This window comes from Vitis riparia, chromosome 10, assembly GCF_004353265.1.
Source record: "Vitis riparia cultivar Riparia Gloire de Montpellier isolate 1030 chromosome 10, EGFV_Vit.rip_1.0, whole genome shotgun sequence".
NCBI lineage: Eukaryota > Viridiplantae > Streptophyta > Magnoliopsida > Vitales > Vitaceae > Vitis > Vitis riparia.
Genome location: NC_048440.1, coordinates 6158884 through 6230972, shown reverse-complemented (window position 1 = coordinate 6230972; position 72089 = coordinate 6158884). Strand labels below are relative to the sequence as shown.

At 29.6% G+C, this 72089-nt stretch overlaps 2 protein-coding genes across 2 annotated transcripts; one reads left to right on the top strand and one right to left on the bottom strand.

Moving 5' to 3' along the window:
• Nucleotides 1-43983: 43983 nt before the first annotated feature.
• On the top strand, nucleotides 43984-51511 carry LOC117924270 (probable potassium transporter 13). Its single transcript, XM_034842865.1, has 9 exons — nucleotides 43984-44176; nucleotides 47131-47362; nucleotides 47462-47710; nucleotides 48058-48108; nucleotides 48403-48663; nucleotides 48748-48800; nucleotides 49053-49167; nucleotides 49711-49965; nucleotides 50117-51511. Exons 1-9 carry the CDS (start codon nucleotides 44135-44137, stop codon nucleotides 51097-51099), a joined length of 2241 nt encoding a protein of 746 aa, XP_034698756.1. The 5' UTR covers nucleotides 43984-44134; the 3' UTR covers nucleotides 51100-51511.
• Nucleotides 51512-52653: 1142 nt separating this feature from the next.
• Nucleotides 52654-53254, bottom strand: LOC117923973. The gene has a single exon (XM_034842504.1). The coding sequence runs from the start codon at nucleotides 53159-53161 to the stop codon at nucleotides 52949-52951; it is 213 nt and encodes a 70-aa protein (XP_034698395.1). The 5' UTR covers nucleotides 53162-53254; the 3' UTR covers nucleotides 52654-52948.
• Between the last annotated feature and the right edge of the window lie 18835 nt (nucleotides 53255-72089).

Genomic DNA, 72089 nt, shown 5'->3' with positions numbered 1-72089 from the left:
TCTTATAAAATATTATAAAATCTATTTTTGGATTAATTTATTTACTATTTTAGTTATAATATGAAAATTATAAATGATAAATGTATAAAAATTTAAAAGTGAGGAGTGAACAATTTTTTAAATTTTTTTATTTATTTCAGTAATGTGATAAGTATGGAAAAATTAATGTAAAAAATATGGAATTTTATGGTAATTATTTTAAAATAAAATTAATTGATAGATATAGAAATAATTAAATATGAGAAGGATAAATCATTATATTTTTCTAAAATTAAATTTTGGAGTGGAAAAAATATTGTGTTTGAAGTTTTTTAAATAAAATTAATGTGATAAATATGGGGAAAATTAGATGAAACTAATTTTATAGTTAAAATGGCTAAGAAATTGTTGAATACCAATAATAAATTATTACTTTTTATCATTTCAACATCAATAGTCTTATTTTTATTTTTTAAGGTCGAAGGTTGTATTTCTTTATACCATGATCTCCATGATTTCATTTGATTGTTTTAAAGAATGAACTTAATTTAAGCAATGTTTTACCTTTTAATCAATTATATGATTGATTTATTATTTCATACTATTTATATATATATATATATATATATATATATATATATATATATATATATATATATATATATATATATATATATATAATTTTTGTGGGGAAAAGTGGATTCGATTCACTAATATGAAAATATATAGAAAAAAAACTTTAAATATTTTAAATTAGTATTATCTTCATCTATTTAAGAATAATTTGAAATGTATGCATTTTTTAATTAGTAATTCAATTATTCCCAAAAATGTTCATTTACCTATCATGTCATCCAAATCAATTAACAATTAGACTTCTCCATATAAATATTTCCATTTTTTTTAGATATTTTATTATTATTATTATTATTATTTTATTATTTGGGATTTTTTTTTCTCTAGAAACATTATAAAGTAAGAATTTAAAAAAAAAATTATTATACTATTAATAAGTTAAAAATAAATTCATATTCTTGATAATAAATAAACTAATAATAAATTTGTATTTATTATAAAATATTAATAATTGTTTAATATAATAGCGAATCAAATTTGTTGTAAGAGTTTTTATGATAAAAAATGTTTTACAATATGGTTATATTTGATATATAATATAAAAATGAATAAATAATTACTTTATATTAAATAAATTAATCATAATTAAAATAATTATATATTATTAAATTTATCATTTATTATTTAATAAAAAACCTTATTACTTTTTGAATTGGTAATTATAATTAAACATGATTTGTTTGACAATATTTCTTCTTAAAATTCTTGAAAATAAAAAATATATTAATAATATTTAAATAGGATTATTTTGCATAATATTTCCTAAACTTTTAGGAAAGTAAAATAAGAATTCTACAAGGTGTTTGTTTTTAGAGAGAAAAAAAATCTCAAATAATAAAATATCTAAAAGAAGGGAAACATTTATAAGGAGGAATTTAGTTATCAATTGATTTGAATGAGAGCATTTTTGGGAATAATTGGATGACGTGTTAAAAAGTGTTTGTATTTCAAATTATTTTTAAATAAATGAAGATAATACTAATTTAAAATATTTGAATTTTTTCATCGTATATTTTCATATCAGTGAATCAAATCTCACTTTTCCCATTTTTGTGATTTATCTCTCATACATTCAAATTCCACTCTCTAGTCTCCAAATTATGCTCCCAAACTGTCCAATTCCGCTCCAATAGAAGGAATTACAAGTAGTCTTAAGTTTTTGTACCCAACTTCTCATTTGATTGTAGTCAGTCTCATCTCTTTGTACCTTGATCCTATGTATTTGTACCTATGATTTATTTTTTTATTTATAAATAAAATATATTGTCAAGCAAAAATTATTTATATTTTTATTAGATGACAGAATAAATTAGTTAAATAAAATATTATCTTCACAAATTTTCATTATTATAGCAAAATTTCAATCTTTTATAATACTAACAAATTTTATTTTTCAAAGGGTGTATGTCATCATCTACATGATATTATTTTTTTTTCTCTCTTTTTTCTTTATGATAACATCAAATACCTATTGTTCATAATTTTTTTCCTTTAATCCAATATTTCATTTCACTCTTTCATTTCATCTTTATCCAAACAATTAATTATTATGATAAATAAATAAATTTGATTTTATCTAAATAATAAGTGATTACCAATAATAATATTTTTCAAATTTTATTTTTAAATTTTGTTGCTAAATTAATCTAGTGTGAATATATATATATATATATTCCTGTATTAGTGATTATGTTAATAACCCTTATCATTTTTATTTTAAGAAATGAGGGAAATTGCTCATGGAGAAGCACAAAAAGCAAGAGTGCACAGTGAAAGTCAAAAGGCCATGTGGAAAAAGGACTGCAAATAATTAATGGTCTTACAAGTATAGGTAAGGTGGGGTAGGCCATGTTTCACATCTGGGTTTGGACCTTTTAACCAACTACTCTCCTAGACTCTCTTGGAGTTAGGGTTTCCATAAGTAAAAAAACATAGCTCTTCAAAAGTCAATGGCATTCTCACATGGACTCCTGTGTCTCCATTTTCCTTTGTTGAGCCTCATCTCCCACGTCCACTTGGAATTTTTGATAAGATTATAACAGTTTTAAAAAATAATTTTTTAATTATTATAGTAAAAAAAATAATTTTAAATCTATCATAATTTTATCCGAATAAAAAAAAATTATAAGTGAAAAATCATCTTTTCAAAAAATGATTTATGAACTTTTAAAAAAATTATAAAAATAATACAATAATACAATTATTAAAAATATATATTATAAAATTAATTAATTTTATTTATTAAATTTAATTTATAAATAATATACTAAATTTAACATAAGATAATTAATATTTATATATTATTTTTTTTCTTTCACTTTGGAATTAAAATAAAAAATAAAAAAACTACTATCAATTTTATGTGAAAATGGTTTAGAAAATAAATTTGTTATTAATTTATTAAATACTTATTTACAAAAAAAATAATTTTTTTTGTTTAATTTTTAAATTAATTTTATTATATAAAGTTTAAGATGAAAAATATTAATCTTTAAGTTAAAATTTCACTGTAAAATGAATAAAATATAAAAAATAAGTTAAATAATTTTAATTGCTCTTAATCTTCAATTTTTCTTTAAATTAATTCAATTAATTACAACTAATAAAATTAATTTAGTTTGATATTGGTTTTTATTTATAAGATAAATAATTTTTATCTATTTTTGGTTTATGTGAAAAATGATTTTATAAAAAACAAAATTGTTATTAATTTATTAAATAATTATTTATAAAATAAATAATCTTATTTTGTTTTAATTTTTAAATTTTATTCTATAAATTTTAAAATTAAAAATATTAATCTTTAATTTCAAATTTCACTATAAAAGGAATAAAATATAAAAATAAATAAATAAAATTAAATATCCTGATTATAAAAAACCAATAACATTATTTATGTAAATGCTAAAAAACCAATAAACAGTCCAATAATTAATAAAATATCAACCATGATAGAAATTCAATTATTATGATGAATGTAAAAAAACCAATAACCTTATTTATATGAACCATCAACAAAGAAATATATATATATATTGTATTAATATGTTCAATCTCTAAACAATCAAACATATTCAAATACTAAATGATAAAAAATCAACTACTATTATGAATAAAAAAAGTAAAAAAAACTAATACTTTGTCCATATATATAAACTAATAAACCAACAAACATCCTAACAACTAACAAAATAATAACGATAAATACCAACAAAGCTAAAATATTAAAATTCAACATTACTAAACGACAACTTCAATATTAGCAGATGATAAATTAACATACGTCACTAATAAACTAACAACCAATAAAAGTTAGCATGCATCATCAATACAAATAAACCAACAAGCAACAAAAGAGCTATGTTTGATAAAAAAAATATAAAAGTCATCAATGTGTGCCATACGAAGGAGGCTTTCTTCTTCGTTGTGGGCATCGGTGACATCTTTCCAACTTGGATTGATCTAAGGGACCATCTAATGTTGCTCCATTTCCTCGTCCCCGTCCTCAGCCTCAACCTCTTCCTCGTTTACATCCTTGATCTTGAACTTGATCATTTCCCTGTTGTTCAACAAGTGGTGTAGGAAAGTATTGCATTTGTGTCACCACATCATCTCTAAATGGATGTCCTAATGATTGTGGTGACAAAGCAATGAGTGGTGTTGTAGGTAAAGTAAATGACACCTCGATACTAGACAACATAGGTATATGAAAAGAAGGCCCATCAATATAAAAATGCAATAGCTTCTGGATGAATTATGTCCCAACATCCTGTATCACTCCCTCATTAATGGATGAAACTGATGAATGAGGTAGTGATTGGTCAAGTGGTGTAGAAAAAGTGAAGGCAGTATGTTATAGAGGCGATGATGATGGAAAATCTAGCGATGCATCATCGATAAGGAAGTGTGGATCATCATAAATATGGCCTCCACATGTTCGTACATCTCCTCCACCTCTAGTTCGAACACCTCCACCTCTAGTCCGTACCCCACCACCTCTGGTTTGTACCCTACCACCTCTGGTCCGCACCCCACCACTTTTAGTCAACACTCCACTACCTCTAGTCTGTACCCCACCATCTCTCATCATTATCTCTATATCAACAACATTATGGGGAAAAAGCAACCTACCAGCCTCATGTATAGCCTCTAAAGTGGTTGCACATAATTGATGAATTTAATCACGATGACCTATATTCACTGTATTTGGACTAGTCCATAGATGTATTAGTTGCAAACTACGATTCTGTAAGAATTAAGAATAAAAAGTTAGATGTTTTTCTAATTAGAATAAAATAGAATAATAAATAAAAAGACATTGTAATTACCACTATCTCCCATGAAAATCCATGTGGAGTAAGAAAAAGACGAGTGATAGAACGATACCACACCATATATGGGTGGTTATACTCATAAGAAGTAGATGCTGCCTCAGCTCTAGTAAGATGATCGTACCTAGCCTCCCACATTTGAATATTGTGGTGATGAATACTCATCCAATCTAAATCATGTCAACCCCTCAAATCATATTTATGTAATCTCAACTTTGTATCGCACTACTTAGGAATATGTTGTAGTAGCCCAAACTGCCTCAAAACACGATCAAGTCTATGCCATTCTACTATGTGGAAACAGATAAGGGGTGAAATAGTCAACCACAAGTCAGAGGTAATAGTACAGTAATTTGGGAGTCCGGATATGACATCATCAGTAAATGGCTCCCATATAATCTGCAATTAAATTTTAAATATGACTGACATTATTTAATAATATTTTGATTACAAATTGTTTAAAAAAATTATTCAAAATAATGAATTTCTCATCTGCTTTGGCATAAGTCGATCTAGTAGATACTTATACTGGGGTAACATATGCATAGGTGTCGAAGTAGTACAAAACTCATCTCTCTAACTACAAATAGAAAATATATATATATATATATATATATATATTAAAAGTTTGTATAATTGTTTATTTATGTATATATGTGTTTACATATGCTATAACTAAGGTTGAAAACATACCGCATGCCTAAAGGTGGTTGTGGCAGTACTCCATCATGTAGGACTGAATGTAAGCGCATAGGTGTTATAAAGGGAAATCTATCTCATATCCATAACTGTAACAAAATGAGAGGACCCGATATATCATGTGCATTAATACGAGATGCTCGACACATCTCTCGATATAGCCAAGCTAGGCAAGCACTACGCCAACTATAAGTACTAGTAACTCCAAAATCCTCAAGTAGTGGTAAAAACATTAAATGTGCCATATTGTTCGATTTACCCGTAAAAAGAAAACCTCCAATCAACTGTAAGATGAATGCCTTAGCATAGTAATGCACGAACTCCACATCAGCATCAGGTTCCAATGAAGGAAAATGTTTTGTCAACCAAGTCAAACGAAGTCTTTGTCCAGATATATCTCTATCTTTAGGTACCACTCCTAACAATGTAGCACACACCTCTCTCTAATCCAAGCATGTGCTACCACTAACTATAATAGCATCAATCGGTAAGCCTAAAATAATGTTAACATCCTAAAGTGTGATAGTATACTCTCCTTGAGGTACATGGAAAGTGTGGGTTTCAAGGCACCATCTCTCTATAAATGTTGTAATAAGGTGCCGATCCAATGAAATAAAACCTAATTGGGCAACACCATAGAATCCAGATTGTTGCAAATATGGAATGATGTGTGCATCTAAAACACTATTATGATAGAAACTGGTTTCATGATGTTGACAATGGAGCTCTCCAGGATCATTTCCTTCCCATATAAGCGAAGATCGGTGTACTTCCTGGTTATATAGAACATAACGATCTACAGGTCTAGGATCCATGAGAATGTATTCCTTTCGTCATTTAAATAATTTCATTAGTTTATTACAAGACATTCCAATGACATTATATGAAAATAACTCAATGATCATCTTTAATGTTAAAAAAAAATCTTTCATTTAAATAGTAAAATTTTCAACTTGAACTTATAATATCATTGAGCAGTTGTGTTAGAAGACTCCCCTTTGTTAGGACATTTTCAACGATTGTGACCCTCTTATTTACAACGCCCACATCGGACTTTGACACTTGGTTCTCTCCAATCCATTTCATTCCTAATCCTTGAAGATCTTGCTCTTCTTTTATCATATATTAGAGTTGGATTATGATGACCAATTGGAAAATTAGGTTATGGCCAATAGGCTTGATGTGGAATTGGATTGAATTGTGGTGTATAGCAACAACCATATAAATCCATCCTATAATGTTTGTCAACAAATTGTCAACTATCAATCCTTGCACGTGCACATATAGCTAGCACATGTGAACATGGGATACCAAATGATTGCCATTTATTACAAGTACATGTTCTTTTTTTCAACTTCAAAATTTGTATATTGTTTCCTTTATCCATATGAAACCCATAGGGAACAGTTGTTACTTCAAATATTTCATTTGAACGGTGAAAGATAATGGCAATGTGTCCACTAGCCCTTGATTCATATTTTGTTATTTTGTTAATGACATAGGAAGTATACAAATCTCCATTTTCAATTCGAGTTTGTATCTCTGTTTGATGAGTCTTGAAATATGAAACACAATGATAGAAAGTTAATTAAACAAGAGTAGTGATGGACAACATTCTAGCCCCTTTAAGCACTCCATTTATGCATTTAGCAATATTTGTAGTCATCCACCCATACTGATGTCTTCCATCATGTGCCAAAGTCCATTTCTTCGTGTCTAACCTGTTAAACCATTCTAAGCATTTCTCATCTAATCGTTTTAACTCAATCATACATGACTCATACTTTCGTGGTTGATGTTGAGACCCAACTGTATACACTAAGTCTTTTAACATCTTATTTCTATATTTATCATTGAAATTGTTTGCCACATGCCTAAGACAATATCGATGGTGTGCATAAGGCAGGTTCCATCCAACATTAGGATCCCTAATGGCGGCTTGTATTCATGCATGACAATCAGAAATGAGACATATGTCTTCTCTTTGCATGACTTGACTCCTTAATGTATAAAGAAACCAAGACCAACTATTCGACGATTCCTCTTCAACTATTGCAAATGCAAGAGGGAAGATATGACTATTAACATCGATTGATGTTTCTCTATATTATATACATTTAATTCTCACGGTTACTATTTTATACTATACACAATTACTTTTATATATATATATTATATACATTTAAATATCCATTTAAATAAATCAAATAACATTTTAGTTTTATTTCCACTTTTATTTATATTTTTATTTTTACATCTCATTGTTTTACAACAATTTTTTTAATGATTTAAGACTAATATTAATTTTAAAAAAAATATATAGGATAAGTTCATAATTTCAGATAATGTTGTATTTCTATTTTTAAGATTTTAATATTTTTTAAACCATATATTATGCAAAATATATAGATATATAATTATTCTATTATTATTATTTTTCATTCTCATTTTACTAATATTTTATTTAATTTTTAATTTTTAATTTTAATATTTTATAAAACATATTATTTGATTGATAAATATAAGCAATAATCCTATTATTTCATATTAATTAAATAAACTAATATCACTTTTATTTTTTGAATGATTTAATTCATTTATCTTTATATAATGATAATTTACAACAAATTACATTCTAAAAAAATTACCATAAATCCAATAAATTAAAAAAATACATATAACAACAAATATCTATCATGCATTACACAATAAATATGAAACAAAGACAAAAATATTACCTAGGAATAAAATAATATAACTTTTTTTATTGATTTAATCTATATAAAATAATAATTTCTAATAAATATTATTTAAACAAATATTACATAATCCAAATAAATTTAAAAACTTATATAATAATAAAAACCATACATTACAAAATAACTTGAAATAAAAATAAAGCAAAAATATTACCTTATAAGCAATGTGAGTGCCGAAGAAAATAGAGGAGATATGCTAAGAAGTTTCCCAAAGAGAAATGAGGGATATAGATAGAAGTGATGGAAAGTGAAAAACCGATAAGTGAAAAATTGAGTTTCAAATGGGGAAGAACAAAAAAATGAGAATAAAGAAGTTTGAGGCTGATTTATATTGTAAGAGAAGTTGGGAAAAGGTAGGATGAGTGTAGTGTGTATGATAGGGGGTGAACGTTTGAATGTTTAAGAAGAAATGACATGAAACAATCAAATTGGTAGAGTATTAAATTGGTGGAATATTTCAGCATTTCAGAAGAAATGACAACATGTTTTAAAATTGGTTGAGTGCAATTATAGTGTAATAGTGTGTGAAATGATGGAGTGCAATAGGTAAGATTCTCCTATAGGCTATGAGTGTAGTGCATTGTTGGAATTGGGGAAATGAAATGATCTTCAAATTGGTTGAGTGCAATTGTAGTGTAATAATGTGTGAAGTGATGAAGTGTAATAGGTAAGATTCTCCTATAGACCATGAGTCTAGTGCATTGTTGGAATTGGGGAAATGTAACGTGTAGTGGAGGTCTTGTTGTAAGTTAAATTTTCCTACAGTGAAATTTTAACTTAAAGATTAATATTTTTAATCTTAAAATTTATATAATAAAATTAATTTAAAAATTAAAACAAAAAAATTTATTTATTTTGTAAATAATTATTTAATAAATTAATAACAAAATTGTTTTTTTAAACTTATTTTTTCATATAAATTGATAATAGTTTTTTTAATTGCAAAGTGAAAGAAAAAAAAAAGATAAATATTATTTATCTTTTATTAAATTTAGCAAATAAAATTAATTAATTTTATAATATATATTTATAATAATTGTATGAATATAATTAATTTTTTAATTCCAAATTGGATTTATAATATATTTTTATATTAAATTGTATTATTATTTTTTATAATGTATAGATATATATATATATATATATATATATATATATATATTTAATTTTTTGTGGAAATTGTCTCTTTAAGAGATGATTTCTAATTGCTTAATTTTTTTATTTTTTATTTTGTGGAAATCGTCTCTTGAGAAAAGACAATTTCTCATTTTTAGTAACTTGGAAAGATGATGGTCATAAATCATCTTTTGAAGAGACGATTTAAATATATATATATATATATATATATATATCCCTCTCTACTGCCATAGATTTGGAATTATTTTTCCCACTACGGTAATTTAAGAATTATTTTTTAAAATTACCGTACTTTGATCAAAACTTCCTTCCACTTGTGCCAAGCCCATCTCACCGACAACAACACACTTTGGATTGACTTTTCTACTCAATCCAATTCCTTTAGAGTAAAATTAGTTATCACACACAAAACACTACTTTCAAATTCCCCCCAACCCCTCTCTCTCTCTCTCTCCCCCCCCCCCCCCCTTTTTTTTTTTAAATATTTAACGTAAATCTACATAAAAATAAATGAAAAATATTATTTAAAAAGAAATTTTATACAAAAATTTAAGTCTTAGTGGATGTATGATAAAACTTAGTACTTATTACTTAATAACTTATGTTGACACTAACTTAAATTATTCTTAAGTTGTTAACTTAAAATTTATTTTAAATTATCAAATTAATATATTTATGATCATTAGTTGTAATTAATTTTTATCATCATTAATTTTAACTCGTATTTATTTTTATTAATTTAAAGTAATAAATTTGTTTAGTAAACATCCATCTTTAAAGTATTATAAATATATAAGACAACCTTAAAATATTTACTATAAAAAATGAGTCATGGTTATAGAGTTATGATTATTAAATATATTTTCATTAGATGTGACCAAATAAGATAAAAAAAAAAATTTGGATTAAGAATAAGTTAATTATTTTGACTTAATACTTAAAGTCGTTTTTAACTTTAAGTTGCATATTTAATCTATTTAACAATTTAAATTAAATTATTAAATCACTTTAAGTAATTAAGTTGATTTATCAAACACCCTTTAATATCTTGGATAAAATTTAATTATGTTTATACTATAGCATTTAGGTTAAAGATGACTACTTGTATCCTTGAAGTAATTAAAAAAAAAAAAAAAGACACCTTCAATAAAATTGTGATGTCTTTTTGGTTCACTATCCTATGTTTAATCGATTGATAGCTATCCAAAAAGTTAAGAATTATATCCCTTTATATGCTCCAAAAACTAAGAGTTCTATATATTCATGTTCAAGTTGTAGACATATATTGGGGAAAAATGCTCATACACCCCTTAAACTTTTAACTACCGATCAAAAGACCCCCTTAACTTTTTTATTGGCCAATTTACTCCTTAAACTATTCATAACTGCCAAATTAATACTTCAGTTAGTCACACGTTAAAACACTAACGGAATAAACACATGCCACTCACGTGGCTTTTAAATACAAACTGAAAAACACCCAAACATCCAAAACCCAATGGAAGAGAAGAGAACCAGTCCAGGTCCGGCAGAGAGAGAGAGAGAGAGAGAGAGACTGCACGCCGTTCATAGCCACTGCCAAGCTTCTCTCCGCCGTCTCGCCGCCCTTGTCCCGACGGCTCCTTGGTGGTTCCGCTGCATTGTTCAATCTGGGTATGTCTTTTTTTTTTCTTTTCTTCTTACGTCTTGCTATTTAAATTTTCTAAGAACTTTTATTTTTTTTTTAATCTCCATGTGCGAATTTTTATTGTAGAAATTCTTGTTTTGGTTTAATTTCTGGGTTGGGTCTCTATGAAATTCTTGGTTTTTTACTTTCTCCATGTGCCTTTCACCAACTGTTGCATTTGAGTATGCCATAGAGCTGTTTGATTAAATGCCTGAGAGAGATATGGCTATTGCTAAGGGGGTTTGGTTGCTTGGTTATCCAATTTTCCAAATATGATGGCCTTCCAAGTTTCCCTTGCAACCCATTTGCAACAAAAACATATCAAACACGATAATTGGTTATGTAATGATCCAGAACCAATTATTGTATTTGGAATCAAGCACCTCCTTACTTGAGTTAACCTTGGGTCTGTACTTCCACATAAAGGTTGTCACAGATGTTTAATATCTTATTTCTGCTTAGGTTACTTAGGCCATTAAGTTCTGTATAATTGGATAGGCATAAGCAAAGAATGTAAATTTATATGTTCTTGAAAGATGTTTCATATAGACTCAGTCCGGTGTTTTGGTAGCAATTTTATGCACATCATTTTATTTAAGGCTAGACCTCCTTTATTAGATCATCTTTTGGTCAACAATCTTTTGGACTATGCAACTGCTACTTGGTTTCCTTTGTGCGTGCCTATATGTGTTACATGTTTTCATTAAGAATGTAGTAAATGATGGCTATAATTATGGATTTGTCTGCTATTACTCAAGCAAATCATGTTGATAATGGTGCTAGACATTTTAACCTTTTAATCTATAACCTTATCTATAACCTTTTAATCAATTATGTTTAGTATATTGCCAATATAATGGTGCTAGACATTTGTCCCATGTGTGATAATAGTTTATCAATTTGATGATTCTACTAACTTATTTGGAATCGATGCCTTGTTACTAACCTAATTGGAATCAAGACTACTAAAAGCTTGTCTGTTTATATAGCACTTCAATTATTATTTCTTAATTTTCTCCTTCTTCATGTAGAAATCAACCCTAAATATTTCCCTTATTTGTTTCAGCAAATCAGATAATGTAATTTACAAGCTCAAAGAGATGGGAAAGATTGGGGAGAAAGATATATTGCTGATCTGCGATTACTTCAGTAAGCTTGATCGCAACAACTTTGGGAAGATAACACTACCAGATCTTTAGGAACCTTGTGACTGCAAGAATTATGAAATTTGTTTCTATTCTTTAGATGGAAGAAATGTATAGTTACATTTTTTTTCTTCTTCCATTGATACTTGTAAAGGTTTCAAGTCATATAGGAGTAATGAAAAATAGAAGCTAATGGGATATGTCCCCCTTCTGTTATAGGTTCTCTTACAGCCATTAAATTGAGAGGCTGCTATGGAGGGTTTGAGTTGTGTGATGTAGATTTGACACTGTAATAATTCAAGTAGTCAACAAGGAAAGTAAACAATCTTGGGATGATCTTACTTCTTCTCTTTATTTTGATTCAAGTTGTATGAGTGATTTGGTTGATGCGTACTTCTTCTCTTTATGCAATAACCACCAAAAATGAATGTGTCCCAATCTGCCATGAATTGAACTTTATGTAATAACTCTAAGAAAATAAATCAATAATTACACTTTTCCAGCAATATTGAAAAACAAAAGTATACTGGCTCCATCAGTATTCTTAAAAGGATCTCAATATGCCATGAATTGAAATATCAAATAAGTGTTCACAAATGGTATATTGTTTGCCAAAAAAATAACACTCAATGAATCAATAATTACAGTTTCCAAGCAATATTGAAAAACAAAAGTATACTGGCTCCATCAATATTTTTAGAAGGTTGTGTATCACTAAACAAATTATTGAACTAAAAAATTATTTATCTTCTTGCTGCCACTAAACCTTAGCTTTTTCCTTATCCTTCTTGCTTCCACTAGTGTTGTCCTTTGTACGACTTTGACTTGACTGTTGAGTACCTATATTTGATTGCTGAGTACCCTATAAAAAGCCAAAAAAGTTGAAAAAGTTTAACAAAGTAGTACTTGAAATTTGGATGAAAAGTTCAACAAAGTAGTACTTGAAATTTACCAATAATTTTTTACTCCCTTTAGCTCCAGATGTAGATGATTGTTCTAATTGCCCTTTCTTTTTCTTTTTATAAGCCTTCTTGTTGGGGTTATTAGGAGTTTTACAAGTTCTTTGATTATGGCCCCACTGGAAACAATTCCCACATTTCATGGCAGTTCCTTTCTTGTTCACCCTAAATGCATTAATAGGTTCTCATGCCTCCCTCTTTCTTACCTTCTTATGCTTGCCTACTTTCTTTGTAAATTTTGGGGGCTTGATTAGGTCATAGGGTGTTTTTGGCCATTGTTCATGGCTTGGAAGTGGGCTTATCATCCATTGGTAACAACTTAGGAATGTCTCCTTAGTGTAAGCAATGTCTACATAAGTCTCAAGTTGCTCTCCATGCTCAATTATTGCAGCAGCAGCATGAAAACATGGGATTCCACTCAATCCCCATCTCCCACAACCACAAGTCCTCTCATTCAAGTCCACCACATATTTTCCACCATAAATATACTCCACTTCATATTTGGACTCTCCATTCCAACGAGAAATGCAATGTCCAACCTCCTTTTTATCCTCTCAAGCTTCTTATAGATTCTTGGACAAACCCTCCCTTCATACCTTCTCATATGATCTCTTTTGGTTTGCAACCTTTGCATCAACATCACTCTTATGATCTCCATCATTGTCAACACTGGTTTATCCTTAGCCTCCAAAATCCAAGCATTGAAAGACTCTGCTATATTGTTTACTAGAGTGTCACTCTTGCTTCTTGGATTAAAAGCATGTCTGCTCCATGTTCTCACATCTAACTTCACAAGCCACTCATATGCCTTCACATCTAGCTTCTTCAACTCATCCATGTGGAAGTCAAAAGAATTCTTTGTTGTTGCCCTAGCAACACTCCACATTGCATCTTTGAGTACCTTCCCAGGAAAATCCTTCTTGAAATTTGCATGTAAATGCCTAACACAAAATCTGTGCTCTGCATTAGGCATCAAATCTTTAAAGGTCTCTACTAATCCCTGCCATAAAAAATACGCAAATATACATTAGTTATTCATATTCAGGTTATAGATCATGATATTTTTTTTAAAAAAATAAATAATTCACATGCACATTAATTGTTTCTTGCCTTCTGTCGGTCTGAGATAAAGACCCATCCATTCTCATCCACATGTCCAATGTCATCCAACAAGCATTGTAGAAACCAGGTCCAAGAGCTTTTATTCTCAATTTCAACGATAGCAAAAGCGATTGGGAAGATATTATCATTCCCATCCTTTCCAACAGCAACCAACAACTGTCCACCTGTTGTCCCCTTCAAATGACAACCATCTATCCCAATAAGTGGCCTACAACCTGCTAAAAATCCCCTTTTGCAAGCATCAAGACAAATATACATTCTCTCAAACACATCATTCGTAGTTTGTATCTTCACTATGCTACCCACATTCCACTTCCTAATAGCAGCTGCATAGTCCCAAAGTCTCTCATACTGCTTCTCCTCAGCACCATGTATCATCTTGAATGCCATTCTCTTAGCCTTATAACATTGGTCCAAAGTCACATCAACTTCATGGTCCCTAAACACTGCACCCTTCAATGCATTTGCTGTCCAAGTATGACCATCTCTAAAGAATGGCAGATATTTATTGGCTAGCCACCTTGAAGAAATCTTACTATTCTTATGATCCTTGCCACACGTATGAATGCTTTTAAAACTTTTGATTTGAAAGGCATCTCCCATTTGTGTTTGGGATGCATGTATCTTCCAACCACATTTTTTTTTACATACAGCTGTCACTCTCCACTTATCATTGTGCTTATACTCAAAATCATGTTTTTCTTTAATACACCACTCCTTTAGTGCCTCCTTGAAGATGACATGTGATGCAAATTTTTGATCCTTCACTAACTGTACATTTTCCATGCCAATGCGCTGGTTAAACTCAGGGAACCTAGGCCTTGAATTCCCTTCATCATCAGATGACCCTTCTGTACTCCTTAACTCATCACTATCCCCATGATCTGAATCTCCTTCACCATTCCAAACTGCCTCAAGCTACTTGCCTCCAATTGTTCTATTGATTCCATCATCCTCCATACCAAAATCTTCAATTATATCATCATCAGATTCAGAAAAATCACTCAAATTGTAGTCTTCGTCATCCTCGTCATCCTCCACATCAATTGGAACATTAACAATTTCAGATTGGCCATTAGCCTCAATAGAATCATATTGGGATTGAGGGGCTTGTACATTTGGCATAGAAGGTGAATTTCCAGGGAGTGACAATGGACTTTCATCCATGGCTACAATACAAAATTAACAAGAACATTAATAGAAGAGCTGGAGAAAACATAATTAAAAAAAAAAAAACAATATAGAGAATAGTGAGAAAAAAAATATAACAATTTGCTCATGCACATGTGCATGATTGCTGCTAGTTCAATTCACATAATTCAAAATATTACAACATGCTAGCTTAGTCAGTAGACCATATGGCTGGAATCATTACACCGAGACCCAGTATCTTTAACACTAACCAAAAGCCATATCTTTAATAGTAAACTATATATTACATATTAATATTACTTAGCTGCACCCAGCATCTTTAGGGGGAAAAAAAAAAGATGCACCTAGCAATAGTAGAAAAATGTAAAAATTAATAATATTCTTTTGAATGGATCCATATTCCAAAGTATTTAGAAACCTTAAATCAGTTGAGTTACAAAGACATTCGACGATCAAATTCCCTCTATCCCAACTCATGAATTATCATAAAAAATAAACTTATTTGGATCAAACTAGGTAAAATCTTTAGTGACTTAATGCAAATTTTGAAACTATGTTTATGATTTTTCAGTATCAACTGCTTCGTCATTGCAAATGTTGCATAAGATGGTTGTTAAGACATTAAGACCGTAAGGCTTACTTACAAAGTGACCTTGCCTGAACATATGGAAAAACTACATTATCTTCTCATAATAAAAAAGAAAAGTGCTACACTAATTCTATAGTGTAATTAGACATGGCAAGTTTGGACCAAACTGGAACACACTAAAAATACCAAGGGATTCATAAACAGGATTTTGGATGTTCATGATCAATCCTTATGTAGCTCTGCATTATTTCTTGGATGGATACAAGGCATATTTGCAAGTGACAAAATTAATGAAATTTCTCTAATTGAAGATTTAGTTATTGGCTTCTGGATCATTACAGAACCAATTATTGTGTTTGATATTTTTTTGTAGCAAATGGGTTGCAAGTGAAACTTGGAAGGCCAGCATATTTGGAAAATTGGATAACCATGCAACCAAACCCCCTTAGTAGTAGTCATATCTCTCTCAGGCATTTAATCAAACAGCTCTATGGCATCCTCAAATGCAACAGTTGGTGAAAGGCACATGGAGAAAGTAAAAAACCAAGAATTTCATAGAGACCCAACCCAGAAATTAAACCAAAACAAGAATTTCTACAATAAAAATTCGCACAAGGAGATTAAAAAAAAAATAAAAGTTCTTAGAAGATTTAAATAGCAAGACATAAGAAGAAGAAAAAAAAAGACATACCCAGATTGAACAGTGCGGCGGAACCACCAAGGCGCCGTCGGGACAAGGGCGGCGAGATGGCGGAGAGAAGCTTGGCAGTGGCTATGAACGGCGTGCAGTCTCTCTCTCTCTCTCTCTGCCGGACCTGGACTGGTTCTCTTCTCTTCCGTTGGGTTTTGGATGTTTGGGTTTTTTTTAGTTTGTATTTAAAAGCCACGTGAGTGGCATGTGTTTATTCCGTTAGTATTTTAACGTGTGACTAACTGAAGTATTAATTTGGCAGTTGTGAATAATTTAAGGAGTAAATTGGTCAATAAAAAAGTTAAGGGGGTCTTTTGACCAGTAGTTAAAAGTTTAAGGGGTGTATGAGCATTTTTCCCCATATATTGCTAGAGAAAATATTTTGAGCTTATATTTGTTAACATATATTGATAGACAAAATGTTTTGGGTCTTTGTTTCCTTGCTCCCCTTTCTCATTGTCGGAGTTTATTTGGTTTTATGGCTTTATAGAATTCATCGTTCATAGATGGCACAAGTTAGTATTGTGGGGAGATTCATGTTCATCTTCACAAGTATGATTTTCTCTATGATTGCTATAATCTCGACCAATGCTGCATTTGTGCCTCTCTTTGATGCTCACTGATGCTATGATTGTGCCACTTCCTTAGCCTCATGGGGTCTTGGAGAAGTGAGGGGGAGCCTTGCGTGCCCAAGGGGCCCAAGCCCAAGCCCATCCCAATGGCTCAGGCTAGAGACTAAGCAGTTTGCATTTCGTGTGTATCGGATTAATTAATTTGTTGATTTTTTAATTAATTTTCTGTTCAACTCTCAGTTTGAATTCATTCCCACTTGTCGCTGCAACTCCTCTCCACACACAACTTAGAGATCAGTGAGTGCAATCCAAGAGTTGTCGTGTTGCAATCTCACTACCACACTTCTGCAGCAACTGCAGCCACAACCACAGCCCCTGCTTTGTTTTGATTGTTGCAACCATCTGGATGAATATCTCTTAAACTGAGTTATACAACATCTCACCTACAGATTGCGCATAAAGTGAGATTTCATTGGCTATTAAATCCTGAAGTTAGAAAGCTAATTCCTTTGTGCACCAAGTTTATATTTGAGGAAGACAAATCTACTTTAAGGACAATGCCTTGTCATGCCTTAACCAACTTATTCCGATAAGTATTGTTTTCTGATTCCTGTTTATTTGTTTTGGGCTCGATCAAATTTGCTTATTTATGGAATCCTTCAACCAACACCTCTCTCTAATGCTCTGTCTTCTCTCTAATCTCCTCCCTCTAGAGTCTTACGAAGCATTAAGTTTCCAAGGAGATCAACATTAATGAAAAATAGACTTTTGATATTTTATATTTTATTTAATTTTATCCTCCAAAATGTTTTAAAAATGTTCATTTGGAAATATTTTCAAACGAATTCTCAAAAAGGTGTGACTAACATAATATATTTTGTGTGTGTTTTTATTTTTTAACGTTTCATTCAAAATCCATAAAAGAGAGAAAGTCAGGCCCAATTCAAGGTTTCTGGGCCGAGGCCCAACCCCTAGCTAGAGGATGGCAAAAGGCTGGGAAATGGTTTAGGCAGCCCAGTCCACTCAAGGGTCCAACTGAATAAAGTGGGCCTCAATACTACATTCAAGCTCCTGCCCAAAAGAAAATACATTTTAAGGTGTTCTTATAAAAAAATATAAGAATAAAAATTTTATTAAATTTAAATTTGTTGATGGGTATTTGATGAAAAATATAATAATCTATTTAGTAATGTTTTCAAAAGTAGTTATCAAAAAATGTTTTTTAAAAATATTTTTCAGTTGTTTTGAGAACAAAACTTTATTCAAAAACTCATATATGAAAAATATATATTTTTTTTGTTTATTCTCTCAATAAAAATATGAAGAAAAAAAAATTCTCAAAATATTTTACATATTTTAAATTAATTTTCATAAAAAAAACACCTAAATCCACTTAATGGAGCTGAAGTAAATAAGCTTGAACATTAATTGCTTTTTATGTTTGGGAAGCTCTTCTCAAATGGAGCTAAAAGGCCAGTAGTTGCATCTTAGAAATAGCTTCAACCACAAGTTTAATTATTTAAATAAATAAAAAAAGGAAAGAAAGAAAAATCTTTTGAATTTGGAGGTGGTGTTGTAACACAACCAAAGGCCACCATTCCTTTTCGTCTAGTGTTTGGTTTTTTGGGGTGTCCCTTGAAAGGCCAGATGTGAGATGAGTCAGTCTTCATGCCAATCCCACTAATATCAAAGGATGAAGTTTTCAAGAATCACTCAAGATTTTGTTGAAACTTACAAGCCATCTTTTGTCTACCAATTTGGTCAGCTACCTCACATCACAAAATGTCTAGGGTATATGTATCTGTTTGTATTTTGTGGCCCAGAGAGTTTTTTTCCACTCAACTAATTTCTCTTTTCCTTTTCATATCTTTTTATTTTGGATTAATTGATTAAAAGAAATGAAAGAATCCCAAATTTATAAATATAATCTCTTTATATTTGAACTCGAAAAGTAACCCATTTATGATAGAAGTGTTCTTTAAAATTTTGATTATTTAGGTGTAAGTTTTAGAAGAGAAGGTTAAATTTAGAATAAAAAATAATGATATTCTTATAAAAAATAAGTATTTTTTATTGAAAAATGTGAAAAGTTAGATTTATAAATCGGGATTATCTCATCCCTTTTAATTAAATAACCCTTTTCTTTTTTTACTTATATTTATCAAAAGCTATGTTAATCCATCACAATACTCTTATAGAAATGAGGATTACATAGTTGGAACTTGACATATTTAACTAATTATTTTAAGAATTAATGCTTTGACAGCTAGTCTCATCATTCCAAGTTTAAATTTTAGGAGAATTATTAATTTAATCATATCAATTGTCTTTTAATTTCTAAGATTACGTTTGGCTCGTTGAATATGATAAGAAAAATATATATATATATATAGAGAGAGAGATAGAGAGAGAAAGACTGAGAGATCTTCTAAGATATCATTATCATTTCTAATAAAATATAGTATCCTTCGATGTTTTATCCAATGGAATGATATGTCAAAATATTATATCTAATGAAATATGCCATGTCATACAAATACTTAGATTCTAAAATATTTAAAAGCTAAACTCCCTTTTATTTTTTTCTCACAAAAGGAAAGCTTTATTTTTTAATGTTGTAAAAGTCAAGCATAATTAATCACTTTCATTTTTTTTTGGTTTCACTCCCAAGGGTTAGGTTGGATGTTATGAGACTATTGATATTGACCATTCTCATATCATGACATTGAGACAATCTTCTTCTATTTCATAAAATATGATTTTTGTTTGTCTTGAAGACCATGTCAAATGTCATAAATGTACCTTTCATCTTGTATTTTATGCCATGTAGCTTATAGTTTCAAACCCTATTTTCTTTCCATGACTTTTTTCCCATTTCAGCAACTTAACTAGGATGGGGTTCTATCATAATCTTTCTATCATGCGCCCATGAGGAGATGTTGTTGTTAGTTGATTGAGGTTGCATCTTAGAGGGAGAGGGTGACTAACTTTAGAACAATATATGATCATGCGCTTCACCAAATTAGGCTAGTTCTTTTTTAACTCTATTCTATTTTTTAATTATGATTTTTAATTTTTCTATTGAAATAATTAAAATATTTTATATAATTATATGTGTTATCTATCATACATTACTTATTCACAATAATTAAGGTTTTAGCGATATTTCGAGGGAAAAAGAAATTATTTTTTTAATAATAAGATTAAGACCTACTAATGAAAATTCAAACATAACATTTTTTTTTAAGAGTTGTCTAGGAGGTTTTTTAATGGTTTGAATGCCCAAAATTAACCCAACCTTTGATGCATGATGTTTGATGTTAATACCTTAATTTTGATATTTAATGTTTTTTTTGTTGTTGTTGTTGTTGTTTAGCTTCATTTTAGGAATAAAGTGAGGAAATGAGTGTTGGAAAAGGTCCATGAAGTTTTAGTCCATATTATGGAAGATTTCGATCTAGGTTAAGGTGAGTTTATTTGAATTTTTTTAGATCAAAATATTGAAAATTATGAATATATGTTGTTTTATTGATGAAAATAAGGAAAAATCAAATTTTAAAAAGAATAGATGTAAGCAATGGAATTTACAAATAAAATAGGGTTTACATGATTTCTAGAAGTGTGAAAAAAAAGGTTTTGTGGTTGTTTGTACAATGACGATTAAAAAGAAAAAAGAAAAAAACAAAGAGTGTGTGTGCATATGGTGAAGAATTAAGTGTATTGAAAAAAGAATAAATAAATAAATAAAAAGTGAGAGAATAGGAAAATATTCTTCTTAATATCTTTAAGGTTTTGAAAATGGTGAAGCCCAAGGTTACCTTAGTTGTTGGTTTAATGGGAAAATATTTTTTTGATATCTTTAAGGTTTTGAAAATGGTGAAGTACAAGGATAAGTTATTCAGGGGAAATCATGTAACCATACACCAATTAAAAAAAAAAAAAAAGATTTTAGAACTTTACTTTTTCTTTTTCAATTTTAGTGTAAAATAAGAACAAATATTGTCTATTCAAGCACTCTAATAGTGTTTTCAAATTTGTTCTATAATTACCTTCAAAAGTAAATAACAAAGTACATACTAATTTAATACCATCTGTTGATAAGTACATGTGTCATTTATTTTTATTATTTCTCTAACATCATTATATCTCACTTACTACTTGTCATGTTCCCATTTTTTTCTTTTTTTCTTTTTTTTCCTCTTCTGCCACCATAATCTATTGTTACATATTATAGTTATTATTATTATTTTTCTTTTTTCCCTTTATGTTCTTTTTAATATGCTCATGTATTTTCTCATATAACATCTTTATTTTTAATTTTTCTTTACTCTTTAATTTCTCCATATTTATTTATTTTAATTATTTTTTGACATATTAAACTCAAAATGATAATATATAATAAATAATTAATATAACAAATTAAATAAAAACAAAAATATATAATGGACAAAAATGAAAATATTATCTCAGAAATAATATACTTGATGATTTTAAATATTAATTATAATAATACATTTGATAAATTAAGGTTTAAATTTAAAAATTCTATTTTATTATTTAGAAGTTTATGCTATAAGATTTTTTATATTAATACTAAACAAAAGATTTATTTATTCTGTAAATTCTTTCACATGTAAAAGTAAAAATATATTTGTAATACTATTTTATTATTTACATTATTTTTCTTTTAATTTTCATTTTAAATTTATCATATCAAAATCACAATAATTGTTTTATCATTTTTCTTATGATTTTAATTTGATTGTGGATCTAACTTTTTGTTTGGTTAAAATCTTTAATTTTTAATTAAAATAAAATATAAAAGAAAATATATTTTTCATAAAAAAAAAATTTGTATTAATATTTTATATTAATTTCATAAAAATAGGTATATCCCTAAAAAAAAAAAAAGGTAAATTCATGTTAAGGAGAACCGAAACCACTATCATATTTATCATGGTGTATATATTCCTTTGGGACCATCGATAGGTGATTAGAGGTCCTCGCCCACCCCAAAACGAACTTTGCAATCCTAGGTATATCCATTCTTAGAGGAACCAAGACCCTTATCCCCATTCTCATGGTTCATATATTCCCTTGGGGACCCTCGAGAAGGAATTGGAGATTGTTCCCCACCCTGGAACGAACATTGGAACTCAATGTACATCCTAAAGACAATTTGGTACATCCTTTATAAAATTTGATACATATTTCACAAAATTTGGCACATCCTTAAAACAATTTGATACATTCAAACCATGAGCTACCAGGACCTCTATATTATTAGTCATGGTTCATTTATTTCTTTAAGAATCTTTAGGAAGTAATTAGAGATAGTTCCTTACTCCGAAACCCTAAGTACATCCTTAAGGAAATTTGTTATATCATTAAGAAATTTTGGTACATCCAATCATCGGGCTATCAAGACCCCTATCTATCTTCCCATGGTCCATATTATCCTTTGAGGAACCTCAAGTAGTGATTAGAGGTCATTCCCCACCTTGGAACGAACATTGACACTCTTGGTACATCCTTTACAAAATTTGATACATCATTTACAAAATTTGGTACAGTTTTTACAAAATTTGGTATGTCCTTAAAAATATTTGGTACATCCAATCCTTGAGCTATCGAAACCTCTATCTTATTACCCATGACCCGTCTTTTATTCTTTAAGGATCTTTGGGAAGTTATTAAAGGTTGTTCTCTACTTAGAAACAGACTTTGGAACCCTAGGTACATCCATGAGAAAATTTGATTCATCCAATCCTTGAGCTAACGGGACACCTATCTTTCTTCCCATGGTCCATTTCTTCATTTGGAGACTCTCAGGAAGTGATCGGAGGTCATTCCTCACCTTGGAATGGACTTTGGCAACCTTGGTACATCTTTTACAAAATTCGGTACATCATTTACAAAATTTGATACATCTTTCATAAAATTTAATACATATTTAAGAAAATTTGATACATCCAATCCTTGAGCTAATAGGACACCTATCTTCCTTTCCATGGTCCATTTATTCCTTTGGATAACCTTAAGAAGTGATTGGAGGTACTTCCCCACTTTAGAATGGACTTTGGCCCACTTGATAAATCCTTTACAAAATTTGGTACATCATCAAAAAATTTTAGTACATCTAATCCTTGAGCTACAGGGACCCCTATCTTATTACCTATGGTTTTATTCCTATAGAATCTTTGGGAAATGATTGGAGGTCGTTTCGTACTCCGAAACGAACTTTGGAACCCTAGGTACATCCTTGAGAAAATTTGATACATCCAATCCTTGAGCTAATGGGACACTTTTCTTCTTTTCCATGGTCCATTTATTCTTTTGAACACCCTCAAGAAGTGATTGGATGTCAGTCCCCACTTTGACCCTCTTAGTACATCCTTTACAAAATTTGGTACATTCTTAAAAAAAATTAGTACATCCAATCCTTGAGCTACGGGGACCCCTATCTTATTATCCATGGTCCGTTCATTCCTTTAGAGGATCTTTGAAAAATGACTGGAGGTCGTTCCCTGCTACGAATCAGACTTTGGAACCCTAGGTACATCCTTAAGAAAATTTGATGCATCCCATTGTTGAGCTAATGGGACACATATCTTTCTTCCCATGGTCCATTTATTCATTTAGACAACCTTAGGAAGTGAATGGAGGTCGTTTCCCACTTTGGAACGAACTTTGGCCCACTTGGTACATTCTCAAAAAAATTTGGTACATCTAATCCTTGAGCTTCAAGAACCCCTATCTTATTACCTATGGTCCGTTCATTCCTTTAGGGGATCTTTGGAAAATGATTGGAAGTTGCTCCCTGCTCCAAAACAGACTTTGGAACCCTAGGTACATCCTTAATAAAATTTGATACATCCAATCCTTGAGCTAATGGAATAGCTATCTTCCTTTCCTTGGTCCATTTATTCCTTTGGACAACCTTAGGAAGTGATTAGAGGTCGTTTCCCATTTCAGAACGGAGTTTGGCCCACTTGGTACATCATTTACAAAATTTGCTATATCCTTCATAAAATTTGGTGCAACCTAAAAAAAATTGGTATATCCAATCTTTGAGCTATAAGGACCCCTATTTTATTACCCATGGTCTATTTATTCCTATAGGGATCTTTGGGAAGTGATTGGAGGTTGTTTCTTACTCCGAAAATGACTTTGGAACCCTAGTTACATCCTTGAGAAATTTTGATACATCCAATCCTTGAGCTAACAAGACACATTTTTTCCTTTCCATGGTCCATTTATTCCTTAAACACCCTCAAGAAGTGATTGGAGGTCAATCCCCACTTTAGAATGAACTTTGGCCCACTTGGTACATCATTTACAAAATTTGATACATTATTCACAAAATTTGGTGCATCCTTAAAAAAAATTGGTACATCTAATCCTTGAGCTATTGGGACCCATATATTATTACCCACGGTCCGTTTATTCTTTTAGGGATCTTTGAGAAGTGATTGAAGGTTGTTTCCTACTCAAAAAGGGACTTTGGAACCCTAAGTACATCCTTGAGCTAACAGGACAGCTATCTCCCTTCCCAAAGATCCCTAAAGGAATAAATGGACCATGAGTAATAAGATAAAGATCTTGGTAACTGAAGAATTGGATGTACCAAATTTTGTGAAGGATGTGCCAAGTGGGCCAAAGTTCATTCCATAGTTGGGAACGACCTCCAATCACTTCCTGAGGTCTCAAAGAAATAAATGAACCATGGGAAAGGAGATAGGTGTCTCGTTAACTCAAGGATTGGATGTATCAAATTTTCTCAATGATGTATCTAGGGTTCCAAAGTCTATTTTCAAGTAGGGAACGACCTCTAATCACTTTTCAAAGATCCCTAAAGGAATAAATAGACCATGGGTAATGAGATAGGGGTCCCGGTAGTTCAAGGATTGAATGTACCAATTTTTTTTTTAAGGATGTACCAAATTTTGTGAAGAATGTACCAAATTTTGTAAAGAATGTACCAAATTTTATAATGGATGTACCAAGGTTGCCAAAGCCCATTTCGAGGTGGGAAACAACCTCCAATCACTTCCCAGGGGTCTTCAAATAAAGAAATGAACCATGGGAAGGAAGATAGGTGTTCTGTTAGCGCAAGAATTGGATATATCAAATTTTCTTAATGATGTACTTAGGGTTCCAAAATCCATTTCGAAGTAGGAAACGACCTCCAATCACTTCTCAAAGATCCCTAAAGAAATAAACGGACCGAGGGTAATAAGATAGAGGTCATAGTAGCTCAAGGATTAGATGTACCAAATTTTTTTAAGGATGTACCATATTTTGTGAATGATGTACCAAATTTTGTAAAAGATGTACCAAGAGAGCCAAAGTCAGTTCTGAAGTGGGGACCGACCTCTAATGACTTCTTAAGGATGTGCAAAGGAATAAATGGACTGTGGAAAGGAAGATATGTGTCTCATTAGCTCAAGGTTTGGATGTATCAAATTTTCTCAAGAATATACCTAGGGTTCCAAAGTTCGTTTTGGAGTAGGGAACGACCTTCAATCATTTCCCAAAGATCCCTATAGGAATAAATGAACATGGGTAATAAAATAGGAGTCCATGTAGCTTAAGGATTGGATGTATCAAATTTTTTTGAGGATGTACCAAATTTTATGAAGAATGTACTAAATTTTATAAAAGATGTACCAAGTGGGATAAAGTCCGTTTCGAAGTGGGGAACGACCTCCAATCACTTCCTAAGGCTATCCAAAGGAATAAATGGATCATGGGAAGGAAGATAGGTGTCTTGTTAGCTCAAGGATTGGATGTATCAAATTTTCTTAAAGATGTACCTAGGGTTCAAAAGTCTGTTTCAGAGTAGAGAACGACCTCCAATCACTTTCCAAAGATCCCTAAAGGAATGAACGAACCATGGGTAATAAGATAGGGGGTCCTTGTAGCTTAAGGATTGGATGTACCAAATTTTGTGAAGGATGTATCAAGAGCGCCAAAGTCCATTCCAAAGTGGGGACTGACCTCCAATAATTTCTTAAGGGTGTTCAAAGGAATAAATTGACCATGGAAAGGAAGAAAGGTGTCTCGTTAGCTCAAGGATTAGATGTATCAAATTTTCTCAAGGATGTATGCAGGGTTCCAAAGTCCATTTCGGAGTAGCAAACGACCTCCAATCACTTCCCAAATATCCTTATAGGAATAAACGGACCATAGGTAATAAGATAGGGGTCCTGGTAGCTCAAGGATTGGATGTACCAAAAAAATTTTATGATGTACCAAATTTTGTGAAGGATATAACAAATTTTATAAAGGATGTACCAAATTTTGCAAAGAATTGGGCCAAAATCCATTCCGAAGTGGGGATTGACTTCCAATCACTTCTTGAGGGTGTTCAAAGGAATAAATGGTCCATGGAAAGGAAGAAAGGTGTCTTGTTAGCTCAAGGATTGGATGTATCAAATTTTCTCAAGGATGTACCTAGGGTTCCAAAGTTCGTTTCGAAGTAGGGAATGACCTTCAATCACTTCCCAAAGATTCGTAAAGGAATAAATGGGTCATGGGTAATAAGATAGGGGTCCTGGTAGCTCAAGGATTGGATGTACCAAATTTTGTAAAAGATATATCAAGATTGCCAAAGTCCGTTTTGAGGTAAGGAACAACCTCCGATCACTTCCCGAGGGTCTCCAAAGGAAGAAATGGACTATAGGAAGAGAGATAGGTGTCCCGTTAGCTCAAGAATTGAATGTAACAAATTTTCTCATGGATGTACCTAGGGTTCCAAAGTCTATTTCGAAGTAGGGAACAACCTCCAATAACTTTCCAAAGATCCTTAAAGGAATAAACGGATCATGGGTAATAAGATAAAGGTTTCGATAGCTTAAAGATTGGATGTACCAAATATTTTTAAGGATGTACCAAATTGTGTGAAGGATGTACCAAATTTTGTAAATAATGTATCAAATTTTGTAAATGATGTACCAAGAGTGTCAATGTTCGTTCAAAGGTGGGGAATGACCTCCAATCACTACCAGAGGGTCCTTAAAGGATAATATGGATCGTGGGAAGATAAATAGGAGTCTTGATACCCCAATGATTGAATGTGCCAAAATTTCTTAACGATGTACCAAATTTCTTTAAGGATGTACTTAGGGTTTCGGAGTAGGGAATGATCTCTAATTACTTCCTAAAGATCCCTAAAGAAATAAACGAACCATGGTTAATAATATAGAGGTCCTAGTAGTCATGGATTGAATGTACCAAATTGTTTTAAGGATGTGTCAAATTTTGTGAAAGATGTACCAAATTTTGTAAATGATGTACCAAATTGTCTTTAAGATGTGCCTTGGGTTTCGATGTTCGTTCCAGGTTGAGGAACAATCTCCAATTCCTTCTTAGGGATTCCCAAGGGAATATATGAACCATGAGAATGGAGATAGGGGTCTTGGTTCCTCTAAGAATGGATATATCTAGGATTGCAAAGTTTGTTTTAAGGTGGGTGAGGACCTCTAATTACTTATCGAGGGTCCCAAATGAATATATACACCATGATAAGTATAATAGTGGTTCCGGTTTTCCTTAGCATGAATTTACCTTTTTCTTTGTTTTAAGGATGTATCTATTTTTTTTTATGAAATTAATATAAAAGGTTAAATACAATTTTTTTTTTTTTTTATGAAAAATATTTTTCTTTTATATTTTATTTTAATTAAAATTAAAGATTTTAACTAAGCAAAAAGTTAGATTCACAATCAAATTAAAATCACAAGAAAAATGATAAAAGCACCATCATTTATTGTGATTTTGATATGATAAATTTAAAATGAAAATTAAAAGAAAAATAATGTAAATAATAAAATAGTATTACAAAGATATTTTTACTTTTACATGTGATAGAATTTACAAAATAAATAAATCTTTTATTTAGTATTAATATAAAAAATCTTATATCATAAACTTCTAAATAATAAAATAGAATTTTTAAATTTGAACCTTAATTTATCAAATGTATTATTATAATTAATATTTAAAATCTTCAAGTATATTATTTGTGAGATAATATTTTCATTTTTGTACATTATATATTTTTGTTTTTATTTAATTTGTTATATTAATTATTTATTATATATTATCATTTAAAGTTTAATATGTCAAAAAAATAATTAAAAAAATCAATAAATATGGAGAAATTAGAGAGCAAAGAAAAATTAAAATTAAATAAGTTTTATGAGAAAATACATGAGCATATTAAAAAGAATATAAACGGAAAAATAATAATAATAATAAAAACTATAATAGGTGACAATAGATTATGGTGGCAGGAGGGGAAAAGGAAAAAAAAAACAAGTGGGGACATAACAAGTGGTAAGTGAGATATATTGATGTGAGAGAAATAATAAAAATAAAGAACACATGTACTTGTTAATAGACGACATAAAATTGGTGTGTACTTTGTCCTTTACTTTTGAGGGTAATTGTGGAACATATTTGAAAGCACTATTAGAATGCATGAAACAATGTTTTTTTGTATTTTACGCTAAAATTGAAAAAGAAAAAGTAAAGTTCTAAAATCTAATTTTTTTTTAATTGGTGTATGGTTACATGATTTCCCCTTAATAATAATGATAATAATGATTAATGTTAAGTTAATAAATAAAATAGAATTTAATTAGTGAAATAAATTGTAGTTTAATTTAATTATGTTGTGTTCCTAAAAATAAATTGGCAAAAAAAAGTTTTATATGAATTAGAAATTTATTAATTTTACTTAGATAAGGAATAAATTAATTAAATTATCTTTCATAATTAAAAATATTAACTTGAATACTTAAAAATTTTAAGATTTTCAAACTTATATTTTTAGATAAATAGTAATAGTTGTTTCTCTTATACTATGTTAAGTGAAGAGTATATTTTTTAGCATTATTTTCTCCAAGGTTTTTGAGTACTTCTTTGAGGTAAGGGAAACTAATACAAATTTTGTAAAATAAAATAAAATTTTCTTTATATATGCTATTTGAAATGTGAAAATGTTAATTTTGTTTTTATGCATGGATCAAATATATTTTTGCATGAAAAATATATTATAATTTTTGTTTTGTTTATAACAAAACATATGAAGATATTGTGCTTTCGTAAGTTTGAATAAATAAAACAAAGTATTTGACTCTAGTTTGTTTAACCCTTATCAACAAGATATAATAGTTGACTTATGACCCTTGTCTATAATAGTTGAATTTTACATTTTTGCGGTGGGAAATGTAATTGATTTGGAGGTTTGATTAGAAATTACTAGTACTAATAGTGTTTGGTTCCATCCACCTTAAAGAAACAAATTTGAGGCTAGCAACTCATTTGTAAAGTCCCACTTAATTAGGCATCATTTCTTATTTGATAACCAAAATGAAAATATTTAAAATGTATTTGATTTGGATTTGATGTGAAATGGTTTTTATATGTACGAAAATGTTTGGTTGAACAATTTAAAATGTATTAACATGTTTGAACTCAAACGTTTTTATGAAAATGATTGTACCTTATATCTCCTATTGATAAGAATGATTGAAAATATTTGATCTATGAAACTGAATTAATGTTCCTTATTGGGCTTTGAGCTCATCCCCTTTAATAATTTTTCACGTACCCTAAATTTGGGTGAGGAGTAATAGTTAGCATGAGAATTTGGCATTTTAGGACATTTGTTTAAACTCTCTTTTTGGACTTTATATAAATGTTAGAATTTGATTACTATTAGTTATTGTTTAAGTTTGAATTTTCTTGGACAATGATACTTTAGTTGATATGTTAGTTTTAAAGTTGAGATTTGAAGATTTTAGAATTTTTGTTCTACTACTCTAAACAACAATTTAGTAATTGATAATTTTCAGTTACAAGATGAATGTTGGTATCATTTCCACTTTGAGTCTTTCGATTTGAGATGTGAAACGATTGTCATGCCTTTCAAATGGGTTTTGGGGCGTGACAAATACAATTAAACCAATCTATGAATAATCGATCATTAGGGATAAAATAATTAAGTCACTGAGAGCCAAAATGCTCAATCATTCTAGATTGTTATCAACTAATGATAAGCAAATATTAAATGATGGAGGGTGCTATTGAAGAAAATGATAAAAAAAAAAAAAAAGACATTTAATTGTCCCTTGAGCTAATGATTGTCCTTGACTAACTAAATAAATAATTGACCATCAAAATATAAGAATGAACTATCATTCCTTCACTAAAGCAACAAATTTGCCTTGTAAGTTTAAGGTTAGTATTGATGTATTGTAGATGTCCATAGGCATTCAGGAACATATATGCTCCTTTCTTTCCCGCATGGCAATGAAAGCATTAGTATGATTTATCACTTTTTTTCCACCAAAGGTCCAATTGGATGAGAAAGAATCATGAAAAATATGCAAGAAAGTAAGAAGAAAATAAATTATCACTATAGTAAATATGATGTTTTGCCACATTTTTGTGGTAAAAATATATTTGCTACAAAAAAAAATTTCATTGCATAATTGTTACAAGAAGTTCATGACTAATTAATTTTACCCATGAATAAAAAAAAATTGTGTTGCTAAAAGTTACTTCTAGCGATAAATGATATTTGGGGCGAAAAATAAACTATTTATAGCAAAATTACCTCTATCTTGAGACAAGTTTTGTGGCAAAATATCTCTTTTTATGATAAATATTGTTACATAGCAATATAATATCTTTAGTGACAAATCTAAATTGATGGCAAAAAATATTATAATAATAATAATAATAATAATTTATTTTTCATTTTTTTGGAAAATTTTTTAGCATGAGTTTCTATTTCTAAAAACATGATGACACCCTCACACTTGTCCCAAGTCTAGGGGAGGGTTTAGCCTCCTAATAATTAGTATATTAAATGACAATTGTTATAACTCAAATTCATAACCCTCCACTTTATTACTAATTTATTAAGAGACTTTGATCATTTCTTCTATGAACAAATTGATGTTCAAGGAGGTATAACAAACTTTTAATTAAGTTCAACATTATTTCTATCTTTATACTCATCCCAAATTATGATTATTTTTCATACTTTTATAAATGAATGAGGAAAACCTTTTAAAAAAAAAAAAAAAACTTTAGAAAAAAAAAATATAGGGAAGCTAAAATTCTTAGAAAAGTATTGTTCAAAAAATGTAATAGTTATCTAAATTAGAAGAAAAAAAATAAAAAGTAAAAAACTTATCTATGTCAAGAATGGGAAACAATTTTTATTTTTTTCTATAAGTTTTTTTTAACTACCACAAAATTTCAAAATAACAAACATACTTAAAAATTATAAATTTTTATTAAATTTATAAATGTCATTTATATCTTTAAAATTAAAATTATTAAACTCATATAAAAAAATCAAATAGTTATTTTTTTTTCTTTCAATTTTTATCAACATTGAATTATTATTGTGCTTTAATAAAGAAAACCATTTTTTTTTTATAAATAATGACTATTTTGTATAGTATTTTCATAAATTATTAAATATATAAATATTAATTATGTAATAGTTTTGCTTAATTTTTAATTTATTATACGTAATACATATATAATTAAAATAAAGGATAATTTTCTACCCACAAATAAGATTGTGGAAAATATTTTTGAACGGAAATTGAAAATTTTAAGTCTTTCTTTACATATTTTTTATTTTAAAAAAATCATACTAAAAAGTAAAGTTCATAGCAAAATTTTATATATTATATAACAATTATTCTTTGTCATAGTTTTAAATATGAAAAGTAAATTCATGGCTAAAAGTGGCATTTGAAACAACTAAATTCATGGCAAAAAGTGAAGTTCATGACAAAATGTCATATATTATGTCATAATAATTCTCATTATATTTTATGCCATGAAAAGTAAATTCATGGCTAAAAGTGACATTTGCAACAAATAATTTTGTTGCAAAAAGTGGAATTCATAGCACAATGCTATATATTGTTCAAGAATTATCTCTATCATAGTTTTAGCAACAAAAAGTAATTTGATGAAGAAAAATAACATTTTACTAGAATAATTTTGTGGCAAAAAGTAGAGTTCATGACAAAATGTCGTATTGTAAAAATTATTTCTATCATGTTTTTAATAATGAAAGATGAATTTATGGTTAAAAGTGACATTTTGTCACGAAATTTAGTTTATAGCAAAAAAATCATGACAAAAAGTTACATATATATACATAGAGAGAGAGAGAGAGAGTCCATTTCTTATATAATTTTTTATTATATTTTATTTTTTCTTTTTAATTTTAATGTCAAATCATATAAATAATTTATTTTCCTTTTTATCTAGTATTTTAAATGATCTCCACACAAAACCAAAAGAAATTTTGTATAAAAAACTTGGATAGAAATTGAGAGCAAGGGAGTTTTTCAATGACCGACTATCCATTTTGATCATTTGGCCAAAACAAAAGAACCTAGAGATTCTTAGATAGACAATAGAGAATGAAACATTGAGAAGTAATGACAACCCTTACATGGAATAAAGTGAGTTCACGTGCATAAAGATATTAAATTCCCTATAATAAGCTATATAGGCTTCTTTTTTCCTTTTGAGTCAACTACTTTACAAAGCTTTTCATTGCATTTTCTAGTGGCATATCACTACATATAGCACTTATATGAATATACATTTCTAACCTTTTTTAACCAATATAAGATAATATCTAAAAAAGGAATGGACATTTCAATTTTTTTTTAAAAAAATAAATATTTAATAATTTTAAACACAAAAAGTATCAAAAGCACAAGAAAGAAAAATATGCATGTTTTACACACATACATATCTATACTTACACTAAGAATTTATTAACACATGGATATTAAAAGATAAAATAGAAAATAAAATATTGGTTAAAAAAATAAATGTAGGTAGAAGAAAATGTTTAAATGAGTTTGGATTACATACATCTCAAAAATATGAAAACTTTCCAACTTTTTTTTAATTGATCGATTATTATTTTAAAGAGATATTTTTATATAATTTTATAACTTAATAAATAAAATAATCATTAATAGATTTAAGAAAACAAAGTAAGAAGGAGAATAATGAAAACTTAAAAAATTTTATAACTTAGTTTGATGAAGATGAATTTTATTTTTATGATGAAGAAAATATAAGTTGAAGGTCTTATTATCTTGAGGTAATAGTCTTTTATTCATTTTATTCAAATATGAACATGAAGTATATAGGCTCTGTCTATAAAAAAATCTAATTGGTAATATATGATTACTATATTGTATCATAAATGATTTTATTTAAAAATACAAATAGGAGTTATCTCAAATTGTTAATCAATCTAGTAATAAGATGAATATGTCAAATGTTTGATGAAGACATGAAATAAATAAAGGAATTTGTCACAAAAGAAACGGTATTAAGGGTATTTATCCTATACTTGGAAATTGAAGTCGATCGGATTTTTACCTGAAGTAGCACATAAACCTAAAAAAATTAAGAAGGGCCATTTAGAAACAAGAAAATGGCATCATGATTTGGATTGGATCTTGGTGAAATAATTCATCAATGATAAGTTAGTTCAATGCTCCCTCGTTATAGAAAGAGCTTGCTATAAAAAATAAAAGGGTTGAGATCTACACATTGATTTTTTTTTAATAACTTTTTTTAATCATATGCATCAAAAGGTGCATGTACAGTTCCTAAGGGATATAATTTTATCCTAATCAATTGATTTTATTTGATCCTTTGTAGGAACTACCCGTAATAACGAACTTGTAAAACAAATCTATTTATCATAAAGAGATTCATTGTTTCTGACTCTTCTTCACCTTAATTGTTAGTTGAATAAGTAAAAGTTGAGAAAGATTACTTTTAGTAAATGTTCTATATCATACCTCTTTTGTACTACAAAATTTTCCATATATATGGCCTTAATAAATTAATGTTTTTCATCTAATTTTTATAGAAAAAGTCCATTCCAACTATTAATTTTAATAAATTTATTTCCTTTTTATGGTTATAGAGGATGCAATCCTTACAACCTTTTCCACCAAAGATACTCATCAAAATAAACTCCTTTTCACTTTCGACATAGATTATCATAGTGATTACTACTCAAAAAGTGCTATTTGATAACTTGTAATTAATCCTTTTAAACACTTTTGAGTAGTAGTTATTGCCTTTTAACCCAATTAACATGTTAAGGACCCTTGCAATCAATTCTAATCAAATTGTGTTAAGTTTTGGTGTTTTGATAGCTTTTTGGTCACCAAAGCAATATGAGATTGAGGAGAGTTATTTGGAATCCTTGGCAAAGCAATGGAAAGCTCAGAAGCATGAAGAATCAAAGCTTTGAAGTCCTTTGCCATAAGAAAATCCAGAATGCAAGGAGGGGAAGCAAAGAGAAATCAGCCATGAAGCATTCTTGATGACAGTCATGTTAGCCACTTTTTGAGTACTTTCTGAAGTCCAATTTATGCATGCTATATGTCATTTTAAAGCTTAGGAAGTCAAAAATCCAATGCTTCAAACGGTGTACAATTCGGAGTTGAAATGAATGAGTTACAGCCGTTGGAAGCCGATCACTCCAAGCTGAAGGAAGAATTTTGCACAGTGTTGCGAAATCACCCTTTTGTTACGGAATGATTTCGCAGCCTTTTTGCACAGTGCTGTGGAATTCCTCCTGAAGTTTCACGACAAGTTGGAAGCCGATCACCACAAGCTGAAAGACCACTTCACAGCGGTGCGAAATCAGTCGTTTGCTGCGAAGTAATTTCGCATCCCTTTTTGTTCATCTGCGAAATTTCGCAGACCACGTTTTCACCTGCGAAATGGTCCTTAGTGCTTCCCGATATTTGTAACCGACACTTGAAGATATTTTTCTTCAGATTTTTGTTGTCTAAATCCTCAAATTCTCCTTGTAACCCACCAATTATAGGATTCCTTAGCTTTTAAGTTAGGAAAAATGCTAAAATATCCATGTAATAGCTATTAATGTAATTTTCATATAAATAAAGCCCGAAGAGCCTGTTCTGAGGGTGATGAACCTTTTGTAAAAGTTTGAAAGAAAGTAAAATACAGAGCTTAAGCTCTGCCTTACCTTCTCACTTTGATTGTATTTTTCATTTACTAAGTTATGCACTCTCTGAGGAGGTTTCCCCAAAGAATGAGTAACTAAACCTTTAGTTCCTTGGAGCTAAGGTTGCCGGGAAAGGTTCCAAGTGCAAGAATTAGTAGCTTTGTGGTTTCAGCTATGAATGAAGAGAAAGTGTGTCCCGTGAATGGTTTCTATATTTTTAGTTAACTTAAAACGCATTGGAGTCACCTGGGCCAACACTTGGTAAGGCAAGTGATCTCTATCCATGGAGATGCACTAGTTTACCCCTTGCGAGCCTTTAGGAGGTGACTTAAAGGTAGGATTTTCTAGAATTGCCAACACTTGGTAAGCTTTTGGACTCTAAGGAGACATCCATTAGCTATCTCTTGCGAGCTTGAGAAAGGAAGTCCAAGGTTAAAGATCACCTTGAATGGTAAAGGCTAAGTGAGAGGCTCGAACCATTGCAAGTTGCATCAGTGAGAGAGATTTAGAGCTGAAATCCAATTAAGGGATGCATTTGTGCAGCACCTGTTAGAGAATTGACTTTATGTTAATTCTCTAATACGAGGAAATGAACCAACTGGCTAGAGTTATGTTTTTGCACGAGGAACCTCCCATGTGAACCTAAATCTCCAAGGAAGGTTTTTCTTCATAAGTAATTTCCATTACTTGGTGTGCCGTTAGTCTAAATCTAATCTTTTTTCAATCAAAGTTTGTGTTTTATTTCTTAAGCTAATCTTGAAATGAAACAACACCAATTCACTTTGAATTGGTATCATTTTCAGTTTGAAAACCCTTCCCAGTGAACGATCATAGAGCCACTATGCTATAGTAGCTTTTTCTTTGCTACCCTAGTTCATGGTGTAATAGGTTATAAATTGTGTTGATTACTCCCTCCATCAAGTAGCACCAGTTGGACATTAATCAGCTGAGACACCGATTGGGCATGAATCACATAGTTGCATTTAGAATACCTTATCCAATGACTAAGTCAAAAGGATGAATGAAATGAAAGATGAGATATAAGAATTAATAAGAATGAAAATCTCAAATCTTCTATTTAGTTTTGAGTTGCCTTTCTTAAGATCTCATTACCTCTAGATTATTAAGAACTCTACTTAGGTGGTAACAAACATGACCACCCCAACTTTATTGAGACGTTACGAAAATGTTAAGCCTTAATGCATAAACATTCATTCTCTCATAACAAAAAATAACTTATCACTAAATGAATCAATGACTACATCCTATACGGAAAGTAAAGGACTTCAAAGGACTCTCAACATGGACTGTAGACTACAACACTAGACTAGGAATGAACTCGACAAAACAATCGTGATGTCTCAATGACGAACACATCCTCTCCAAGGCTATGACTCTAGACTCAATTGACTTACGCATATACTAACTCCCTATCATGCAAATGATACACCAAAATGGATGAGACACAAGAGAAGACCTTAAAGACAATAATACAACATATGGTCATGAGGCGTCATTCCAAAATATGGATCTATGATGAAAACTCTGAAGTCATAAGGGTATCCACTATGAGAGGGCTACAAATATGACTAGTGAATTTTAATCAATAATCCAAAATAAAATAGGTGTGAAAATGACACTATCACAAGATTGATACTCCATCTCAAGCACAATATCTTTAATTCAACTTTTAAATCGAGCTCCAATAAAAGGAAATAATAAGGTGATTAAGGCGAATCTTTCAAAAATGATATAAATGTGAAAAACATGCTTTTTACTTTTCTATAAAGAACATGATGAGCATCGAGTTGAAAATGGAATAAAAAACATCAAACAGAGATGGTGTGAATACAAAAGAATGATCATGATCGATAAGCATATCCTAAAGTAACAAGCAGGATGTAACAATAAACTAAGAGTGATCCAACTAATATTCAAACTCACATACACTACCTCACATCCCAAGAGGGTTCCTAATGGTGAAGGATTCTCACATCTCTCAACTAAAATACCGAAAGTTTAATAAGGGACACCCAGAAAGGGGGTGAATGAGTGATTTTAAAATTTAAAATAAACATTTATATGTGTTATCCCCAATTTTTATCCTAAGAGATATCAGAGATACCTTGTATATCCAAATGGGCTATACTCGAAATCTTTAAGTATTAAAATATGATTTTTATCTTTTAAGGATACCCTACGAGCTGTTAAAGATAATAAATTCTTTCTATTATAGACAATTCAAACAAAATATCAAATAAAAAGATATAAACAATGAGGCATAAATATTTTTACGTGGAAAACTCTCATATTAACTATGAAGATAAAAAACCACGAGGTCTAAGACCTACTAATTTAAATCCACTATATGAAATCAAAGTACATAGATTTACTTAACAGTTTTACCTTAAAGACTTACTCTCTTATACCTACAATTTAATTCACATCTGCGACGCAACAACCCTCGATTGCTCCAATGGATCACTTCATCCTCGTTGAAGGGATGAAGGTCTTCAACCTAAGATTCAAATATTGAATCCTTGAATGATTAGGCTTTTTCTCTAAGAGATCCTCTTTAAAGAATGAAAGGTCCTCAATGATCTCAAAGCGTTCTCTTTATAGTCTCTCCAATCTCCTACCCTTAAGGGGTTAATAGAAAGGTATTTATAGGCAAAAGCCCTAAGAGTTTCGGTTTTGGAAGAATTATAAATGAAATTTGTGTGAAAAATCTCAGTAGAATCAACATGACCACTCGAGCTAACTTACCCACTGCTTGAGTACCTCAACGCCTAAATGGTAAGGACGACTTAAGCAATCTTAAACACTTGAGCACTTTAAGTCGCTTGAACAATCCTGCCATTTTCAAAAAAATCAATTTTTAAAGTTGGGTAAGATCTAGCTTTGCCTTACTACACATAAGAGGTATTCTAAAGATAAGATTTATTGCATAACAATTATCAATCGTCCTATGTCTTATGATAATGACTTTTTCCTCTTTATTGACTACCTCACATAAGTCTTGGCAAAAGTTCACCCTATGGTCTTTGTCACAGATTTGACTAATGTTTAAGAGGTTTGCCTTAGTCCATCTACATAGAGAACTCCATCTAATTCAGGACAACTAGGGAAAAAATATACTTCCTTTGCCTTTCACACGAGTTAAGCTCTCATCTCCAAAAGTAACTATCCCACCATTATAATCCTTAAGAGACGTGAAAAAGGTTTTGTCTCTCGTCATGTGTATAGAGCAACCACTATCAAAGTACCACTCATTGGAAGATTTAGCTTTAAGAGCATTGAACACAACTTGACATTTAACCTTATCCTTTCTTAACCAAACGTGTTTAGTCCTAGGTGGTAACTTAGAAGAACTTGGTTGACTTCTAAGTTTCTGATTAGTTTTATTCCATTTCCCATCATTTTTTTTCTAGGGTGAAAAATCTTATTCACAAATGAAGAAGACTTATTACTTTTTATCTCTTGAGTGAGAGCATTATAATTTTTATGGAGAGAATGATGTTTAGACTAAAAAAAAACTAATTTTCTTAAGTAAATTAGTATTTTCTTCTTTTAACACATCAATCTTGGTTTTGTAAGCTTCAAGAATATCATGATCGCTAAGATAGTTCTTAATAAGTTTTTCATGCTCAACAATAAGATTGTTTAAGAATTCGACCTTTTGATAATCAGTGAACTCATCATCACTATTGCTATCTCAATTACTATCATGCATGGATTCCATAGACGCAATAAAAGCTAAAAAGTTATTAGGATTGTATCTTACATCTTCAAAAGTTGTGAAACCACTTTCTTCAAAGTCAGTATCACTCCAAGTAGCTTGGACTTTTCGATCTCTTTGGGGTTAGGACAATCATTAGCATAGTGTCCCAGATCTCCACAATTAAAACATTCAACTTCTTACCTTTAGAGGAACCTTTATCCTTTTCTTTGGATGATTGTTCATTAGGTCTCTTTCCTTTTCCAGATTCTTGATTTTTGTAAAAGCTTTTATTGAATTTCATGACCTTTTTTTTTTTATATTCTTTTAGCCATAGGAGCCAATTCATCCCTAGTTATATTATATGGCATTTTAGTATCTTTCTCTTTATTCTCAAAAGCCTTAAAGGCAGAGTCTTTAGGGTTTTGAGAACTAGATAGGATCATCTCTATGTCTATATGGAGCCAACAAGTTCATCAATTATTTAGAATCAATGTCCTTGCTCTCCTCTATGGTAGTAACATTAGGTTTAAATATCTCTGATAGAGATCTCAATATTTTTCTTACAACCTTAGAATTTGAAATAGGTTCTCCAAGGTTAAAGGAACAATTAACAATATCAATTAATTCATAATAGAAGGAAGAAATTTTTTTATTTTCATGTATTATAATATTCTCAAATTTAGTGGCAAACATTTGCAAATTAAAAATCTTTACAGCAGATCTACCTTCATGAGTGACTTGAAGAATATCTTATGCTTCCTTCGCACATTTACAATTTGCTATCCTGTGAAACTTGTCTAAACAAAATCTATTAAAAATACTAAATAAAGCCTTAGCATTGGCTTCATTACTTTCATTATCAGCTTTGTCCCATTTGTGTTTTGGTTTCAGTTCTTTTGTTGATCTTCCTTGAGCACAAAAGGGGTCTCCATCCATATTTTACTAAATTTCATACCCTTTAGCCTTGCATTTTAAGGAAAAACATCATTCAAGCTTTCCAATGGGAATATTTATTCCCATCAAAGGGCACCGCTTTTAGATTGTTCCATATCGGACTTACAGGATCAATAAAATTATGATTTTTGATAATAAAAAAAAATGGATTGTTAATCAATGAGATAAAGAATTGTTTTTTTTTTTTTTTTTTTTTTTTTTTATCCAGCTCTAATACCAATTAAAATACCAAAAGTCCAAGAAGGGACACCCAAATGAGGGGTGAATGGGTAATTTTAAAATTTAAAATAAAGATTTATATATATTATCCTCATTTTTTTTCCTAAGAGATATCAAAGATACCCTATATAACCCAATGGGCTATACTCGAAATCTTTAAGTATAAAAATATGATTTTTATCTTTTAGGGATACCATGTGAGATGTTAGGGATAATCTATTTTTTCTATTATAGGCAATTCAAATTGAATATCAAATAAAAAGATATAAACAATAAAGCACAACGATTTTTACGTGAAAAACCCTCACACTAATTGTGAATATAAAAAACCATGAGGTCTAAGACGTACTAATCTAAATCCATTATATGAAATCAAATTACATAGCTTTACCTAACAGCTTTGCCCTAAAGACTTACTCTTTAGTACCTACAATTTGATTCACGTCTGCGACACAACAATCCTCAATTACTCCAGGGATCACTTCAATCTCATTGAAGGGATGAAGGTCTTTAACCTAAGATTCAAAGATTGAATCCTTGAATGAGAGATCGGGGATGGTGTGACATGTTAGGTTTTTTCTCTAGGAGATCATCTTCCAAAGAGTTTCGGTTTTGGAATAGTTATAAATCAAATTTGTGTGAAAAATCTCAATAGAATCAACATGACCGCTCGAGCTAACTCACCCATTGCTTTTGCACCTCAAGCGCTTGAGCGATAAAGACAGCTTGAGCGATCTTAAGCGTTTAAGCCCTTTAGACTACTTGAGCGGCCTTGCCCTTTTTAAAAAGTCAAATTTTAAATCATTTTAATTTCAAAACAAAAACCAATTCTCTTTATACCTCAATGGAGCCTAACTTGCAATAATTCAAACCTTTTTATAAGTACTTGTGACTTCGTGGTTGGACAAACAACAACTCTTGATCTTCAATGTAGAGCAAGTCATGATCTAAAAAGACTTCTATGACCAAGCATTAAAAGGAACAAAATCATGAACATATAAACAAGACTCAATGACCTAACATCAATAATCAAAGGCGATCTAAAGTGTATAGTGAATGGTGCGGGTTTATCCAAAAAAACCTATAAATCTAAAACAACAAAGGGAACACATTGGTCACACAAGCATCCTAAAATCTAGCTCTAGGCTATACAAGTCTCTAGAGTGCTCCCAAACATACATATATAGTCCATCACTAAACCCTACACCAAATCACTAGCTCGATTGGAGAAGAAACAAAACGATAAGTCTCATATCAAATATGAGATCAAGGGAAACAACATCAACTGAGACTAGGGAATTAGAGATAAAAGGGGTAAATGTAAATATAATTACACAAAATTAATTAGAAAAAATTATTTTTTTATTTTATTAATGTAAACATATAAAGACTAGCAATTCATACAACCTCACAAAATTTACTTAAAAATGATTCTTGGCTTTATTAATGTTAAAATAAAAATGATTCTTTGGTTTTAGTGACAATTATTATGAGGAATGATTTCAATTTACATAATTTTACAAGATTAATTAAAAAAATGATTTTACAATTTTGTTTCATACTAATAATTAACAATGACCCAGAATCTCACAAAATTTATTTTTCTTAATATAAATGTACAACAAATAAACAAATATATTAATAAAATAAAGTAACAATATTCGGATTTAAAATTTATGGTACAATAAATAGTTGTCTGAATTATATAGGCCAATCTCATTTATCTAAACCAAACCATGCAAATCATCACACTCTTCCATTTAATTACAATACAATAATAAAAATAAAAATAAAAATAAAAATAAATAAAGAAACAATTAAGTCAAACAAAAAGTATACCAAATAAACAAATAAATAAAGTAGAAAATATGGGTTTGTTTGATAAATTTTTCCAAAATAGTTTTCTATTCTCCAAAAGAAAAAAAACCAAAAAAAACATGTTTAGTAACCAAAAACAGTTTTTAAAAAATAATTGTTTTATATTATTTTTATTTGTTTTTTGAAAGCTATTTAAAAAAATAATTATATAAACATATAGAATGATTAAAAATAAAATACTACAAAATAAAAAAAAATTAAAACATATCTAAAAATATTAAAAACTGGTTAAAAACATTTTAGATTTTCAAATAACCTTTTGTTCAACACAACATCATAAAATAATTTTAAAATATTATTCTCAAAAACTATTTTAAAAAATAATAGCCAATAGCCCTATACCTCTCTAATTCTTTCAATTCTTTATAAAAAAAAAATACTTCTTTTTCTTCTCCTCTCTTTGTTGTAGCTGCCACGTATGGGTAGAGTTGGAGAATGAAGATGACAGAAGGAGAGAAAGTGGGGAAAAATTAAAAAAAAAAAAAAAAAAAAAAAGCCCCCTTGAGTTTTTTCCCCTCTTCTTTGTCGTGCTAATCTCCCAAGAAAAAAGGAATAGGATTTCTAGAACGTTCTCTTTACATCTTTCCTTAAAAATAAAATACTATAAAATAAAAAAATTTAAAATATATCTAAAAATATTAAAAACATTTTAGATTTTCAAATAACTTTTTATTTTACGAAACATCATAAAATAATTTTAAAAAATTATTCTCAAAAAATATTTTCAAAAACAATTACTAATATCCCCACACCGCTCTAATCCTTTCCATTCTTCTATCACAAAAATCCTTCTTTCTCTTCTTCTCCCTTTTTTTTTTTTTTTGGTCTCTTTGTTGTAGCTGCCGTGTGTGAGTAGAATTGGAGAATAAGGATGAGAGAACGAGAGAGATGTGTGTGTAAGACAGAGAAAGCGGGGAAAAATTAAAAAAAAAAAGCCCCCTTTGAGTTTTTTCCCGTCGTCTTTGTTGTGCTGGTCTCCTAAAAAAACGGAATAAGATTTCTAGAATGTTCTCTTTACATCATCTTTCCTTAAAAACATCCTCGCTTATTTCTAGAATAAGATTTTTTTAATTTTCCATTAAAAAATTTTGGATTCTTCCCTCAAAAATTCTAATTTTTTATTAAAAAAATTCTAATTTTTCATTTAAAAGTTCTGATTTTTTTCTCAAAAATTTTGATTCTTCCCTCAAAAATACTGATTTCTAATTAAAAAAATGATTTTTCATTTTAATCGTGCATTCTTATCAAATTATAAGGAATTCATGTTTCACAGAACTACTAATTTTATTTATTATTGTCTAAAAATAACTTGTTTTACCAAATTATTTCAATAATTCATTTTATAAAGTCAATGGGATTTATTTATTTTTTTAATTTCTATAAATTCAAGGTATATATATTAAAAAAACATTATAAAATTCCTTTAAATTGAATTTATGATATCCCACTCCCTATCAAGTTCCAAAATCAAGACCAATAAATCCCAATGTCCCCACAGACCCAAATATGATGGTTGATAATCTTGACTCAAAAATAAAATATGATATCGCAACATTACAAATGAAAAGGACTCACCAAATAACAAAAACCAACTACTCCCATTAAAAAAATATAAGTGTAAAGGTTTTTGGCGCCCTTTAACAAAAGAAAATAATCACTGTTTCTTTCCTCACACGTTCCCCTCTATTTTTATTACTCTCTCTTTCTTTCTCTCTGTCTCTCTATAAAAGTCTAATGGACTTTCTCTCTCTTCTGCTTCACTTCCTTATGTTATAGACTTTTCTAGTTTCTACTTCCCTTCAGTTTGTATATTTTGGGATTAGGGTTTCGAGTTTTTGGAGGCTTTACTGGGTTTCAGAGGAGTATGGATCCTGAATCCGCTTCTTCCACCCGGGACTCCAAGCTGGTGATTTTTTTTTTCTTTTTTTTATGAATTGAATTTTCAGTTGGGTTTCGTTTTAGATGAATTTCAATGTACTCGAGATTGTTTAGTTGTTTCTGTAGTTCTCATATTGAATTCTGTTTGATTGTTAGTGTGATTTTTCACATGTTATAGCGTGTTTAACTTGTATTTTTTTGTTTTTTCAAAAAAATTCTGTTCTTAAGGTTTTTCTGATTTGAATTTTCGGTAGGATTTTGTTTTAGTGCAGTTTCCATACATGAAAGTTCGTTTAATTGTTTCTGTAACTAATTGCTTGTATATTTTCTTGCTAAAGTTTGTGCAGTTTTCAGTTGGGTATAGCTTTTTCAAATTTTTTCCTTCTGGATTTGTTTTATATTGTTTTTTTCTGTTACCCATGTGTATCTTCTTTTGCCATTTTTGAGTTGTGTGATTAAATTGGGTGTTTTTTTGAACCCTTGTTGGTGTTTCAGGTTCTGTTTTATTCTTGGAAAAGTGAGGAGAAGGAAAGGGAAATGTTCGAAATTGGCTTCTCTTTTGAAGCATCATTTTAGTTATTTTCCTTTTCTTTCACTGGCTTCCCCTTTCTGATAACCAAAAAATGCTAGTGAAAGAATCTGAAACCTTTACCTTTGATTTGACTCTAATTTTGAAGTTCAGTCTATGTTGGATTATATGTTTAAAGAACTCTACATGGACTCCGAGGTTCTGTTAGGTTCTTTGGGAAAATGAAGAAAAGGAAAGGAAAATGCTCACTTGACCTTGTTGGAATCTTAGACCTTGACCTTCATGTTGATTTTAGTTCACTTGAAAAGTTTGGAGAGGATTTGAAGTTTGGTCTTTTTGTAGCCTAACAAATTCATCCAGAATTTTGCTTCTGGGATTCTTGGTCTGCTGCCTATCAAAAGTTTTTTTTCCTCTTTTAATTTTTTTTTTATACTTATTTGATAGAGGTCTAAAAGAAATTAGTGGTCTAGATTTAAATAAGTTTGAAGTCATAATTTGTTTTTAATAATCTCTTCTTGGCAAGCAAATGGGCCTTTTAGAGTAACCATCATTTCAGTGTACCAAGATTGTTAAGCCATAAACTCATTTTTTTCCTTCTTTTTCACGTGTTTTAATTTCTTCTTTTTCTCGTGTTTTAATTTTCAAATTTAGAGGTTTAACTGTTACCCCCATGTTTGTAGAGGTTCTTAGCACGAGAGGAGGTTAGCCACATGGATGGTGGACATTGGAGAATAATTTAGTAAACTGTAGTCCTGAGGGATCAAAGTGTTGGGCATAGGTTTGTTTGGATTTTTGGAAGGTGTGAGGGAAAGGATAAGAGAAAAAATTGAAAGAAAAGCAAGATGGAAAATAAACTACAAGTTTGAGCCAACTAAGTTCTTCTCTTCCTTTTTTCCTAGTTTCTTTAGAACGAGGAGTTTTAAGATGTGTGATTTTCCCTGCACTTCCCATCATATTTTCTTTTGCTTTCTGTTTTTCATTACACCCAAATAAGATGAATTGATTTTCCTGTTAATTTTTTCTTCTCTCTCAGATTTTGAGATCCAAAATAGCCTTAGCAAATTCCAAGCTGATGAATTGTGAGCTTTGGAGTTTGGTTGTATGAGCCACTTTGGGGCCTTTCTTTTGGAGCCTATGGACACTTGCTAGCCGGCAGGTGCAAGCCTAGCTAATAGGACACCTCTAAAGCCTTGTAGCATAAGAGCCTTCTGGTGTGAAATGTGCTGCATGTGAAACATATTCAAAGTTAATGAACTTTCAACTTGATTGAAACATGTTGAACACATGTTTGGTCTGTCCCACCTTGGGAAAAAGTCTAACTCTTAACAACCAAATTAAGACAAACGTCCAAATTTAGCTACTAAATTAAAACTTCAAACCAATCTGCAGATCCACATGGGAAGTGCAAACATGGATATTGGCATTCTTATTTTTTACTAATGTTTTGAGTTACTAAAGTCATTTCCTTCTTATCTTTGTTAAGGCTCTTTTAAACATCAAAAAAAGGGGGGAAATGCTGAAGGAAAGAAAAACGCTAAAAACAACTTGAGAAAGGAATACATATTTTTTTTTTTTTTTTTTTTTGAGATTCTAAGGAAGTTCTAAAGAAGCCTAATATTTCCATTATATTGGTTGTGTTAATATGCCTGTATATCATTCTGCTGGTTCTGGATGAAACTCAGGATTGTTTAATGAGCATATAAAGCATTGATAGTGATTCCATAAATTCAATCTGCTTGATAATGTAAATGAGTTTTATTTTTAACAGAGTTTCACTTAAAAATTTTCCAAAATTCTCAGTCTTACTGAGTGCACTTCACATTAACATTTTCATTTGTAGAATGCAATTATAGCCTCATTTTTCCCAAAAAACAAGTCCTTCTCAAACTTTGTATCTTTATACAAAATGCTTTAAGACAATTTTGTCTGAATATTTGGTTATTCTTTTAATCCTACATCTGTGGAAAGAAAGTTGATATAACCATTTATAACAAAAATATTTTAATTAAACAATAAAATATTAGACAATTGTTACTTTAAATTTTATCTTCTGTCTAAATCTCTTGTCCTTTTTTTGTATGCATTTCAGGATTTGGTTTTATTTTGTCTTGGATGCAATTTTTGTCACTGTAATCATTCTCCTTTTTACTTCTATCCCTTTTTTTGTTTTCATCTTTGTATCCATCTGCTTGAATGTTTCTTCTGACATTTGTTGGTGTTACTTGACTTTCGCTTTTTATATTATTTTTAATATCTTAAACTGATGTTTTAGTCTGTCGTGCCTTTACCTTTAGCATCAATTTCTTTTCAATCCTTTTAAGATCCTTTGACTGGGACAACCGTTTTCTTTGAGTCTCCTTGATCACCCTTTAATGTTACTTTCAACATGTTTTTGTTTCATTACTTTAATTTAGAAAAAATTGTAACCACATTTTTTCTTGTCATAATCTCAGAAATTGTATACGACTACTTTATGTCTGGCATATCAAAGTTTTGGGGTCGTATATGGTGACCTAAGCATATCACCAATCTATGTTTACAAAAGCACATTCTCAGGGAGGTTGAGACTTCACGAGGACAATGATGAAATTCTTGGGGTACTTTCTTTGGTTTTCTGGACTTTGACTCTTATCCCTCTCTGCAAGTACATTATATTTGTATTAGGAGCAGATGACAATGGTGAAGGTGCTCCCAAAGACTTGGATAAACCTTCTATGAACTTTTTATATACAGAAATAGATTTGGACTTCCTTTTGAATTCCTTATAGAGCCTTGTTGCTGCAGGTGGAACATTTGCTTTATATTCATTACTCTGTCGGCATGCGAAGGTGGGTCTTTTAAGCACTTTCCATGCATCAGATGACAACACATCCTTTTACAACTCTGGACCATCTTTGAAGGAGACTAGAAGCAGTTCTATTTTGAAACAATTCTTTGAGAAGCATTGGAGTTCTCAAATTGTATTATTGCTATTTGTGCTTCTGGGGACTGGCATGGTTATTGGTGATGGTGTCCTGACCCCATCAATGTCAGGTAGTTTTTTTATTTTCCAAGATTGCATGGATTGCATTTGAATTTTCCAAGAAACTAAGAAATAGAAGCATGATCAAAGAAGTCATAATTTATCACACAGCGAATTATTTTGGTGCTGTTTTCTCTGTAGAGCCATCAAATAAGATTCTTAAGGTTTGGTGATTTGATATTGTCCCAGAATTAATTGCAAAATATTAAGCAGTTTTCCTATAACTAAACTGCACTGATTGATTTATTTCTTTTCTTTGTCGGAGTGATTGCTTTCTATGACAATTAATGAGTTATGATTTTGTTTATTTTTTGTTTATCAATTTTCTTATTTATTTGTTTATATTTGGTTATTACAGTGCTTTCTGCAGTTTCTGGTGTTAAAGTCAAGATTCCGAATCTACATGAGAGTAAGTGAAATTAGCATTTTGCTTCTTATTGTGGGAGAATATGGTTTGAATTTTAATCTTCATCAGATTAAGGATACCAGTTCATGATTTCTTTTGTAGTTAAAGATATACATTGTAAAACTATAACCAAATAGAGTGATCAGGACACCTTAATGAAAATTGCTATAAAATTTCCTGCATTTTGAACTAGAATTGGTGTTTTTCTAATTTTCTACAGGTTTACACTAGTGTAGCAGTGCCTTTATGATCAGTATTGTTTAGTTGTATTTTCTTAATGTAGTTTCTTACTTGCAGATTATACTGTATGCATTGCTTGTGTGATTTTGGTGGGACTGTTTGCCCTTCAGCACTATGGAACGCATAGAGTGGGCTTTCTTTTTGCTCCCATCCTGATAGCCTGGCTGTTAAGTATCAGTGGGGTGGGAATTTACAACATACTACACTGGAATCCTCACATTGTCAGTGCTCTGTCACCATATTATGCATATAATTTTTTCAAGGAGACTGGAAAAGATGGATGGAGATCTCTTGGAGGCATTGTCCTTTGCATTACTGGTTCGTTGGTTTCTCCTCCTATTACTCTGTTCATTCTTTAGTAAGATTTTCTCCAGAATAAGTGAAAGATCAAATTTCCATCAGGTGCGGAGGCCATGTTTGCGGATCTTGGTCATTTCTCTCAGATATCTATCAGGGTAAGGTTTTTTCATCAGTCCCTTGTAATTTGGTAATGAGTTTAAAACAAATAAGTGACTTCAAAGTGCCTGCCAATAATCTTTCTTGTTCTTTTATAGGTTTATAGAATATAATTTAGCATACAATTATTATTTAGCTTTCTTAGGTTGGTGTTTGAAACGAATTTCTCTGGACTATTTCTAGTTACAGATTGTGTTAACTAATATAATTACATGAGTACTGATGACAAAATGTTGTTTTCTGATGAGCAGCTTGCATTCACACTATTTGTGTACCCTTGCTTGATTCTGGCTTATATGGGTGAGGCTGCTTATCTTTCCCAGCACAAAGAGGACCTTCAGAGCAGCTTCTACAAAGCCATCCCTGGTAGGTGCCAACTTTTATACCTTTCAAATCAAGATATTATTATGATTACTATTAGTATTTCTATGCACACCATATTTTTTTGCTAGAATCTCAGTCTTGAAACAGTAATCACATGGCTCTACTTTGAAAAATTTGGCTCCAAGCAAACTGGAATTTTTACCTCACTTTTAAAAATTAAGCAAGCAAGATTAATTTGTATTTGGGAGAAGAAAGTTAAGTTTGATTGCCACATATAACAGAGGGTAATTTATTGGTAACTTAAAATTTTCAGGATGGCAGAACTCTCATGACACTCATAAATAGGGTAAGCGCATGTTTTAGAAAAGTTGCCATTTATAAGTGGAGAAAGGAAGAGATCATGATAAAAGCATATCTGATGGCTTATATCCTCAGTTTGATTTCTCATGCTGCTAAACTTTGTTGCTAAGTATCCGTAAGCTAAACTAAACATTTTACCTTCCCTCTTTTCTCTGCATCCAAGAATTGGTTATAGAAATATTTCTGTTGGGCCATATTCCATGATTCCTTGTTTTGTCCATCCAGAGGTTATATTTTGGCCGGTCTTTATCATAGCGACTCTTGCAACAGTGGTGGGAAGTCAGGCTGTTATTTCCGCTACGTTCTCTATCATCAGCCAGTGTAGGGCTTTGAGTTGCTTCCCACGTGTTAGGATAATACATACATCAAACCAAATACATGGGCAGATTTACATACCTGAGGTGAACTGGATTCTAATGTTCTTGTGCCTTGCCGTTGTCATTGGCTTCAGAGATACTGACATGATAGGCAATGCTTATGGTACATACTTCCATCTCTGTCTCTGTTTCCCCACCTCTCCTTACAGACACCCCCAACAATTTAGAAATCTAATAATATGAGTATTTTCCCTTTCTAGTATTTCCATTCTTTGTCAAATTAGCATTTTGACATGTTTGTCATTTTCTACCAGGACTTGCGGTAATCATTGTAATGTTGATTACCACCTGCTTGATGTTTCTTGTAATTGTTATGGTTTGGAAGCGAACTATTTTGGTGGCAATCACATTTGTGATCATTTTTGGATCCATAGAGTTGCTCTACTTCTCCGCATGCATAACCAAAGTCCACAAAGGAGGCTGGGTCCCTATTGTTCTCTCCCTGATAGTTTTATTTTTTATGAGCATCTGGCACTATGGGACTTTGAAGAAACGTTCTTTCGAGTTGCAGAACAAGGTATGCCTGGATACGCTCCTAACACTGGGGCCAAGCCTTGGCATAAATCGTGTTCGTGGTATTTGCCTAATCTACTCCAATGTGGTCTCAGGGGTCCCACCAATGTTTGCTCACTTTGTGACCAACTTTCCTGCCTTCCATGAGATCCTCGTATTTGTGACTATTCAGTCTCTTACAGTTCCAAAAGTTCCAGCTGAGGAGCAAGTCCTTGTCAGCCGCATTGGCTCACCAGAATATCGTCTCTTTCGGTGCATTGTTAGGTATGGTTACAGAGATGTAAGGAAGGATACTTATGCTTTTGAGGGTCATGTGCTAAATTCCGTGGCAGAGTTTTTGAAGGGAAATAGTGATGGTTGTGTTGAGAGTGGAGCATATGGAGGTGAGATGACTATGATTCGGCAGCCATCAAGCCAGCTGGTGGATGCGGTTATCAGGCAACCAGAGAATGGAGCTGCGACTGGGACAAGCCGGAGAAAAGTGAGATTTTCAACTGTGGGACTCAACAAGGAAGTGGAAGAACTTGAGGCAGCAAGGGAAGCTGGACTGGCATACATGATGGGTAATACCTGTGTCATGGCAAGTGAAACGTCTTCATACTTGAAGAAGTTTGTGATCGACATTGTATACGGGTTCTTGAGACGAAACTGTCGCCGTCCAGCAACTTCACTTGGGGTACCTCACACCTCTCTAATCGAAGTTGGAATGGTTTATCGGGTCTAACATCATATGGTAAAATTGTTGGGCCTGTTGCATTCTTTCTTTGCAACCAGGGAACATGGAATAGAGGTGGATTGACTTCTTGTAGGCAGGGGGGTTGTTAGTGAGAATTCAGGGTGTGATTCTTGTGGGTTAATGCTGGTGGAAAAGGTCTTAGGAAACTACTTGTGTTGGTGAATAGAAGACAAAAGTGGGAGAGGCATCTTGTCTTACAGGGAAAATTGATAACAAAGAACAGGGTTATAGAAAGAACTACACTGATTGCAATTAATTGTTCACGGATGAGGGAATGACACTTGGTGTACATGTTTCTCTGTTTTATAGAGAGGGCAGTTTTAGGAGGCTAGGAGCATTGCAAACTTGAGCTATGTAACTAAAGAATTGCGTGTTATTATGAAATTTTCATTCTGCCCCCTTTCTCTCTCTCTCTCTCTCTCTCTCTCTCTCTCTCAGTATTTAAGAATGATCTAATCAATGAAGCCATGTCTTTGATTCAACAGAGCCTACTCCTGCACAAACACCACGGACTCTTCTGCTTTTGTGAGCCAGGTATAAAGCAAAATATAACTGTTGAAACTCTTGTGATTCCTTCAAACATTCGGTTGGAATGGGGTCACCTCCCTATCATTTTCATAGCAAGAGCTGTCTTCAACCAGAAAAGGAAAAGGAGGTGGCCATGTTGGGAGAAAGTTGTTGAGATTCTTCCTTACAAATAATATTTATAGGAATGGATTTTTATGAAACAACTTGTAATGGTTCCGTAGTCCATTCCAAAGTTAAAGTAGAGGGAGATTGGATTCCCACTTGAGCTTCCACTAAAAAAAATGTCACTCAAAAGTTTTAAAAAACATTTAAAAAAAAAAAGAGAAAACATGAATAGTATTTCCTAGATCATAATAATCATTTCATTTTCAAAATATTAGACCCTATTATTGGATGTGGGTAACTTAACTTGGCAAGTGGTCTTAAATTTAAAAGAAAAAGGAAAAAGGAGTGGGATGAAAATTAAAATAGCACATTACTTGATCATTAATTTAAGTATGTCCCACCACAATCGAATGGAAAGAAGATTGTGATTGTGAGAGAGAGACAAACGTAATTCTCTTTTCACATACCACCTAACTCTATGTCGGTTTTGGGAATTTTGAAGGAAAATAAGGAAAGGGAAAGGAAAAAAAAAAAGATGTGAAAGAAAATAAAATTAAATTTAAGCCTCTATAATTTAAAAATAAGTTATATAATTTAAAAATATATCTAGATATCAGTAGCAAACATCTCACCACCAATTCCCAAAAACAACACAAAGAAATAAACGCTCTCTACATTTTGAGAAACGTTAGGTGAAATGCCTACCAACAAAAACCAATATCCCTAAATTGGGCTTTGAACACACCAAATCTATACAAAATTTGATACCCAAAAAGACAAAAAAAGAGCACATATTCCTCCAACTCTACATAGGGCCCTACCAACAACTCAAAAAATACATCCAATTTGGACAGACCCATATGCTCAATTGAAAAGGGAATTATGCATATATGCAGAAATGATCTCTACTTATGGAGAAAGGATTGTTCCTTCTTCAAACCAAAAAAATTAAGTACAGATCTCTCTCAAACAATGTAAACCGTAGCAACAATAATCACATGAACAAATTCTCCAATCCACAAAATTCCCAGAGCTCTGATTCCACTGAACTTCACCGAAACTTATCAAAGAATACAACACAACTTGTATGGATATTATTCATTGCTTCAACCCACAACCAATTTACACAAATCAATACAAAAATTTAACACCCACGAGGAAAATCCCTAAATACAACACAAACAAATATACCCAAGAGGCTTAATTAAACATTGGCTGAGTTGTCTGGCTTTTTGTGGGGTGGAGGTGGTGAAGAAAAACCTTCACCACTGCCTGGTGGCGGAGTGGGCACCCCAAAGACTTGCACATTGGCGAACGCCTCCTTTCTGCCTTTGGTTTTTCCAAGGAAGTAACACCCAAAACCAAGTATTATGGAGAAGAGAATCAGAGGGAGAGAAATCACCACCTCCATACCCATGGCTTCCTTCTTCTTCAACTGAGAATAGAATCGGAGGCAGCAGCTTTGAGAGGAGAGATGGAGGGTAGAGAGAGTTGGGAGCTTTTGGGAGAGAAGGACTGCAGAGGGAGAATTTAATAGAACACGCAACGGTTGGCTTAACGTTCAATCTTCCAACGGATACTTTTCATGTGGGCCACCTTAGAATGTGTGCTTTTAAAAAACTGTACTATTTATTTTAACGTCATTTTAAAAATGGAGAGAAAAAATTGATATAGTACGTGCTTCTTGAAGTAAATTTAAAAAAAGGAAAAATAATATTTTTTAATAAATAAAAATTTAATTTTTTTTTAATAAATAAAAATTTAATTTTTTTTTTAAGAATGCAATGTGTAATATTGCAGGAAGGTGGTGGGTTTATATCATGGGTCAATTCCGAACCAAAAATTAGCTGAGATTGTAAGCCAATATCAGCAATCTTGATTCTTCACCTACCTACCTCATGCTTTTCCCTTTTCCCTTTTCTTTTTTTTTTTTTTTGAAATAAAAAAATCAAAGAAAATGATGCCCAAACTCTTAACCTGGACGTTGCTTCTAACGGGCTGCATGGTAGAAGTTGAATCATTGGGCCAATTACAAAATTTAATCTGGGCGAGCAGGGGCCCATAAACCCATTGATGGGCTTTGGAACTTGAGTGGGTTAAAAATGAAATGACTTCCATTTTCTATAGAATCATGACTTCTATTTGCCACAAACAAAGTATCCTTTAGTTAATAAAATTAAAATCTAAATCCCGTTTGCTAAATAGAGAATATTTAGGTTATGTTTGGTTCTCGAAAAATTTGAGGGAAATAAAATAGAGGGGAAAAGTGAAAAAAAAAATAAAAACTGAAGAAAAATAAAAAAATAATTTTAAAATTAATAAATTATTTTTATATGTTTCTTCAAACTCATTTAATATATTTTTCTTCATTATATAAAAATTAAATAGTTTTAAAATACACAAAATTTTGAGTTATTTTAGTTATATATTATTTTCTTTTGTGTTTTTTATAATGAAATCAAATATGAGAAAATCATTTTCCTTAACATTTTTTTTCTTTTGTGTCCTAGGAGCCAAACATTGCCTTAAGGAACACATATGAGTAAATGAAAGAAGGAACCTAAATGAAAACTTTACTAGATGGATTACAAATTATTTTCAGCCTTAAGGGGGGTGTTTGGTAAAACTTAATACTTATTGTTTAATGATTTAAGTTGACTTTAAGTTAAATTATACTTAAATTGTTGACTTAAAACCTATTACTTCATTCTTACTTTAAGTTTTAAGGTTGTTTGATAAAATTAACTTAAAATTTATTTTAAATCATTAAATTGACAAATTCGTCTTCATAAATTATAATTAGGGTAAAGGAGGTTGAGTAATGGTGAAGGTCGTGGAGTAACAAAGGAAATCGCGAAGGTAATGAGAACGAATGAGAGTAAAAAGGTAAAATAAAAATGTGGAGTTAAGAATAAGTTAATTATTTTTTCTTGTTACTTCAAGTTGTTTTTAACTTTAAGTCATAACATTAAATTATTTAACTAAACATACTTAATTTATTTAATAAATTAAATTAAATTATTGAATCAATTTAAATTATTAAATTGATATACCAAACACCCACTATATATATATGAGAGAGAGAGAGAGAGAGAGAGAGAGAGAGAGAGAGAGAGCACTTAAGGAAAAAATTGAAAATATTGAGAAGACAAAAATCTCTTTTGAAAAGGAAAATGGGGAGTTGAAAAAGAAAAATGAATGGTTAATATCCTCTCTACAAAAGTTCTCAAATGGTCTAAAGACTTTTGATATGATTTTGGCAAGTCAAAAGTACATTTTTTATTAATAAAAAAAAGGAGGGGCTAGACTACAAGACTTACAAAAATAAAACATATTTTAAGAATTATTTTGTAAAGGAAGCCTTTAGTTTTTCACCTTCAACCATTTGCAATCTTTGTGAAAGAAGAAGTCACATTTGTGATAATTGTCCCTTAAGAAAATCTCCTCATGTTCTTCAAAACTCTAAATTATTTTGGATTCCAGATGGAGGAAAGGCTAACCCTCTAAGATCCAAAAAGATGTAGATACCAAACGTTACTTAATTTGTTTTGTATGGATCCATGCAAGAAGAATGATATGCTTCTCTTGGAAATGATGCATTTATAATATTGGTAATGGTATCTCTTCTAAAGCTTAATTTGCAATATCATTTTATCATTTTGCTAACACTTGGTATAATTTTTTTTTTAATAATATAACATTTGGTATCAGAGCCGAGGTCACGGGTTCAAACCCTAAGAGTGTTGCTGGGAGATAATATAAAAGCAATTGCATATAAAGTAAAAGAGTAGGGAATAAATAATGCAAACATAAGATTTTTATAGTGGTTCGGCGTAACCCGACCTACTTCCACTCTCTTCTAGCTTCAATCCCAAGCTTGAGGTTCCACTATTTTAAGGCTTCCAAACCAAGCCTTCAAGCAATACAATTGGATTATGGTTCTAATCCACCTTCTTGGACTTTTGGCTCCAAGCACCCTTTATAATCCTTAAGAGATATCTCACTCTTGAACAACCCCTCAAGTGATACCCCACACTTGAGAATCTCTAAGTGATACCTTACACTTAGATTCTTCCTCTCAAAGATTTACAAATAAAGATAATAAATGATCTCACAAAATCATAGTACAAAACTTTAAGCCCAAATGATATAAAAAAACTATGATTGAATGGTACACTAAATATATGCAAGTTTTAGAACAATAGTGCACTTAAAAACACTCTCCCAAGGCTCAAATATATTCAATAAATGTTTAGGAAGGTTAAACTCATGAAACAATGAAGATTAAAGCCTTTTTATAGAGGAAAAATGCAAAACTAGCCGTTGGGGGTTCGACCAGTCAAGTTGGGGGTCGACCGGTTGACTAGTCGTTAGCATTTAATGCTTGACAAGTGACCACTAGAGCTCAATTGTCTCTTGACCAGTTGAGGCTCAACCTCAACCGATTAAGGTTCAACCTTGATCGGTTGAACAATAGTTCTGGAAGAAAGAGAAGGTTTTTTCACCTTTCGACCGGTTCAGCTAAATAGGTCAACCAGTTGAGCTGTTTTTGGCTCAACAATCATCCTTTTCAACTTAAAACATTTTAAACAAGTTTGGAAAACATTTTACACAAGGTTTTAGTTGAAAACATGAAATCATCCAATTTTAAAATATTTAAAACAAAATTACTTTTGGATGATTTTGGTGCATAAATTAATAATGTAATGCATGAAAGACCTAGTGCACCAACAACCTTACAAAAATATCCTATAAAGCTTAGATCTTGAAAAGAACTTCTCTTTGAGGTCTTCTTCTTCTTATTGATTTATCTTTGACTTGATTTTGTCTTTGTGGTTGCCACTTTGGAAATCCTCTTGCTTAATCACACTTGAAATATAATCATTAGTTCCAAACCTTGTTTTGTTATCATCAAAACAAAGATTAACCAAACCATGGTTTCACATAAATCATTTTTAATTTCATTCTCAACATCACTTAAGTTATCCAAATATGAGAATGAATTATAAAAAGAAAAAGATGTCCATTCCCACTTCTCATTCCCTTATACCAAAGATGCTCTGTGTCCAAATTCCCTTATACAAATCCAAACACCAAAACTCCTTTTACCTGACATTAATTTTGATGGTATTTACACAAATACCCTCATATTCTTTACATTTCTTTAATGACTAAAATATTAGGATTAGGTTTAGATTTGATTTTTATAATTGTTGTGTACACTTGCTTGTCACTTCAATAAGGTCCTAGCTTTGTGGGTTTTTTTTTAAAACTTTTATTATAAATTGCTAAAAAAAATAAAAAAAAAAATCAAAGAAGTAGTTGTAAAAGTGTTGAAAAAATCTATAACAGTTTTTGCCATGTTGAAAGTTGTCTCTTAAAGTGATACCTTCAACAATTTTCATATTTAGATACATAGAAAAAAAAACTAAATTTATACTAAATGTGTCTTTTGAAAAAACACTTTTCATATTAAAAGTATTGATGAATTTACGAGCCACATTAGAAGTTGTCACTTGAAGAGACACTAATCGATAGATTTTTGTCATTTATCATATATCAAAATAAAATTTATAACCGAATTCAATTATGCTAAAGTAACTTTTGCTTGATCAAAAATGTTTTTTAGCAAAAATTACATTAGTGTAGTGGCTCTAAGTATTGTCCATTAGGATGGATTATTTTTAGTAATTAAGGTTTGAATGAGAAGAAAAGAAATGAATGTGATAAAGTAAAAATGGATTTAAAATTCATGATAAAAATGATAATAACAATTATTTCAAACTGAGAATAATAATTTAATGTAAAACAATCAAATTTTGAGAGAAAATTAATAGTAAAAATAACCTCTCAGAATTTGGATTTTCTAAAAAACAATCTCTATGGTAAATAGGAGTTAAGATTTTTATTTTTTTTCATCAAGTTAGATTGAAACTCTAAATTCTCATCTAAATCGAATTTTTATTTAATTTTAAATTTAAATATAATTTTTCTTCAAATTAGGTAATTTAATCCAAAAGGTTAATTAAAACCATATATTCAATTCATCATAAATCATATTGCAATGATTCACATAACGCAACTATTCAACTTATTAAATCTTCTTTTAAGAATTTAATGAATTTACCTATTTGCATTATAATAGTCATATAAGACAATTTGAAGAGAAAAATCCCTAAAATTTAATTAATAAATCAATTTGATCAAATTACCTTAGCAAATCAAACTTCATTTCTTTGATTCACCATAGATCTTACCTCTAGATCCTCATTCCTTTGAGAAAAATGAGATTTAGCCACTCATTCTTGGAGATTTGATCTTACAAGGCATGTTTGGATACTAAGAAAATAGAGAATTCTATTGTCAGAAAAAAAGTTTCTAAAAAAATTCCAATATCCAAAAGTGTCAAAAGTTCTCAAAGAAATTCTTAATAAGAATTTCCAACTCCTATTTATAGGCTAAGGTCAAGTGGACACTTGTCAACATCTTTGAGGTGTTTTAGAAACTTCCAAATTAAAAAAATATATGTATAGAATTTGACACCAAAAACACATTTCACACCAAATTTGGTCATTTCGCATGAGCACCAATAGTTTCACACAGTCATGTGAAATTCCAAAGTGAGTGGCAATAGTAGGTGAAAATATTTTCTAGACCATTTCGCATCTTCATGCGAAATTCACATGGTGGTGCAAAATCCTCTTTTCAAGCTATTGCATATTCTCCTTCTCTGGTCTTATTCAGATGTTCGTGTGAAATCTTCTTTGGCATTTCTTCAATTTTCTTCTTTTGAAACCAAATTGACAAACTCCAACCAATTCCAAATTTGGTCTAAACCAATTTGCATTATTGAAGACATGAACAATACACCCATAACTCTCATACTCTATGAATTCTCAACTTCATCCATCTTTCAAAATCTCTATATTCCAACAAGTTAAACTACTTTTTTCCATTATACATTTGGATCATCATCAACATTACCCTCTTCAAGTTGATTTATCTCTCTTATAACTCAATTCATCAAAAATCACATCTTGAAATGACTCCAAACCTTACAAAAAATTTTAGTAACTCTTACAAGGGAAACAACATATCGAGTGGGTATTTTAAGCATAATTACTACTAAAAAAATGTGAAATGCATGAGAATTTTTATCTATAACATACTCTTTTTTAGTAGTAATTAAACATCTTCACCAATTTTCATATATAACGGTTTTGGTCGTGTTAAAAGTTGTCTCTTGAAAAGACACCTTCCACATTTTTTTTTGTCAAAAAGCTAATTTCTCCTTCAAGGTGGCACAAATTGCCATAGAATTGGAAATATTTTTTAATGTGTTGCATTTTAAAAGATTTTTTTTTTAAATGGTTTTACCTTTATAAAAAATCACTAACTTCACTCTACGTGTATGTGAAGCATTTGTGCCTAGGAACACATGTGATGTATATGGTTCCCACATAAGTACATGTATGCATAAGTGTGTACATTTGTGTATATATCATGAATGTATGCATCATGTATAGGTTTGTACACATATGTGGCCACCATCATTTAAGTTCAAGGCCACTAAAAACACCAACCACCCTAATAGCCCAAATCCAATAACTTGGTCTTAGCTTCATGTGGTTTTAGTCTTGAGTTGAACTAATTTATAAATTGAATTAGACCATGGTGTAACTTGAACCTTGCATAATTTGGACCTTAACGTGATTTAGGTTTGGCTTGAATTTAACTTTAACATGAATTTGGCTTTAAGTTGACTTAAACAAAGTAAACCTAGGTTCTAAATAGCTTGATCTTAGATCAAAGAGGTGTTTTGTATATTTCAATCTCAAAGTCAAAACTTGAGTCTTTAACTATCTCAATAATTTGAAGGCACTTTGAATAAATTAATGATTTCTTTTTAATAAACTTTAAGGATAGATTCATTAAATACTTTTTTCTTTTTTTAAGATTTTGAAAAGTTATAGATCCATGTTTTCTAAATTGTCTTTTAAGTTGTGCATTACGAACCTTGAAATGAACTCTTATTATGAGAAAAAACAGCTATAGTGGAAGTCATAAATCGTAGCTATAGATCAGTATTGTTGTGACTATATCATATTGATGTAGTGAAACTTAGTTGCGACAAAGCATCACTATGGGTGGTGCAAATACAGTAGACAATAACCATTTATGTTGAAGCATAAGACATCAACCGTGTAGAGTATGTGGCTAAACATTTATAATATATCCATAATTTCTTAATTCCCTCCAACAAAACACATTGAAATTATTTTATTGAAGAAAACAATATATGTATGATCATATTTGTGACATTTGACAATAATTTGAAGAATTTAAAAATGTATTTAATACTAAAATAGTGATTCATCTAATTTTTATATATTCATGGATATAAAAGAAATAATAATATCTGTATAATTATTTTTTAGTTAAAAATATTTATAATTTTATTTTACAATTTTATGTTTTTATTATATATTTAATTATTATACAAAAATATAAAAAAGACTAGTAAACAAATTATCATGATGATGTTATATTTTTAACAATTAGTTAAATCAAATTTGAAAATGAGATAACTAAATTTTGTCCATAGATATATGGCGATGTTAGGTTAAAGTTGTATTTTAATATTCCATTGTGCATAGTGGTTCTGTCATTTTTTAACTTAAAAGTATTTTGCAATGAAGTTTTATGAACGAAAATTAAACCAGATTGATTATTGAAACTTTTAGTTCTTGAATAAAAAAAATTACTAATAGTTATATAATGATTAGGTCATCTTCACAACGAACTTAATCTAGCCTAATCCTAATTAATTAATTGGCCTCAATGCAGAAAAATCATTCATAAGTTCTTGTGCAACCTTGTGTATTTACCAAAATGCTCTTATGCACTCATGTGAATAAACAACCTAAATATCCTTAAAAAAAAAGGGTTATTATGGAATATGAGCTCAAGTGGAGACCATTATTGACTCTCTAAGAATCCAATTTTGAAGTTGATTAAATATCCCACTATATAGAATTAACTACACTTCGGTATCTTATGATACTAAACTAAGATATAAAGTTTGAGTCCTAGAAGCATAAGTATTGTCTTTATTAATTAATTAAGACTCAGTAAGTTATATTAAGTGACCCAATCCCAAGATAGAATTCTATATATCTAGGGTTAGACACTTGATTCATTCTTTCTTGAAAAGAGAGATATCCCTAGCCTTCATCTTTAAGAGAGAATTCCACAATTCTTAAGTGTCAAGATCCAAGAGAAAGCCATTGGGCAAAAGGTCACTATGTTTTCAAGATCTACGCCATCCTCTTCATCGATTGGAAGTTATATGGAAACATTAAAATCATAGGTAATGTTTTTGAAGCACTTGGATCTACAATTTTATCTTATCATTACTTTTATTATGTAGATTAGTATCCTTAGGAATATAGTTGCATGCACTCTAACGTTAACAATCCAAGACTTGGTATGAAGTTTTCTAGTTATTTCAACATGTTAATTGTAGGAGTGGCTAATCATAATGATGAAAATCACTACTTGGTAACATTGATGCCAAGGGAAGTTCAAGGGAGGAATGGAAAGAGCAAGCCTACGGGTAAGTACTTCCTTTGTGGCATTTTGAGCCATTAGAAAAGGAATGCTCAAACTACCTTAAGGAGCTTGAGATTATGTCCTAATTGAGTGTACTTAAGACTCCACAACAAAATGGAGTAGTAGAAAGAAGAAATTAAACTCCAATGACATGGTAAGATCAATGATGAGTTTCTCAACTCTTCTTACATCCTTTTAGGATATGCCTCAGAAGTTGTTGGATATTTCCTAAACCCATTTCCTTCTAAATTGGTACTTTTAACACCCATGGAGATGTGACCAAGTCATAAACTTAGTTTACAATCATTATGATAGATCCCTCAAAAGCATGACATAATGTAATTAAATAAGTATTCATTAACATATTTATATAATATGATTTTTGGCTCTCATTTATATCATTAATTGCATTGTTTATTATCTGAGCATCCATATCTATATCAATTGTATTGTACATGAATTGGGTACATTAAGAGTTGCATAGGGGATTTAAGTCATGAATTTCCGACAAGATGATAAATTGTTCATAGTTGATTCATGGAATTAGATAATCCATTTGAGGGCTTAGGTCACTTAATCAGCCTAAAAAGGGTCTTAATTGATTAACTAACCTAACAATGCTCTAATTAATCAATTAACCAAGTGTAGAGATATCGTTGCCAAAACACCCTTATGCACATAAGTGAACTAAGAGGCGATCTAACCCTCATAAACTATGCTATCCAAGGTATATGAGCTTGAGTGGGGATTATTGGAACCCATAAGCAGTAATGATTCTCTTAAAATCAAATTCTAAAGTTGAGTCAACATCCCACTATAGAGAATCAATTACACTTCAACACCATATGTATATTATAATGAGATATTAAGTACTTAGGTTCATGACCTGCTATCCATTGTATATTATCTTTTCATGAATTAGCATTTGTAATCTAATAAGGTGAAAGTTATCAACCTCTTAAGATTTTCAAGATTACCTCTACCATCCTTGAGTTACAAATCTTCCTATTATATGATCAACTGACACACTCTAGCTCACAAACAACATATGTCAAATTTCATTTAATAAATTACTATGATTATAGTTTTCCTAATCATATGTCCTTAGGGTCATCCAAGAGAACACACTATCTCAATCTTATGAGATATAATGGTATATCTATTTAGAATACTTATTGCTATTGACTTTCATCAACAGTGACCTAATCCATAAGAAATATATGATTACTTTAATATCTTACCTATAAGTTAAAACTATAACTAACTTTGGCATAAGCTTATTATTCTCTCAAGGTTGAGAGACAATACAATATAGCAGCTTAGTGAAGCTATAACTACATGATAGCCTTATGTCATGAATAGGTCTTGTCCAATGTGTAACTGTACACACTAGCGCACTCACCATAGGAACCCCATTCTAATGGTCAAGATCATCCATCCCTCCAATTATAAGGTAGTGTACTATAACCTCAAATGGATTGCCTAAGTCCACAAATCGATCGTGAACAAATCATCTACTTACAAGGAACCCATAACTTAGATCTTCTATGCAACTCCTAATGCACCTCAATCATGTACAATGTAAGAGAAGTTAGTACAGAATGCTCATAAGATATAATATATGAAATAAGGATAGGTAAAAATGAAATTGGAATATTATTAAATAATAAATCCATATTTGTTATACATGTCATACTTTTAAGGGCTCTATCTTAACAACTTAAGCCTAATAGGAAGTCTATATGAACCCTCTTAAGGGTTTTAGGTTAAACACACTTGACTATTATCTTTTAGAAAGCATTTTTCCCTCTCCTATAAGAAAATTGTATAGCCACTTTACATAAGTGCCAAGGTTCAAGAAGAAGTGATCGGATGGAAGATTATGAGGTGGTTGAGATCTTCTTTATCAAGTGGATTTTAATTTAGGAACATTTAGATCAAAAGGTAAACTTTTTAAGCACCTAGATACATTCTTTTGTTTTTGTCTTCCACTACGATTAGAACTAGTGTCCCTAGGTTGTTAGAAAAGTATGCACTTATGATCTAAGGGTATCTTAATAACAATATAATCACATATGGGATACCCAACACATGTTTTAAAGTCAAAGGTAGTTAAGTTGGAACCAGGGTCAAAGGTCTATTTAAGATATTCAAAAAGAACAAAGGGTTATTACTTTTATAGTCAAGTTGATTAAAAGGTATTTGTTAGCATAAATGTCAGATTTCTACAAGAAGATTATATGATGATTAATAAGGCTAAAGGTGATGTTGATTGAATAGCTCTAGGTCCAACATTAGTGCAAGATACTATAGATCTATTAGTAATGACACCTATCATTCTTGATAGTTCTAGTACACCAATGCCTCATTGTAGTGGGAAGATTGTCATATAATCAAAATGATTCATGTATGTGGGAGAGTCTTTCAAGGCATTTCTAAAGGAACATGAGATTGATCTCATGGATTATTTTAAAGCTATAAGTGATGTGGATTATCATTTGTGACATAGGTTATAAAAGTTGAGTTAGAATCCATGTATTCTAGTAAGGTTTCAAATCTTATACACCTAAAGGAATAAAGCCTAACATTTTAGAAGTCATCTTTCTTTTGTTTTTCCAAAATAATAATACACGACTACTATTTTTATTGTTATATTATATACATTTAAATAAATTAAATAATATTTTAGTTTTAATTACTTTTATTTGTATTTTTATTTTTAGATCTCAATATGTTACAAGAAAATTTTCAACAATTTAAGACTAATATTAATTTTAAAAAATATATAAAATAAATTCATTATTTCGAATAATGTTCTTTTATCTATTTCTTAGATTTTAATATTTTTGAAATAATATTTTATGGAAAAATAATAATTTAATACTGATAACCATTACTAAATTCATAGTTTTTTATTTTACTTTATTATATATTCTAACATTTTACAAGTCCATCTTTCTTTGTTTTTTTTTTCTAAAATAATAATATAGGACTACTATTTTTTTTGTTATATTATATACATTTAAATAAATCAAATAACATTTTAGTTTTATTTCTACTTTTATTTTTATTTTTATTTTTAGATCTCAATATTTTACAAGAATTTTTTTCAACAAATTAAGACTAATATTAATTTAAATATATATATATATATATATATATATATATATATATATAGGATAAATTCATAATTTAGGATAATATTGTATTTCTATTTTTTAGATTTCAGTATTTTTAAAATCATATTTTATGCAAATATATAGATATATAATTATATTATTATTATTATATTATTATTATTATTATTATTATTATTATTATTTTCCATTCTCATTTTACTAATATTTATATTTACAACTACTATTATTAAAACATCATATAATATTTTTTTTAATTTTTAATTTTAATATTTTATAAAAACATGTTAGTTGATAGATAAACATAAACAATATTACGATTATTTCATATTAATTAAATAAAATAATATCACTTTTATTTTTAAAATGATTTAGTTCGTTCATTTCTATAAAATGATAATTTACAACAAATATTATTCTAAAAAAATTAACATAAATCCAATAAATAGAAAAATATATATAACAATAAATATCATGCATAGGAAAATAAAAATGAAACAAAGTAGAGTAAAAATATTACCTAAGAATAAAATAATATAACTTTTATATTTCGAATGATTTAATCTATTTAAAATGATAATTTCTATAAATATCATGCATAGCAAAATAAATGACACAAAGTAGAGCAAAAATATTACCTAAGAATAAAATAATACAACTTTTATATTTTGAATGATTTAATCTATTTAGAATGATAATTTCTAACAAATATTATTCAAATAAATGTTACATGAATCCAAATAAATTAAAAAACTTATATAACAATAAAAACCATGCATTACAAAATAGAATGAAATAAAAATAAGCAAAAATAAGTAGCGACTCCAAATTTTTTCTGAAAATCATATTTTTCACCAAATAAACAAAAAAGCAAGTCTCTCCATTCGAGTGGAAACACATCATGCTAAAAATGCAGGTCCACAAGATGGTAAGTAAGGAATTTTGAAGGTAGGATGAGTGTAGTGTGCAAGATAGGGGGTGTGTTTTAAAAATTCAAAAAAAAAAAAAAACGTTTAGATATTTCAAAAGAAGTGACAATACTTGAAATAGTAAAATTGTATGAAATGGTGTAGTGTTTAAATATTTCAAAAAAAGAAAAAGTGACAATACTTGAAATGGTAAAATTGCATAAAATGTTGTAGTGTGAAATGTCAAATTGATTGACTGTTGTAGTGATATTATCTAAAGTGGTGTAGTTGCAGTGATGCAGTGTAGTATTGGATTAATGTGTGAAGTAGTGGGCGGCCTTGTGATGAGTAAGATTCTCCTAAAAAGATGTCATTCAATATTTTATTGTGAAATATTAAATTAAAAAATAACATTTTTAATTTTAAAGCTTATCTAATAAAATTAATTTAAAAATTAAAACAAAACAAAATTATTTGTTTTGTAAATAATTATTTAATAAATTAATAATAAATTTGTTTTTTATAAACTCAATTTTCACATAAATTTGATAATAATTTGTTTTTTAATTCGAAAGTGAAAGAAACAAAAAGTAATAGATAAATATTATTTATCTTATAAATAAAAAACAATATAAAACTAAATTAATTTTTATTCATAGTTATAATTAATTGAATTAATTTAAAGATAAAATTGAAGATAAAGATCAAAGTATTTTTTAAATCAATATCTACTTAATATAAAATAGTATTTTTTTAATATTAGATGTTAAACATAATTTATATTTTTTTTAAATACTAGTATTACAATACATGCGGTATGCATGTGAGCAATGTTTGAGCAATGTTTGAGTAATGTTGATTTCATAATTTATTAATCTCTTATTAACATACCATTTGCATTTACTTTTTTTATAGTTATATAAATTTTTTGTTTTTTTTAATCAAATTCATAAAATATTATTAATTTATTAAATTGGATAAAAGTTGAAACTTACGTATAAATTTATTTTTATAGTCATTCAAAAATTTCTACCTATTACTTCAGATAAATTCTTTTAACTCAAAATTTATTTATAATCCTTGAATATTTTCTACCTATCATTACTTCAAAATAAATTGTTTTCACTCAAAATTTACTTATAGCCATCCAAAATTTTCTACCTATCATCATTTCAAATAAATTATTTTCACTCAAAATTTATTAAAGTAATAGTACTTTTAATTATAGAAAAAAAAATTAACTTTTTTTTTTTTTTTCCTTAGAGATAATTTTATGATAAAGATAAATTGTAAAAAAAAAAACTCTGATTTTTTCTTTTCTGATTTTTTCTTTTCTAATTTTCTTAGTTATAATTTATGACAAAGCTAGACATGTTTTCTTTTTTATTGCTTTTTCTTTTATGCTAATACTTTTTCTCCTTTCATTTAATTCTAAGTTTTACTTTATCAATTTTTTTTTAAATATCTTTATATATTTTTTTTAATGATTTATGATATACACATCTATAAATGATAAAGATATATGATAGAGAGATAAAGATAAGAAGTTGGAAAGATAATGATATAATGAAGATCAAGGTCACGAAGTATTTTTTTTTTTTTTTTGCTTCATAATAGTTGCTTCGCAATGTCTCACCCTTAGGAAGTGCTTCATTCAACAATTCAAGCAACATTGTAAAGGACTTATTTCTAATCTATCCAAAAGGGCAATTCAAGCATCATTTGCAGATAATTCTACCAATCATATACAAAACATATAGGTTGAAAACTTAAATATGACCACAATAAATAATCATATCCACACTTCTACAACTTATATGTTTTGAGTAGATAATAAAAGAGACATTTATCAAGCAAGATACTTGAACAGGATTTCTAGGGTTTTCTAAAATGAAAATGAGTAAATGATAAAATTAATAACAAATAATATTAGAAAATAAATAGATAAAAACACACAATGAGACTAACACATTTGAAAATTTATAGAAATGAATTACTAATATTTCTATTGCATAAAATCAACGAGGGTTAGTTCACAGATAATAATAATAAAATATAAAATCATAGATAAGGCCTTACAATAGATGCAACATATGCTTATCTTAGATCATGAGTAATAAAAGGGTAAGGTATGAATAAGATGAAACAAAATACAATAAACATGCTTAAAAATTCAAAATTGGCTAACAAAGTATGCACTCTAAAAAAATAGTCTAAATAAAATACCAAATGAGAAATTCTAATCCTAAGTGTGAACAAAATTAAAATTTTGACTTAAAATCCTAACTCTTTATTACACCCCAGATAGTTTCAGGAATCAAGATTATATTTTGGTATTATTCTCTTTTCTCAATAATTTTGATTTAAGATCGAATTGTGAAAAGTGTACAAAGTTATAAGTATTTTCAAATTTTCAATATGCACAAACTTGTAAGTATTTGGAAATTTCATAATTTTCTAATTTGGGTACAAAACAAAAATTTTCTAAATATTCCTATTCTTTTTCTAGAATAGGTTTGATATTGTTTTTTTTTTTTAATTAAAAAATGGCTTTTGTTGAGAAGTTGTTTTGAAAGTAGGATATTATTTGAGAGCATATTTAATTAAAAATATTATATAAGTTTACTATCTTTAAACTTTAAAAACTAATTACTTTATTTTAAATAAAAAAAAGACAACTTATAAATTAAATCATAAAAAGAAATATATAAATTTGAGAATAGATTTTACTTGTATCACTTTTAAAATTTTTATTTTTTATTTTTTACTTTTGACAATAATTAAAAATGTAAATATTTCACTAAAGTCAACCATCATATGCTAATTAAAAAATATTGGAGGTATTATTTAAATAAGCCTCTTATTTATAAATAATAATAATAATAATTTTAACATAAAATATAAACTTTGAAAGACTTATCTTAAAAAATTAATAATTTTTAAAAATTAAGGTAGCAAATTATTTTACTACATCAAATTTAAAAAATTTAAAAACTAATTTTTAAGAATGTAAAATAATTTCATAGTTTTATAAAAGAATTCTTACATTTAATATATAATTTATTATTTTATAATAAAAATAGAAAGTATATGCAAATTATGATTCCAATAATGTGAATGTGTGGTGTGGACTTCTATAGATATCATGATTCCAAATCACATTCCAATTAAAAAAACAAAACAAAAATAACAAATCAATTTATGTATTATTTTTTCCATAAAAATAATACTTAATTATGGAAAATAATACTTATTTTTCCCCATATATCATTATAAAAATTCTTTGACAGCTTTGTTTATCCTCAATTATGGAAAATGAAAAAAATAAAGGAAAACGATATTGAGTCAAATGTCAATTAAGGCATGTTTCATATTATTTTTTATTTCTTAAGTGGTGGGTGAAAAGTTACAGGAAAATAACATAATAGGTTTCCAAATATTATAGATTTTTACTCATTTTCCTATTTTTTTCTAGGCAACCAAACAATGGAAGATATAAGTTTAAATGAGAATAAAATCAAAATGGTGAGGGAGGTTATTGTCAAAACATTTCCATTTGAGATAAACTCATAATCATTTCCACAAACACTCACAAAATATATCATTTTCAATTTTTCCAAAAGCACCAACTAAAAAATAAACCCAATGACAATGGAATCTCAAACCTAATCACACAAACATTTCCAAAATACCAACTAACAAAACCCAAAAAAAAAAAAAAAATCTCAAAACTCACCAATAGAGAGAACCGATTTTTAAGGGAGTTTCTTGGAGGTGGCTTCAGCTTTACCGACCATAGCTTCCATGGGGCTTCTTCAACATGGCTTCCATAAGCTTTTTCCGGCAATGGCTTCCTCCAAGCAATGGGGCCTGTGGGTAGGTTTTGTGGGGGAGAAATGATGTCTTGTTTTTGTATGGCCGTGGGTTTTGGAGAGGGAGAGAAAGTGGGTTTTGTTTTGTTGGCTGTGTGGTACAACTATTAATGAGTGTTATGTGAGTATAAAGGCTTTATATATAGATGCAGTTAAGAATTTGTTTTATGGTTGTGTGGTACAACTATTAATGAGTGTTATGTGAGTATAAAGGTTTTATATATAGATGCAGTTAAGAATTTGTTTTACATTTATGCATGCAATGTATTTTAAATATTCATGGTTAAAATGTTTTACTAAAATGTAACAATGAAAGTTCAATGTTATATTGGACTTTATATTGAACTATTAATTTTGAAAGTTTTTCAAGTTTTTAAATTTTTAAATTTTAAAATTAATTTTGAAAGTTCAATGTTTTACTCAAAGTGTTATTTTAAAATTTTTATTAAGTTTTATCAAGTTTTTCAAGTTTTAAAATTATCAAGTTTAAAATTTAAAAATTTTATATTAGAAATTTATCAAGTTTTATATTTTAAAATTGTTATTTTCAAAGTTTTATTTTAAAAATTTTATCAAGCTTATCAAGTTTTAAAATTTTATATTAGAAATTTATCAAGTTTTATATTTTAAAATTTTAATAGTTAACTAAAACATTACTCTTGTTACATGTTTAGTAAATTTAAGTTTACTAAAAAAAAGAAATAACTACATAGTGAGATAAATTTGAATTGAATTACTATAAATTGATAGATAATATTAATGGTGATAAAATTTAATAAAATTTTCTTATAATAACGGGTCTTATTATCATCCTAATTAAAAAAAAACATATCAATGGTCAATCAAATTCTTAATGTCTTTATATAAAACCTATTATCATTAACCTAATATTAATAAACCTATTATGAAGATTATTTTGATCTTAATTGTTAATAGTAAAATTTAGTTATCACTTTTATTGATACTTTAAATACAATAAGAATTATTTATCATATGTAAAATCAAAATTGTTTTTTAATTTGCTAACTCGTATTTAAACTTTTTATCAAATAATATCAAATTGAATCATCATATTTTTAAACTAATATATTAAACTTTATTTTACTTCTTATTAAAACATTAATCATAACAAGGAAATTAAATAATTTTAACTAAAGAAAAATAGGTAACACACCAATTTGTTTCTTAACTTAAAAAAACATATAGAATAATATAACTTTAAACTTTTTATAATCAATAAGAACTATTATTATTACTATTAATGATAATTCTATGATATACATACATACATACATACATACATACATACATACATACACACACACACATCTATATATATAAGATTTTAAAAAATATATATATAATAGGTAACCCAAAAATGTTTAAAATAAATAATAGGCTTTGGTCACGATTGTGTGAACCCCATGACCATAGGTTCAAAATATTTAAAATAAACCTCTGTACATTTGGTCACGGTCAATGTGAAATTTGTGACTATAGGTTCTCATATAGTCATGATCAATCAATGGTGTGACTAAAAGACACAATATATATATATATATATATATATATATATATATATATATATATATATAGTGACGGTTTTACAAAAAACTGTGACTAAAACATTATTTCGTTATACTTTTTGTCACAAATGATAAAATTATTGGCGCCAAAATTTCCCTTTCTAAATTTACAAATAGTCACGGTTTCAAATAAATCTGTAACTAAAATACCCTCTCATCAATCCTTTTGGTGATGATTGATAAAATCACCGTGACTAAACATGTTTTTTTTTAACCCTAAATTTATTAACATATATAGTCACAATTTTACCCTGGTCGTGACAAAATAATATGTTTGGTCATGATATTTATGGCCATGACTAAAGATTTGTCATTAAAAACCTATTTTTTTGTAGTGATTAGATAGAATGTTATTTATATAATTTTATATATTTATATATTACTAATTTTAAAATATATACTATATTAAAAGTAGGAACAAATTATAAACTATTTTTTTTTTTTTTACCTAAAAGTATTTTTTTAAAAATTAATTTCCATTTATATTAAACAAATTTTCATTGAATATGGAAAATATTTTTTCTTTCTCCCACCACTATAGTTACTTGTATTGACTTTATGTAAAAGTATTTTGCACTTCTTTTTCTTCCTAAAATACCCCTCACTCATTTTATCTATATTATATTGGGTAGTATTAAAGTTTCACTTTTTTTTTTTTTTTTTTTTTTTTTAACTCTGGTTAATCTTTAGAAGGTGTTAATACTTTTCTCTATCTAAAAAATAAATTCAATTTTTTATAATCATTAATTACTTTTTGAAACGTTATTTCTTTCAATCAAATAGAAGAGATATAATACAAATTATTAGAACTTATTAAAATTATTTTGCAAACATTAAATTAATCCATAATCCATTAACGATCTGTAGACCCCCTCTCTTCAGCTCTGTTTTTTTTTTTTTTTTTTTTTTTTTTTTTTTATGGTTTGAAACAAGGGGGATGGCATGACCGGGGGAGAAATTTTCCATTTTTTAGTGAAGGGGGAGGACACCTCCCAAGAAGGTAGCTGCCTTGGACGTGTGGCAAGGGAGATTGGCTGCTCATGAAAGTGGTTGCAAGCCCATGCTTGCTGAGTGGTGAATAGGAGAGTGGGTGGCGGCTTGCAGAGGAAGATAGAAAAACAAGGGCTTGCCAAGGAAGAGAGGAAGAAGGCAGGCAGCAGCTGAGGAAAGAAACAGAGAGGGCAGCGCCACCTTGAGCTTGGTAAGCATTCATTTTCTAACGCCCTGCTT

Coding starts and splice junctions, on each gene's coding strand:
- LOC117923973 (XM_034842504.1), bottom strand. CDS start 53,161: ATGGGTATGGAGGTGGTGATTTCTCTCCCTCTGATTCTCTTCTCCATA.
- LOC117924270 (XM_034842865.1), top strand. CDS start 44,135: ATGGATCCTGAATCCGCTTCTTCCACCCGGGACTCCAAGCTG. Junction 48,109..48,402: donor GATTCCGAATCTACATGAGA/GTAAGTGAAATT, acceptor TCTTACTTGCAG/ATTATACTGTATGCATTGCT. Junction 48,664..48,747: donor CATTGTCCTTTGCATTACTG/GTTCGTTGGTTT, acceptor AATTTCCATCAG/GTGCGGAGGCCATGTTTGCG.